The following is a 72,089-nucleotide window of genomic DNA, read 5'->3' on the forward strand; positions in this document are numbered from 1 at the left end:
CTGTTACTAGTAAAATTCATATTTTACAAGTACAAGGCAAACTGATTTAGCTTTATTTTGTAGATATACCATAATCCGTACATATTCGGCCTCTAAATCCTGCAACGTTTGAAATATCCTTCATACATTAAAAATTCCATTTTTTTTACACCTATTAAAAGAAACCAGATCACAATCGACCGATTATGACGAAAGTTTGGGCGCGTTTTTCGTTTTGAATATCGGGCTTTATGAATATGAGCACAAAAATGTTAGAACTGAAACATGAAATCTTAGAGAACAAAAATGAAATTTTAAATACAATCATCAAAATTTAGAACACACAATTTCATTTTTGAATTTTTGCAACACTTTGCTTGCCAAAGTGGACCATTTGATATAAGGCGTTGGAACATTGACTCTGCAGCATTATTTTTATCCCTGCCTCACTTGCTGAATCTTTTCCAACTGTTTGAATTCTGGCATCTATTTTGTCGCTTCCCCTCATAGTGGGATTTTTTCTCGCGCGTATACGCGCATTGAAATGCCAATATTGGCTGTGACCATGAGAGAACTAACTATATAAGGTGAGAAATTTAGTACACAGCAGTGCCAAGTTCAAACGGAAGTAACAGCATCTGCTTCAGAAGGCTGGAAAGTTGGAAAGAAAATAGAAACATCCTTTACTTCAGCAAAATTATCGATGGTGATAAAAAATAAGTCATCAAAGTCTTAGTCTGTAGGAAAACCACTCCATTCCGCTCCCACTGTTACGTTTGTTCCTGGTAGTTGGCTAAAAGTATATGGCACACCGACAAGGATTTGAAAACTGCCAATGCGTATACTGAAATGACACAATCAATCCAGTTAGTTTGGGGTGGTTAGCATGGCGTGTTCACTATACAAAATTTTGATTTTTACATATTAAAATGGTGTTATTTGGTGACTATTTTTAGTGTTTTCAGCTGAGTTTTCATGAAGACTCAAAATATATTACAAACAAAATGATTCCCATTATATTACAACCCATTATTACACTGCCAACAGAGACAACTTAATGTAGTATGCGCTTCGAAAGTGAAAGACTTAAACTTTTGCTCAAACTTTTAAGGAATATTTCAACCACTCTCTTTCAAAATCAAGAATAAAAATCGGGGCTCACCGTGTAAATTTGGTACTAGAGAAACACATAACCCAAGATTTACCGATATTGAAATTCAAAATGGCATCCATCCCCTGTTATCTCTGGGGAGAAAAACAACATTTTTCAAATTTCTAAAAACTAAGCCGGTGAAAAGTTGTCTTATACAAAGAACTTTAAAATGAACCCCCATAAGTGATATATCAGAAAAGAATTGTAAAAGTTTGAGAGTCCGAATATATTTCCCAAGGCACATTCTATCTCAATATCCAAATAAGAAGAACAGTCTATCGCTTTCACTGCTTAATGCAAAGAAATGCAAAGAAATCAAAATCCAGCTCCTGCATATGTATATGTTACAGAAGTGCTTGGGATTTCTGATATGATGTTTCAAAAGTTTATCTGAGACACTAGTTAGGATTCATGTTATAGCTATTCATTTTGGAATGCAGCTTCTACTTGGATATTAACAGGTATATTCTATATAATATGCTTTGAAAGACAAAATAATCATAAATTAAGAATATTATGGAGATATTTATATGCACCCTTGTCGAACCCTCGTCACATTGCATTTCAAATATCGTTAGAAATTAAAAAAATAGAAGATCTAGAAAAAGTTCGGTATTAGGATGAATGTTGGAACCAATTTATGCAAACCACATTTGTTTACAAGTTATGATTAGCCTGGCAAATCATTGTGAAAAACAAGAATAGACACACGATATTCAGTGCAGGCTATGTGAACAAGCTCTCAAGAGCAAGGATGAGAAATATAGCATAAGCACAAACAAATGAATAATACTGCTGAATGTTTCAAATTAAATTAGATGTTTAGTGGGCGCCCGAAGGGCACGCCGAAAGATTTAAGTAAAAACTTAAAGTAACCGTTCGTGCATAATTTTTTACTTCGTATCTTATGGCAAACGATTTTATCTTTTCTGCCAGCCTTGGCGGGACTTTTTTTAACTCAACCTCTCGGAAGCCCCCAAAGTCATCCAACCCCCAGATATCAACTGGTCCACCCCTCATATTGTTGGGCGTCCCCCATGGCTCAGTAGCTGGACGTGGTTGTACTGGTACTCATATACAAGTACTTGCACTTTTTGAGTGCATTGAACTAATGGCTATTCTCCTTTGTCCAGTCGAAATTTGACAGCCCACTTTCTTGTCTCAAACCACTTGCAGGGGCTCATCGGTTGAGTTAGTCTTCTTGTGTGATCGATCGTCTGCTCGATCAATCGGTCTGATACTCGGTACTCTGCACTCTAACAGAAACTAGAGAGCAGGGCAGAGCACCAAGAACGGTCGATCAATTGTTCGAGCAGACTTGGATAAGAGGTCGAGCAGAAGCCAGAGAGTTGAGTCGTTTAGAATCCCTCCGTGTACGCACCCGAAGTAAGATTTGGGGAACCCGAAAACCACGGAGAAATTTAAAACGAAGCATTTCTGGTAAGAGGGGATGATGAATAAACTCAGGAGGTGATGTTATCAAGCAATTTTCTTTAACTCTATACGTGCCTGTACAAACCAGTTCAAGCCCTACAATAATTTCATGATCTACAGAAGGCATCGTGCTGCAAGTAAAAAGCAAGTAAAAGCGCCAAATATTGCGACCTTGCTGCAAAATAGTATATGACCATATATTTTATTTCCTTGAGTCATTTTACATTTCTCAAAAATAATTTTAATATGCTATCATATCCCTCAGCCTTCAAACTACAAAACTAAAATAATGCAGACTACAAAAAACTACAATACTGCAGTGGAGCTACAGTAACATGTATCACCCAATTTCGGTAGTTCAAGTATGTTTTTGTAGCCTCAATGACGGTGATGACGTAATCACAAATAATTATGACCGTGAGTTTTGCACGTTTACTTTATGAACGATGTTATCAAGGCCACTGAGATTCCAAAGGTCTTCTACGATTAACCTGTTTAACAACAGTTGCTTGGATTTCTTTACCTGCAAGTTGACATGCGTTGAGTGTCACTGAGGTATTGGTCGTCAGAGATTTGCCTATCTTACATTAAGGTTCATTGATACTGACACATTGATTGTCCATTGACAGCAGGAGCTGTCGTCGGCTACATCTTGGCGGTTGAAATGCGATATTATAAAATACAACTGAATATAGACTAGACAAACACCCAGATAAAGCCTCATCTACGAATACACTAATTGTGTTTTACAAGCCTATCTTGAGATTTAATATACATTAAAATACTATATGTAAATCGCATGATATCATTGAGCTGTTTATATTTATGATTGGATGAACGCTCTTATCCTTCATTCACATCTGTTGTATGATTGAAGCCATGCTTTCAAAGTAGTTTTAAAAAAAACATGCGTCGACAATACCGCTCTATTTCACTCTCTTCGCGCGCTCAACGCGGAAGCCGTAGCTAGATGGATATTGTAAACTCGTCTCAGTCTACGAAATAAAGTTTTGCAGTTGCAGTGGACTTTGAACTGTGAGTCTTTTGATAACCTGTGCTGAGAAAACATATATCGTAACGGTACTTCAACGCAAAGCCGAGCTTAGTATCCCGAGACGGGACGAAACGCGGTTTGGTGAACAGAGACAATTTCAGACAAAATCCTAACAATAGCTTCATATTATACTAATGATCAAAATAGAATCGTGATTGTCACTTTTGTTCGCAATTATTTTTACAAAACTTGTGTTTTTCTGTCATGACTAAAAACACACAGTAACAGCAAATTTTTATAGCATGAGAAATAACTGTGGCAAGCATGTCAAAGTTTCAAAGATATATAAAAGAAACAGAACACAAAGTAACTGTCTATCTTCATATTGATACAAATGTGATTAATCGAATACCAAGTGTGAATAATCGAAGAAATCGAAGAAATGTTACATTAATACAATAATTATGAAATGTGAATAGTAGTAATAAATCACTGGGATGTGCTTCCTTCCTACCGTACCGCTAATACTAGAAATTCACTAAACTAAAGTGGATCATGTCTTGAACCCGTCTACGGTACGTCTAATGTAAACTGTTGAGTACATTTACAAATTATTTATATTCACATTCAAGATTCTACCTATTTTCATATTTCATAATTATGATATTAATATATATTTCCTAGGTTTTTCACGCCGACTTGAAAAATTATCCTTTGCTCAAAAAGCCGCAGAAGAATATACGCCAGGCTCAAGTTGAAGGTTCGTCCATCTTGCCAACACAGGTTTCGATGAGTTTCTCCATTTTAGTGGCCGCCTCGGCACCGATCCTTAGAACCTCCTGGTGGCTGGGTCCCTCGTCGGTGTCGTACACCGATACACACTTGTTGGTAATCAGTGACATTCCGAAGACCCGCATGCCGCAGTGTCTGGCCACGGTCACTTCAGGACAAGTACTCATGCCTGCATGAAAGTTTTTAAGAATCAAATTGAACTTGAAACAAACTTTTTTTCACCTCTATAATTAACTCTACAATGCGACATTCTGCAAGCACACAGATAATAAATTATTCACAAAAGTTGTAAACAAAGTTTTGTAAGCGGAAAAGGTACCTGTTAAATTTCCTGATGAACTCCAAAATTTTCACGCGTTGGGACGCAGAACAGAAAATTCAACAACTTTACCCTATACTTATCAAATTGTCTTGCTGACAATGACAGCATATACGAGTTTCTAAATAAAAAGAACGTTTTGATCTTAGTTAGTGGTCGAAAATAAAAACAGATCCGCACAGCAATTGTTTTTAAAGTTACGTCGTTGCTGCGCTTGTAAAGAAATGTTCGTGTGACTATCAACCGAAAAATTTTGGAATTCCGGGGGTGGTAGCAAGCAATATGTATTAAAAAACATTTACAAATCTTGGAAACCGAAACACAGTACAAGCAGGTATTCTGATCCCTTATGGAAGTCCTAGGGTTCTAGACTAAATTTTTGCCTATAAAAATTAAAAAAGTCAGAGTTCAGATTACAACACTTACCGACAGCGTCCACGCCAATCTTTTCAAGGTATCTGACTTCAGCTGGTGTTTCGTAGGTTGGACCTGACACCATGCAATACACGCCCTCTCTAATCAACTCATCCAGTTTAAGTTCTTTCGCAGTTCCCTTCACCAACTCCCGCAGCCCTTTATCATAGACTTTTGACATCGGGACAAACCGTTCTCCAAAACTGTGTAGTGGAAATGGAGACACAGACATACTTGAGATGAGATGTACTTGTAAAATTACCATTACCGCCGTGGGGGTAAGTTTAATTATAATTGCCGTACGCTCGGTAGACTTAAAGCACGTACTACTGGTACGAATAATTTCAATATGTGTGCTCTAAGTAATGGTGTCGAGCGTGCTCTATTATCAGACGGCCACTTATAAATATCCCTCATTTGGATGTATCTTCCCTTTTATCAAAAATTCTTTGAGAACAAAAAACGAAAGTTAGCCAACTTTATCCTAGCCCAAACATTCAATTTCAGAAAGAGGGCGCTTCAATGAATGAAGTTTCCGTCACTAAAGATCTAATGGTAATGATGGCTGTAGTGGTGGGAAACCAGATGATGTGGTTGTAGTGATGATGACGATGGTGATAATGATTACAACGATATGATGCTGTGGTAGTGGTGATGACTCTCTCTCTCTCTCTCTCTCTCTCTCTCTCTCTCTCTCTCTCTCTCTCTCTCTCATTCCATTTTAAAAAGGTATGAAACAAGTACAGGCTGGCAGAGTACAATACCCTCAAAGATTTGAACTCATTGAACTCATTTAACCTTATACAGGTTGTTAAAATTTTGTTGATTCCGGGGGAGGGGGAAGGGGCAAAACGTCATTCGTATGCTGATCGATGTTTGAACATTTAAAAATGGCCCAATCCTACATTTGGTCGCATGACCCATTCATATTGCTTTGTCACAGTGTGCCACGTATGTCATGTCACATGCTACATGTTTGTATACAGAGCACAAGCTGTACACATGTAATTCATCATACCTGAACAGAAATGATTACAAACTACATTTATTGTTGGTTTTAGAAATGACCGCAAGTAGTGCCCTGCAATTGTTCAAAGGAATGATACAATTATTCGCGCTTCATTAAATCACGGAGTTACTATTGGAGACGAATACATTAATTGGAGAAATTTGCTAAGTAGATGAAAATTTTGGACTAAAAAATCCTGAAGTGGAAATATCGAGTTCGCTCCAACGTACACATTCATACGCCCCTGCCCACAACCATCGCCTTCCCCCCACGACAAAAGAATTCCTGACACCAAATCCAGACCACCGAAATTTAATTACTAGTAATGTGGTCTTCAAGCTAAATTCCTCAATTCTTTCGGCCAAAAGTCATTACGCTTGTCTTCGTTGAGCTTTGATTGGACTATTATATCGATTACATTGGTTACATTGGACTATTTATATCATGCAGCAGCTATACCGTACGTCCAGTTCTACGATTAAGTGCAACAGCCATAAAGCTTTGCTATAGTATTGTGTGTATTTCGTCTCCCGAGAAACGCATAAGCCCATGTTGGCAGGTTATGGAAACTAGGACAATTATTTCACCTTTTATCAGTGTTTTGGTACGGTCAATGATCTGAACATCGGAACCACTGACATATATCTTTATCCGTCGCTCATCTTAACCATTTGACACCATCACCTTTCTTTTGAGAGGCAATAACTGGAACATTTGATAACGTTGTCATTATTTTTTACCATGCATCGAACCGTTTTCTTCTTATTGCTCTCCCTAAAGTATATATATATATATATTATAGTGGACAGGACACAGAATTATAGCAGAAGTTTTAGGTTGCCACGTATTGTAATTTCGGCGGGGCACTTGAAATCATGTACTGATATGAGAAATACTATAGATAGTACATATTTTTCATAGAAAAATTCGATAGAATTATTCTTACGACGTGATTTATTCGTGCATATGTGCATGTACCAGAAATTTTACTCTATCATTTCCTGTGTTAAAGGCACTTTTGTTATAGTACGTAAGAGGATTATCGAGGTGTGATAGCCTTTTGTTTTCCATGTCGAATTGTGATCTCGAAGGAGTTGAAATCTAGGTTTTTAAACGACATAGTCATGGTGTACTTTTCGTCTCTAGAATGGCAGCATAGACTCTAAAGTTCAAAATGCAATGAACGGGTGAGTTTCTACTGACGACTATCATCTAAATTCTCACACTGAGGTTTTTTTTGCTTGACTTATCACTGGCATTTCGCAATGTTATCTGTATTTCATTCATAATGTTATCCGTATATTAATCTTCCCCTGTCGATAAAGCTGAGGTTATAGTTTTCTATCGAGTACTTAAAATCGTAGGTTATTTGTTGATATAGGCATAGACGTTTTTAAAGTCTATTTGTTGATATAGGCCTCATTTCCACTGACTGAAGACGAATGTTGCCACTATGTGCGTCCAAAATGCAAATTGTGCTTCATGGACTATACTCATTGACGGCATTGGTCGCCATTGTACGTTGTTACTGAAGCAAATATAGGGTAGGCGCGTGACATAGGCTGCTCCCGTGATAGTTTCGGACATATCTTATCTACTCAGCTCCCGTTGCGCCCGCAGCTCGAGGTGGGACACTCGTCCTTGATGTGCGCTTTTTCTGGTTTTAGTCTCGTGTCCGTCATTTCGTGAACACTTCGTAATTCCTATACAAAGAAGATGTAAGATAACCCAGATACATATATATTTACATTCGCATACTTCATAGAACCGTAGCGCCACTAGGAGGTAGCGCCATCAAATTTATCTCCTTTTAATTAATTCAGATATAATTTTTGAACTTTGACCCCTCGCGAAAAGTTAAAGTACGAAATTAGACTCAAAGTGCGAATTTTTACCACATATTCTGTAACAAGACTGAAAATGGGGTGTTCTCGGCATGAAGACTACTTAGAAATAAATTGTCAGGTTTGCTGAAGCGTTAGACGTAGGAGGTGATCAAATTGTGGAAAATCTTCAAAGCGGATGAATACAGATTTGCTCCTTTTGACTTAGAAATTCAGAAAAAAGGCGTACCCTTTTGGTTTTGGAAAACATACCAGTCTTGGAACACGGAAAATAAATGCATGCCTCTGATCTGACCATCTCCTCAAAGATTTAATGATCCATACCCGATGGCGAAGAAGGACATCGTCCTTTCTTTGAAAGGTGGTCTCACTTGAGCGTGACAGACATTGTTTATCATAATAGTCTTTCCTGTCATGTAGTGCCACTCTGTGGAGTGTCGTGTAAACTAGGGCAACAGATGTCAAAGTTAGAAATTGAATCCAATTTTAACGCTGGCACGTGTCACTATAATTGCGTTTACTTAAGGAACACCCACAGCGCCATCATTTTAATACGAACTCCATGGGATATCACACCTCGGGACCAGGTCACTTTGTAAGACAGTTCTTTGAACTTTTATAACAAAAGCTTCTTGAAGATACAGAGTCCCGTTTTAACATTTGACGGAGATGGAATTTATGCTAACACAACATGAATCGTGATGAAAAAAGCTCGACAACGACGCGGCGTAACACCCTGGGCCATGCTCGGTCTCTCACTTCATAATCCTTCAATCGTGAGTCCGGTACCCTGGTCATAATACTCAGATCTCGAACTCACCGTAACTGGATGGTGAGCTTGTTACCATGGATACCAAGGTTTCGAAACTCTCTCTCCTTAGATAAGGAGTACCTTTGCCACGGTATCTCTTTAAAGACTATATGTATTTCGTGTTATTGAAAACCCACTAAGATATTATTAACAACAAACAAATTTTGAGACTTCATTGTTGTGAAGATGAGAGCTACGTTTGTCAGATATTTTAATGGAGAACGACTTTTCTTTCTCTGAAGTTTATCTTGTCGAGTGAGGTAACTTTTCGTTTCATGCTCAAGATATTTGACCGATCTCTTGTGAAATTGCCGTCATTCCTTGTCTGTCTGTCGCTGCATGTTTCTGTTTGCCATCTCCGTGCATCTGCATGTGTGTCTCTCTGTGTCAGACTGTCAGTCAGTCTGTCTGTGTCTGTTTCCCTCCTCTGTCTCTCTGCCTCTCTCTGTCTCTGTCTCTCTGTCTCTGTCTCTCTGTCTCTGTCTGCCCCCCTCTCTCTCTCTCTCTCTCTCTCTCTCTCTCTCTCTCTCTCTCTCTCTCTCTCTCTCTCTCTCTCTCTCTCTCTCTCTCTCTCTCTCTCTCTCTCTCTCTCTCTCTCTCTCTCTCTCCCGTGTTCGGAAGGGCTCATCACTTGCAGATCATGGCAAGACATCACGCATGATGGCAATGCATACATGGATATTATCAGAGGTTATGTCCCGTCCAACTCTCATACTCACCTGTCATCATTGGGTCCGACAAGAGGGTGATTACCACCCAAGCCAACCATATTAATATGATCTTTGATGACCATGAAGTCCCCCACATTGTATTGCTGATTGACTCCTCCAGCAGCACTGGTTACAATCACCGTTTTGACGCCCATCAAGTGCATCACGCGAATGGGGATTGTTAGCTGTTGAACGAGCATGAAAACATGAAAACCAATCTGTCCGCAAAGCTGATAACTCTTCTGTTTCTGTTTCGCATGGTAATTGTTTTTTAAACGAAGGGATATCTAACGTTCAAGCATTTTTGTTCTAAATTTCCTAAACAAAGTTTAATATCACTTTTCTGATATAGATTCAGGATATTAGCCCAGTATTCTCTTGAGAAATGTAACTGAAGACTCAGAATTATGATGACGGTTGTTATGATGGAATCAGAATCTAAAGCTCCCCAGTCTCCGTACACACATTTCACGTTTTTGTAATTACCTAAACAAATTCGAGCCGACTTTGTTCATATGTCCCGTACCCCAAAAAATTCCAGTCCCACACTGTTCGTACGTCCTTTACCCTTAACTGATGATAAAATTCTCTGCTGTCAAATTAATACGATTCTGTCATTTGCAGAGAAAGTCAAATGGAATTAAATGATTGCCTACCTTCCATGCTGGATACCCCTCATAGAAATGGAATCTTCCCTTCATACACACAACTTCCTTGCCACCGAGCAGTCCAAACACCAGCTGACCAGCATGTCCAGGTACTGAAAGTATCAAGCATTTATACTACCTGGTTTAATGGTCTAGAGAATGAATATCCGAGTGGCAGCATAAATGGTACAATACTATACACAGTTTAGAGAAATGACAAAACTCAATCGGAGAGGAACGCTGAGCAAACTCGCTGAAAACCTTGGTAATTTCCGCAATCCATTTTATATTCCGAGTACTGGTGGATAGGTTTCAACACTACACCAATTTTTCACATATTCGCAGTTATACCTAGAAAAAGTTTGCTTTTACTGGGCCGCCAGCAAAGAGTAAATACCAACAGTTCAAGGTAATAGTCAGGTAATTCTTTCAGAAATTAATCCGTTATTTGATGCAAATATTGTTCAATAAAACGACATAACATACATTGCGCCAGCTGTATCTCTACATTCCATGGTTTGTGCTGTACATACTATTTTTAAGGTCCTAATCTGTCGCAAAAATCAAAATCAAAATCAAAATCGCCACCATGTGGACACCTACGTCCACAAACGCGAAAAGCACACAATTTCTTGCAAATTAATTACTGTAAAGCCCATGCATGATGTCAATAATAACGGCAATGCTCACCTGTACTCACTGGAAACTTTGGGATTTTTTCGTATGGAAACGTTTCTGCATCCGTTAATCTGTCTGCTAATCCGCCTAGACCTGATCCACAGATTATCCCGATCTTTGGCCTGTATTTTGTCTTACTCTCCAGATCAGTCTGTATTTCCTCATAGTCTTTACGAGTTAACCTTAAACGAACCGTAAACCAAAAAATTGAGACTTTTGATATTGACAATGTATGTATATTCTAAGAAGTACATACATTTTAATAAAACTATATATGACTTATGTGAATTGTGTCATCGAGAGAAGTCTCAGACAAAGGCAGTAATACATCGTAATTAGAGGCATGCATGGTATAAAGTATTGTAAAAAGAAAATACAAATATATATATATATATATATATATATATATATATATATATATATATATATATATATATATATATATATATATATATATATATATATATATATATATATATATATATATATTGCCACCACTTTCAGATTCTGTGACCCTAACAGCATCGAACAAAATCATCGAACAAATATACTGTTATTGTATCGATCCAATTCACGTTTAACATTCTGATATGACCTGTGAAACAATGTAAATATAACATATCGACCCCAGACCGCCGCCACTCATCAATTGTGTGGCTCATCAATTGACTGATTAAAGTTTTGGCGGTGTCTCAATGATTCTAGGATATCAGAGAGGACGTTTTGCAAAACGCGCAACTGTTCATCGATTTGCTAGCTGCCATGAAATGTGCTGTGTTGGAAACGGGAAATGTTCAATTTGATTTTCCTTTTGGTCGATGAATTCAGCCCTTTGTCAGTCGATTGTAAATTTATCAAATGGCGCTTTTTATCAACCTGTCAGGAGTGTTTGCAACTAACCTGTACGTGTACATGTAGGTCATGTGTTTACAGTTCCTTGTGTTGCGAGGTTTTTCTATACAGCTGTGTCCCTAACAACATAGGTATATCTATTGGTGTTGGCTTTGGCTTGTGCAATACTCTGACTTACACGGAAGTATCATTGTTGCACTCAACTATCATAGCAACACTGTTATGAATTGCCAGCTGTATGTGTGGCTCTTTAATATTAAGGTAGAAATCGACTCGGGTACAGATAGTCGGACATTCAAATTTCTACAGTTCTTTTCTGATCTACCACTTGTTGGGACTCATTTTAAGCTCTTGGAGAAAGAAAATCTTTTACCAGCTTAGTTTTTCAAAAATCCAAAATTAAAGTTTCCCCGTAGAGTTAACATAGGAATGGCGGCCATTTTGAATTTCAAACATCACAAAATGTTGGGTAATTTGTTTCGCCAGTTCCAAACTTTGCACGGTGACGCCCGATTTTTATTGTCTTGGTAAGAACACTTTGGAAAGTTTCATTTAGGAAAGTTTAAGTAAAAGTTCAAGTCCTTCAATTTCGAGGCGCGTAGTACTTTAATGCTTGCAAATTAGCCTGTTTCTGATAACATGAAAATTATTTCTAATTCGGACGAGGAAAAATAATCTTAGAGGTAAAGGCAAACAAGGCTTGAAGAGGAGATGTTAAAATGTCACCATGTAAGATTTCAGACAACAATGATCTCAGTTTTTTGGGTGTTGGTACGACCACTGTGTCTCTCAGATTCTACTTTTAGAAAATGACGATGTAGACTACACCGTTATCAACATACTCCAGTCTACAATTAGGTATCTCCTTCCAAACGAAGTCAAACGAAAATACAGTTTATCAACGTTGATGTCAGGTCACTCGTTCGCTATTGCGCCATCTTGTGCCCTGCTATCTCACAGACCGACTTCGATAAAGTTGGACTATACATGCCAAGTTTTGTCGCTTTCGATAGCAGTGCATACCGTTACCGCATAAAAAGGGGAAGTTTTTAAAAACCGCGAGAGAGACCGTTATTTCCCATTTTCTATAGTTTATTGATTGACATGCACACTCTTATGCGATAAAAGCTTGGCTATTACAGGTACGTGACGGTGTCTCGGATAGGGAGCATTTCATTTTCGCATTCTATCCGTTTGCATTCGCAGGAAGGGCCGGCGAAGAAGATGCCATTTTTTATGCAAATTCTCCATTCATTGTGCTCCACGTCGGTATACGTCGTATCGCGCATGTCTTCTCTGGCTATAGATAATTCTAGTCAATGATGAAATTAATGTTAAGTGTACATATTTGAAGGGTAGTCAACAACCGATTTAATTTGATTATGCAATCGTGTAAGTTCTAAGACCATAGGAGAACATCGGTGTTACAGTTGAAAAAATAACTAACACGTATGCGCATGCCTGTAACCGGAATGGCGCACAATAATTATGCGTTTAATACGTTCCGTTAATGTTACACAGAATGGAAAAGAAATTAAGCCACGAACACAAAGAAGTATAGATCAGATGATATATGTTATTCAAACTTTTTGTGTAAGAAAGACGCTGCTTTGTTGGCTGGTTACATTTGGCGGCAGTTCGACAACATATTCGTCCCTTGTGCATTGAACATTCACAACTGGTAGTCTGTGCGAACTTTCGTTTCGTTTTGCCTAGACCTACCACTGAACTATCTGTTCTTCTAAAATATTTTAAAATACAGCTTGAAGTCACCGACTCCCCTTCCCCCAGTCTTTGAAATGGCATACATCATCTCCACGACTTACCTGCTTTCCTCTGCCATGACGTGAACTCGTAACAAAAGCGTCTCCTACACAGCGCTCATATATCTGATGGAATTCGCAAGTCGAATATTCCAAATGCGACGTGTTAAAAGTACAAATCACGTGACTGACACACCTCGTTTTAGTGAACATTGGATTGAGCACCCAGGATGGCAGAGTCAAAAGGGTAAAATCAGGATTTGAAAAAAACGTACTCAATAAATGGATGGGTAGTGAATCTGGCACTTTCAATTTCGTTTGACAATGATTCCACTTATTGTTCCCCTCCCCCCCCCCCCCCTCCAAATCATAAATCAAAAGCGATTACTCTTGGTTCGGTGCCAATTATATTGCGTTCGAACAATTCACCGTAACGCATCCACAAACACTGTAGACGTCAACAAAATGAACGTGCGGTCGAAGGGTGATTGGGTCGTCTCAGTATGGTAACACTGGTATGAACCATATGAAGCGATTCAAATACAACTTATGTCAATATTAATATGTAGCCTTGATGTAAGTCCGATCCCGAACTCATAGGTGTAGAAGCAACGCTGTTTTGGTGAGACTCTAGACTTGGTTCAAGTCGGTGAATTTTTAAAAATTAAATCGTTTATTTTGTGTCTTTCAAATTTCATACAAACCTATTTGAAATTTAGAAGCCCAGGTCTGCCTTTCAAAGCGATCGAACGCGGTAGGTTTGAGTCTGCGCAGTGGTGAGTTAGTTTCTGCCGGATTCCAGGTAAAACTCCCCCTGAACAGCGTTCACCCTCGCATCGCGTTGAAACCACTCACGCGTTTCATATGAAAACAGAACACAAATCATCGTGTTCACCCCACTGACAAATCAAAGACTTGAACCAAGACTAGAGAGACTGCTTCAGCTTATGCATTAAACGTCAGCAGTTAAGTGGCTCAGTCATGAAAAGTTTACATTTAGGAAAATGAAAAACAAAGAAGTATCGTTGAAGACTAACCCATCTGCCCCTCCTTGTATCCAGCATTTGCAAAAACAAAAAATTCCACCAAAATTTAAAGCAAAAAAAACCCAGCAACCTTTCATACGTATTATATATGCTGCAGTGATCTGGCCTCTCTGGATTAAATAGTACTACTATAGTACTTTTCAATGTTAGCAAATAGCTAGTTATATCATATATATCTAGCAACTGTCTTTTCCGCTCTATTAACGGTAGCGATGTCTCTGCCTTTGCCAAACTGACAAGTTTGTTGATTAACGCTATTCTTCCAGCTTTTCAGTTTGACGTATTGTGTGTCAGGTTTTTGTTTTTCGTATTCTGATTCCTGAGGACGAGATCTCGCAAAAGGATGAGTTTTGTTCGCCAATCAACAACTGTAATAATGGCAATATCACCTAAAGTAAGTCGATACCCCGGTGGCGGCACTCATGGGAAAGGCTGAGTTCCCATCATGCTTGTTCCACAAAATTTCAAAACACCCCTTATCTGGGATTTTGCAACAAAAAGGAGAAACACTTATTATGAAAAATATAGGATAAAAATAAACCAGAAAGCACCCCAAATTTATAGAATCTTGGAGCGGGAATATAATAAAGTGCATGCAGTAACTGCCATGTCGATGTTGTATAGGTCAATGAGATTGTCTTGATACATCAATGGTTAACAATGTTGTTGTCTGTACCAGCTTACCTCCATTACAGTCTGGAGCAACATGATAACTTTTTTTAGGGGGGGGGGGAGTACATAATGACGCCCTTATGAAAAAATGTCACTTTCAATTTAGCGCTGACGTGGCTGTACAGCCAAGAATAAAATATGTACCGGATTTCAATTGGTGTTTTTATCTTCTTACGAATCAGCTTTTGCGACAAAGCAACCCCTTTTTGTGTTTTCACGGACCTGGATGATGAACAAAAAACTCCCCCTTTTCCGTGATTTTAGGAACATGCGTGGTACACATTTCCCCTGAGAGTGCCACCACCGGGGTCGACCATACGAAGTTGACAGACAACAACAACAACAACAACAACAACAACAACAACAATAACAATAACAATAACAACAACAACAACAACAACTATTATAACAACCAAACGAGATATTGAATGAGTTCCGTACAATTTTTTTGCATCGCTAAATAATTGTTCAACACATTGAGACAATATATGTACAGATTTATCTGTTTCACTGAGACTTTATTCGCCAAGGTAAAATCACCACATGAGGGCTTCAGCAAAGTTTTCTTTACAGTGTCAACTAGGCACAATGGGATGCGAGCTTCGAAGCAGCAACTTTTGAGCTGCTGCTCAAAGTTACCAAGGGAAACCTTTCACAATCTTCTTTCGCGATCAAGAATAAAAATCTAGATAGGTTCATATTCAAAGTTCTGGATTTTAGAAACAAATTTCAAAGTGGCCATTATACCATGTGTGTAAGTATATGAGGAATTTTTTTTTCTTTTCTAATAGATGTATTATGGCGAGGCGCGTAACATAGCTTGAACGTAACACTTCCGCATACCCCAATCTGTTAACTTCGTCTTCCATTTATTAACACTACGTTATCCCGAGTAGTCTAAATCCTGGAAATCTTACTCTGAGCAATCAAATTCCACACTGTTCATACAAATAATATTGGTTTAGTAAAGTGAATGAGGTATATGTATTTATTATTACTGCCAGTGGCTGCCAGTGCATAATTATTTAAACTAAAGTCTCAATCATACTACCTGCTCATTAGACCTTTTTAAGTTGCCCACTGAGCATAAGAATGAAATTTCCCTGCCCTTTATTGAAGTCTCCCCGTCCCCTGATACCGGAAAAGCCCATCCGCTAAGAAATCGTCACGGTGGTGAGAACGGCTTTCCACTGGGACAGGTTCGTTGCCTGCCCCTGACGCAGACTTTCCTAAAATCTCACCCTTGTGGTTTAGTCCTCTGAGCTAGGATTTTCAGCTACCTGTGATAAATGGTATAAGATCGAGCACTACAGATAACCTGACCCATTTTCTAAAATAGAATATTTTTAGTCTTGTGTCAACCAATATGAAATTGCTGACCTGTTAAAATGATAACCTAGAAACTTTGTACCCTAAAATAGTCCTACTCGCGTTTAGGATACCAGGACAATTACCCCCAGATATTTACGGTCTGACAGATTGCTCTAACCTTATCCCAAATCCCAGTCTTCACTTGTGGGTTGGAAATGCCAAGGAAGATGTCCAAGAGAGACCAATCCTCCTCTCCCTTTCATAGCTGCATTGGCGACTCTCCTATCCCATCTCTTCCCTAATCTGTGGAAAAGTCTTATTGATGGATGCGACACTAAGCCTATTCTACAGGCAGCTTAACTTTATAGTCATGGCAACATTTCCGCACAACTGTGATACGACCATCTCAAACCTTGTCAAGGTGCTTTTTGCTTGATCAGAAACAACAAATGATTGACGTTTTTAACATGAGCTATTAGTCAGTACATTGAGACACAGTCCCTCACAGGGACTGTGATTGAGACAAACTTGAATAGTGTCAGACACAGTGGCATATTTATTTATTTGTTTATTTACTTATGTAGTTCCCGAGTTACTACACTGCACCATTGTATGGTCCCCTGCCCTATTTCTACCGCTAGTTGCACTGACTAGCTGGCTGGCTAAGGGACCGTTCAGTTTTTACGGCTGGGGGGGGCCGGCAAAATCTTGTCGCCGGTGTTCAAAAAATGATGACCCCCCCTGAATTTTTCGAGAAAAAATGATGACCCCCCTTTGTCAGACGAAAAAATTTGATGACCCCCCGCTGAAAAATAACCAAAACCCATATGTCAAATTTACCCGCACGGTTTGGATTTGAACTCCGGTACGCGGCGCACTTTATTCGTGTAGCAGAGATGAAAGTGCACAAACTTCTCAGCCACATCCATGCAAACGTCTGTTAATCAGGACAACTGTAAGGCAATTTTGAACTTCATTTCCATGGACAACTTATGTCCATGGACATTGTACAAAGTAAACTTTATTTTAGTGGTTCACTAAAGGCAGCCCTCCGGTTAAGAGGGTCATGGGCCACTATGTAAAGTCAACTTTATTCTAGTGGGCAACCAAAGGTGGCCCGCTGGTAAAAAGAGGGTCGATCATGGCCATTGCACGAAGTAAACTTTACTGACCATGGCCGCTGAAGGCGTCCGGCGTTAAGATGCCGGTAACGAGGGTCGATCATGGCCATTGCATGAAGTAAACCTACTTGGAGTGGGCCACCAAAGGCGTCTGCCCGTTAAGAGGGTCATGGGTAATACATAAAGTATATATTTATTGTAGTGGGCCGCCGAAGGCGGCCCGCCGGTAAAGAGGTCGATCATGGCCATGGCATAAAGTGAACTTTATTTTAGGTATTATGTTTTTGAAAATGTGGTGACCCCCCTTTCCTACCAGTGAAAAAGTGATGACCCCCCTTCGTGGATTCCAAAATTATGATGACCCCCCCCCCTGGATTTTGCCGCCCCCCCCAGCCGTACAAACTGAACGGTCCCTAATTTCGTGAGCAACGCAGCCAGCCGGAGAAATTGGGTAGGGGACTAGACTATACATCACCAGTGTCCGTAGACTGATAGATTCGTCGCTCAAGGGCGCTCTCTGCACCCCCCCCCCCTTACTGTGCCCAGTTGTAAGGGGGGGGGGCGTAGAGAGCGCCCAAGCTCGAGCCACGGGTCTTTCACTCAGTCTACAGTGTCCCCCTGCGTGTTCATGTAATGGTACTTACCGACTGCATCGGAACCAATTAACCTCAAGAATCTATGCTCCGCAGGTGTTCCAAAATTTGGACCTGATGTCGTGCAGTATATGCCTTCTCTCATTATGTTCTCTAAATGTAGCTCTTTCGCAGCTTGAAACAAGTCGTGCCGCAGGTCCCAGTCATATGCGTTGCATAATGACGGGAATCTCGGACCAAAGCTGCAGATGCGTTTTGTAAAAGAGGAAAACTTTTCCAGACAAGTCGTATTCTATTGAAGAACACTCCTCGAAATTTCAGACTTAAACTTTTTCTCAAATCCTCCCAAAGGAATCCTACAACAATATGCTTTCCCAATCATGAATAAAAATCAAGGCCACACACATTTACCGATGTATAAAATTCAAAATGGCCGACATCCCCCTGTTAACTCTATGGCGAAAAAATAAAATTTTCTATTTTCACAAAACTAAAACGGTGAAAATTTTACTTACTCGAAGAGAACTTCAAAATGAGCCGCCACAAGTAGAAGACCCAAGAGAGTATTGTACAAATTGAGAGTCTGAACATCTGTCCCCGTGGAGCACGCTAGCATTCTATCTTAATTCACATTTTAAAGCAACATTCAACTTTTCATCAAAAGGTATGTATGTGTGTGTGTGTGTGTGTGTGTGTGTGTGTGTGTGAAATATATATATATATATATATATATATATATATATATATATATATATATATATATATATATATATAAGTATACAATGTCCTCGTGGGAAATTGCAGTGCTCAATGCTAATCAGAGCGTTATAAAATGTCGCCACCAAAACAAATATTATTTATCGCATTTTAACACCACCTACAAATAGAATGGTTCGTCCCAATGATATATGTAAGAGTGTCAAGCTAGTAATCCTTTCACTTCTACCTGAGGATTGCAGGATGCATGAAACTTAAGTAATAGATTTCATTACCCTGTGCTTCAAGTAATCTTTATATATATATATATATATATATATATATATATATATATATATATATATATATATATATATATATATATATATATATATATATATCTTAACTCACGAAAAATACCCGATTTTGGACACAAAATATGGATAGAAGATGCAACAACTTTTTGAAAAACTTACCTGTCGATATTGGGTCCACATAATGGGTTGAAGTTTACCAAACCAGGCATGTTTATATGATCCTTGATTACCATGACGTCACCAACATTGTATTCTGGGTGAAGACTTCCGGCAGCGTTGGTTACGATGAGCGTGTGAACACCCAACAGTTTCATTACCCGGATCGGAATTGTGAGCTATGGAAATTAAATCAATATAAACTGTCAAAAGAGTTAAACAAGATTCTCATGTGCAATTATTCATGCATACAGCAAGGGTTCCTGGATATTTGAAACGCGCTCAGGGCTAAGGGAGCCTTCAGTAATTACAGGGGGGTGGAACAAAACTTACAATTGGCTCGTCAAGCGTTTTATCTTAAACCCCCAAGTATGAAAGCGCGAAAATCCGATGGTGAAATAGTGATTTAAAATTCTCGCAGACATAATAAACTGCTAAAACAGATTGGAAGAGTAATCTGTAGACAGTTCTTTGAACAACTTTATGAAATCTGCATGACGATAGAGTATAGTGGATACGCATGGTTTCCATAGCATAACCGTGCCACTGGCATACGTTCAGGGCAAATTTGCGCGCTATAATCGAAATAGCAGTAAATCGTAATCACCCAAGACTTAATGAGTTTCCTTTACCATGTAAGTGTTTAAATTATACAAGGCTCCTTACACAATACTTGCAGACGACCGATCGACATCTTATTTTGTCATATTATATGTTAGATTTGAGTAAGACAACGCAACAAGCGCAAAAAGTACACAATTCATCATAATTTGAACAGACCTGAACGAGGTCACTCTCAAAACTATCAAACTTTCTAAGTACTTCGAAGAAATCTGAAAAGAGTCCTTCATAGGGACCTTCAGACCAGTCTAGAAAGCTATTGTTCAGTCCGTTTTGGAGATATGTAGATGAAAACAGGAGAGAATGAACGTCAAAATTTTATAATATGAAAATTCCGAATGCAGTCATTTATGCACAAAATAATGAAGGCTAAATCGAGTGATTTCAGTAAAATGTTTGTCACCAAAAGAGGTACAGTCCTAAAAATAAAAATATGTGGAATCCATGAGAATTAATCGAATCTAAATAAGATATTCCCGATAAGCAACGTAATCTGATGAGCACAAAGAAAGATAGAAGTTCAAAATAGCACATTTATTTGACAGCCATCCGTTTAAAAAGGTATAAATTGTTGACAGTAAGGGACAGTTTTGCTTAGCAAAGCGAACATTAAATTTTGAGAGAACGTGTTTGTATACCTGCCAAGGTTGATAACCCTCATATAGATGAAATCTCCCCTGCATGCACATGACTGGTTTACCACTAAGCATTCCAAACACAAACTGACCAGCATGTCCGGGTGCTGCAATAGTACATTGAAGGTAGACGTTAAGGTATAAAATGGATTTCTTTTTCATCCCCGCGCATACGAATCCTTCACAAAATCAACGTCAGCGTTTTGGACATCCTCTGAAAGCTATTAACGAACCAGCTGACTGAATGGCTGACCAACTACAATCAACGGAGTGCGACTACGAATCCCAATTTGGGAGTTCGAAAATTGAAAATGCGATATACGAATCCAAAATGGGAGTTCGAATTTTGGCCTTGATTATGTGCCATAGTCTGACCTCCTGCAAAACAATGTTTCAAATTTGACAGAGTTGATTTCTCTGTGATTAACTGGTATTACCGCTTAGCTGATAATCACTTGACAGTGTGGCAACACCTCAATTTATTTCTCGTAATGGGTCAAAGCAAACTGTACCATTACCAACAAGAAATATTGAGGGTTCCAAATTTCTTTCAACACTTCCCTAAAAGTGCCAGGATGACTCCAAAGCTGTTTCTGATGTTCACAGATACGTGTAAAGATAATACAAACCTGTGTTGACGGGAAAGCCGGGTATATCTTGATATGAAACTTTTCTAGCATCATTTATTCTATCCGCTAATCCACCAAGGCCTGATCCACAGATAATCCCAATTCGTGGTCTCCATTTGATCCTATCCATTAGGTGTCCCTGTATCCGCTGGTAGTCATCGAGGGTGTACCTGAAATGAATTTCGTATTATCCTTGTAAGCAGTATAGACAGCTACAGGACAAAGACTCTTTTCATGAATTTCTTGATCTGTGCCCAAACTTTTCCCAAATTAAAAATTTCGATCTTTACCAACAACTTGCAATGATATGTGTCTTTTCCCGCCATTCACCAAATCGGAATGTAAATACTACTTCTTAACAAATCAAATCAAATGGGTATAAATAACAATTCTTCGGCAAAAAATTTGTCTATTTAATGCAACATTCAGTAATGGCCATATACCCGAGATGATTATATTTCCCCATACTGCAATTGATGTGCGTGTGTGTAATTTTAGATATATGACTTTGATTTTGTTAACTGCACGATTTTACTTACGGGTTATTTTCACTGAGAGACCATTTAGTGTCAACATAACTTGACGAATTCCGTATGATACGCGCTGTCGCTGATTGCTGCATTGTCTGTGGAGCAAAGAATCACGCAATTAGAAATATAAAACAGAAAGGGTAGTCCCCGCGAGGGATTCACCATTTAATATCGGGCAGAAAGCCATGGAAATAGCAAACTGTTTGCAGCCTTCATTGTTCTTTTTATCATTTCTCCGGTAAAATTTGGCGCTTAAAAGCCATTGCAAATGTGTAATAACGATACAAGAGACTGCCAAGCATCATTTGCAAATGTTTCTCCATAAACATCTGATAAACAGATCGTCAGCACTGTCATCGACAAATTTAACCTGGGAAATGCTAGCAGCAGATTTTACCACTTAGCGATTGATGCGTATTTTATCGTAGGTAAAAATAATGTAGGCCAACTTTAATTTTTGAAAAAAATGATGGATTGTACTATTAACTCACTGTTGACTTGGCTACTTATAACAAACTCTAGTTTGAGGCACTTTTAATTTTGTTATTGTGTGTAAGTAGCATAGTATATTTCTATTTCTATTTTGATATTTTTAATTCCATTAATTAATCTGCAAAGTACGCCCCTTTGTGAGGATTTAGACGGCACCTGAATGCGCAGAGTTTGTCCGTCATAGGTCGTTGTAATTTACACTTTTGAAACACAGGCGTTTGTAGGCTGGGTAGTCTGCTCGATCAATCTGTCCTAGCACAGTTGCGTTAGAGGACAGAGACCTGAGCGGACAATCGCTTGATCGAACAGACTGCCAGGCCCACACAGTTCTGAGTGATCCGAACGTGAATCTGATGCTAAGAATATCCACAGTCTTTGCCGTATGATTCTTAATTCTCAATGACGCTCTCCAATGAGCACCCGGGGTGCAGCGACTTGCGCGTGTGCTTTTGCATGCACAGAGAAAATAATAATCTGAAATTCATGGTGCATTGTTGTTGTTGTTGTTGTTGCTGTTGTTGTTGTTGTTGTTGTTGTTGTTGTTGTTGGTATTGGTACTAAAATTGAAGAACACAAGTATGTTCTTTTTGTTGATTCGTTTCTACACTGTTTACCTTCTAAATAGCTACTAGTATAAAGGAAAAAGCATCCACCATGCCAAGAAGATAGAGTACAGCGCCGATGTTTATTATTTCCTATATACACACAAGGGATGAAAGCTTCTAATGCATAATGCCTACATATCAAATTTTCAATGCACTGAAAGAACACTCAACTCGACATCGATCGATTTAAAAATGGTAAGAAAGACCTGATATCAGCGTAACTATCTAATTTTGGTTTCATTTTACCCACCCTCGAGCAAATGAATAGAAATACGTGCATTATAATAATAAATTCTATCCAATTTGAATCTCCAAGTCATGACTTCCACTGTGGGCTCTACGTCACTCTACGATTTAAATGATGGACCAATCGCATGGCCTGTAAAGGCAGCATTTGCCAGTTATGACGTAATGACTGTCTTTACAGGCCATGTAATGCAGTCGTTCAGAAGGGTAACAGAAAAAACGGATCAATAAAAAGAAAACACTGGTGCTCGCCAACTTCGTTACCCAATAACAACATAAACAACAACAACAACGGTAACAGTGGAACATGGACAGTGTAACGCACAATGTTATGAGAAGTGACAATAGCTGAAGAAACATCATTCAACTCAGAACATTATTTTCACTAATTTCACTTGAAGTTGTCGGCCTTTTGCCCTTAAGAAGTACATGAATAAAAGAAGTGCTATATGAGTTTAATGTGGCATGACTTTTTGCATTTTTCCGTTTAATATCAACTACAACTCAAAATTCCTTCTTGATAGAGCCTCAGTGAGAGTAAATCATTGTTCAGTTGCCTCCAAATTGTAAATGTCAACAACTAGCTATGCATACATACCATAAAACTGTGCTGACAGACTGTTATACAAAGAATATTTAGCTTTTAAAGGATACAAAACTAAAATATCACAACAGTATTTCTACTTCTACGATATATATATATATAAATATATATATATATATATATATATATATCTACTATATATATATATATAAATAAACAGATTACTTCAAGTACAAAGTAATGAAATCTATTACTTAAGTTTCATGCATCTTGCAATCCTCAGATAGAGTGAAAGGATTACTAGCTTGACACTCTTACATATATGATTGGGACGAACCATTCTATTTGTAGGTAGTATTAAAATTCGATAAATAATATTTGTTTTGGTGGCGACATTTTGAAACCAATTCAGAGCGTTTGTTTAACAGACTGAGTGTAGATTTGTCAGCATTGATAATGTGCAGCTTTTCTGATATACAAAGATTACATCGCTTGTTCATGTTAGAGTAGCTCAATGCTTTGTCAATGAAATAAGGGACAAGACTTTGACATTTCATGGTCAATCATTGATAAAGCACTTCAAGTCTTCTTTTTTCCGCCCTTCCCATTGGACAGATCCCTTTTACACAAATTACAGTAGTTTTAACTTTTTCATTCGCCTTGTCTAAAGTGCCAGTGTGGTACATAGTCCCGGGTACATAGTGTACATAATCATTATTATACTCACTTGAACTAATCTGCGGGATATTTGTATGTATCTGCTTGTCACAATCATGGCATGAAAGACTGTGTAATCACCAATAGATCTCCCTCTATGCAAGAAAGTCACAGACAGATGCTCCTTGTACTTGGCTGCTCACTGATCGACAACTTCGAGAGGAACTGACGATTCAAGGTAGAACCTAATGAATTCTCTTTCAAACAGTATTGTGTCAACTCTACTCCTAACCTTGTGCAAAACAATAGCAGGGCAAGCCCTCTGAGTCAAAGGAGGGTCATAGGGCAATTGCCAGGGATGACCGAGTTGATGCTGGGCGTATCACTGGTATTTCAGCATGGTTTGTGATTGCTGCAGTTTCGTAGCCCCGCAGGGCCTTGAAATTTTTTTTGTGCCCACCTCCCCCACACAACAAATCTTCTAAGGGAGTTGCGAGGATACGAAACTGCAACAAGGTTTGTGAGTACTATACTTTAACTGTTTAAAGAAGAACAAGCTACAATCTGCGCCGCAATCTTCCTTACCAACAAAACAGAGCAAACCAAACCATGACCGAAACAACAGAAAATTTTGAAAAGTGGAGTGAGAATGTGTACTTTCTGAAAAGTGGATATTAGGGAGCATTCGTTTTTTGGGGGGGGGGAGGGGGTCGGTGGAACGATACTACAAATGAAATGCAAAATGCGACACCCTTTCAAAATTATTTGTTTTGGACGGAAATGCCTACTGTACCGCAATACTCTATATAAAACCTATTTAACTTTCCGACTTCGTTTTCTCGATCAAAAATCACATACAATAAAGCTCATTCTGTCTTCACTTGCATTTTTGTGATATAACAACATAAAAGAAAATTTCTACAGTATATTGTTTCAAAGTATTTTATGGAAAGCCTTCTTTTTACATTTTGTATTACATCCCCCAACTTTACGCTTTGAGACAAAAATAGTGGCATCTACATGGTCCCAGTGTCTCATCTGATACTGATAATCCGTCATTGGTACACCATTGATATGTCCTCGGACTGATTAATGAATAAGAGATTTTGGGGATGTTCATTTTCAAGTATGAAAACCCCTGTAAGATCTAAAAAGGAGCACAGAAGGAAAGCCAGATTGAGAAAGATGCAATTACTCAGGCGTAACATAGAAACTCTTTATACAGAAAAATTATAATAGCAGAATGTAATTCCTTTGATAGCGGTATATACAATCCCCAGCCACAGCCACCATGGTTTTAGAGGGCGATGTCTAAAATATTTGTTTCTATGTGTAACTTAAAGTGTATAGACCGAAATATTCATTGAAATTAATTTTCGACAGCTTACCCAGTGGTATAAAAGATGCAGTTGATCTCAGCGAACTTAACTGTCAAATGACTCATCAGAACCAAGTACGGGTTCAAAAGATGACCTTGATTTAATAGTAAAATAGGTGACCTTACTATAAAACGTGAAAGTCAAAGTGACTCATCAGAACCGAGTAGTACGCAAGATGCAGTTTACTCAGCGCACTTGACAGTCAAAGTGACTCGTCAGAACAACTGATTAAAAAAGCACTTCCCATTTGGTATTCTTATTTATATTTGTTAATCCTGTTTGTTCAAATATAATTACAAAGTCAAAAAATCTTTGCAAACATTCCATATAGCACCATATGAATATTTTCAGAAATTGGAGCTACTTTTCCCTGTTTTCAAAGTGTTATAGAAGTTATATCATGAACATTGCCATGACACTTATTTGTATCGGTCAACTTTTCTTTTGTGAACAAGTGTCGCGTTATTACTCTTAATCACCAGTTCAGACAGAATAAAGACATGTTCGTATTGTGTTTTATATATTTTTCGGTCAATTCTGGTTTGTTTGGGTTTTTTTTTGGCTACGATTCCCTGCAAATCTTTTGTAAAAGTCTACCCCACCCTGATTTCGACCGACCCCGTAAACGAATGCTCCCTTCGAGCATTATTAGGCCTAATGGTAGAGGGGCGGCAGAAGAGAAACTGGGAGGGGCGGCACGAAAAAAATCAGGGTTTTTAGGGGGTGTTGAAAATTCCAGAGTCCAGAGTTCCAAGGGGGCCTCCAATTTTTCACTCAATAGAAAACCTAACGCTAAGTCACTCTGACTGCGGCAGAAAATAATTCCTTTTATAAAAAAAGTTTTCTTAGGTTATCCGATCAATGAAAAGGTTGTGTTTCAATGACTGATGATCATTTACTGTTTATGCTTGTGATCACTGTAATGCTGACTGTCAAAACGTGGCATTGGGAAATACGCTTAATAGAGTTGACTATCATAGGGATATGGGCTGGGTAAAGACGTCCAGGCAAATAAATCAATTCTAATAGATAGGCCTATAGCTTAAGTCTAGGTTTTAAGGGGTGGACCATTTGATATCCTGGGGGGGGGCTTGGAAGATTTTGGGGGAAAAAAAGATGCCAGGTGGAGTTGCTCGAAAAAAAATCTGGCTTTAAGTGGCTGATGGAAAAACAATTATGGACCATTGCGACTCGGGAAAAAAATCTTGGCAATTGTTCGATGCACACTGCAGCATCAATAAAAATCAAGCAGTAGCTCTGGAGTTTTATAAAGCATAAACCATTTCAAGCTTGAGGAACAATAACTTAGAATTTATTAAACGAGGAACTGAAATAAATACACAAACAAAAACACTGAAAAATTGTCAAAAGTTACAGCTACTATCACTGTAGCTTTCAGCAACTGAAAACAAGAACTCGTCTGAAGTGGTCTCATTGAGGAAGATTTTCACACTATTTCAGACGGCTTTTCTCTCAGCCATCCCCTTATATTCTAAATCACTGAATATGAACAATTGTACAGTATACATGACCTTCTGATTAGAGGAAGTATGCTGAAATTGAAATTGCTCACCAGTGTTTTCCAGAAATGTGTAAATCTGAATGTATGGATTTTGTCAAAATACCACAAGAAGAGAGACAGCCTGCCATGAACTGGGTCAAGTGGCAGGTGGACTCAGTCAGTCAAGTGGACTGTTCAACTTGCTAATATCACTCAAACCAGGACACTTGTCAGACAATGACATATTTTTTCAAGCACAAGTAAATGCCATAAATGTACATGATTTTACAAATATATGTAGGATACCATATCTCTTCTGATGACACCAGTGATGTTCTCAGAAATGTTTTCACTGTAAGTTTGTTAATGCTTAATGTAGAACTCAGTAATCAGGTTGTTTGATTGTATTTTCAGTGTGTTACCCATGGTATAAATAAGATCTATAAACTGATATTTTTGTAAAGTGAATCAAAAATGTACATGTATTTACATATCTTTATTTAGTTTCTTGAATATCGTCTGTGTGCGATAGAACAGCATCTTGTTACTAGGTGTGAAAAACCAAGCAAACAAAAAATATATATCTCGAAGAAGGAAAGTGAAAAAAAAAAGTTGCCAGCATATGCCCTGTAGAAAAAAAATAATTCATGGTGAAAAAAAATAATGGCTCTCCACCAATCTTCCAAGCCCCCCCCCCCCAGGATATCAAATGGTCCACCCCTAAGTTGATTTTTTCATCGTTTGCCTCATAGACCACAGTCGTTTGGAGAGCTATTCAGCGCTGGGACTATTCGCCCCATAGACGAGTGTGCAGAAGCGAGAAATACCTGGTATTTCTCGCTTCTGCACACTCGTCTATGGGGCGAATAGACCCAGCGCTGAATAGCTCTCCAAACGACTGTGCATAGACTCATAAGTTATGTACTTCAACAAAAGTACTGAAATGCAAGATATCAAAGTTGTAGTTTAATATTGTTGGCGTTAAATGTTTGGCCATATATCATGGGGATTTTGGATTTTATTTTATTTTTTGATCATATAATGGGAGGGGATTCTAAAAAGAATTAAGCTTAAGATTTCAGCTCCCCCTCCTCAGTATTTTTGTGAATGCAGCGCCTGAAAGTCGAAATCCATTCACGTTCATTGTCTAGGATCTAGACTACTTCTTTGTCCTTCCCTCGGAGTATGGACAAAATCCAAAAGCCGAAGTCGAGATCGCGGACAAAGAACATGCCATGGTCACCTTAGGGTCAAAGTTCAAGCGGTCACCTGACAATATAACTATCTGGCTGAATATATTTTTAAATTTGAGCAGAGCAGAACAGAAATCATGGTCGAGTTGAATACATTGTTAAAGTAAATCGTCCTGTCTCCCTTTAGCATGAAGCAATGAATTTTCTGGAAGTCAGATAAAAGAAGCTAAACATAGCGCTTATTTTTAACAGCCTAGGGGGCTCATTACCAATGCTGACCCTGTATGTTGACCGATCGAACGCGGAAGTGACTGCAACGCTGAACGGTACATGCTCCTTGATCGAAACTGACCCATATTTGCAGGTGCGTTATTTTCATTTAATGTTTTTCCATCGTTCGACCCTATATTTGATAAAACCTGTATATTTATTTTGCCAATCTTCCTTCAGTACACACGTTTGTGGAATATGCCACGGATGTTTTATTCAAATTTCAAAGCAAGAACAACACATGTCTGCTGCTGCCACTGACTGTATGTACTCTCTTAATTATCTGAATGTCAAATGTCTTTTGTCCATTTTCTGTACAGAAATTGCAGTTTTGGCCGACGCATAATTAGTTCCCAGCTTTGAAGTACTTTGCACTGGCCGCCTACCAACATCCCCTGCGAGATAGACCATGAAAATAACGTTCGGGAAAGTCGTCAATTATGGGTTAATTGCACTATTTTTAGCATACATACTTCATTCTGTCGTCACCTTGTACGATTTATTCTATCCACCCCAGTGCACAAATAGCAATAAAAGAAAATGTATTGGACCGTATCTGGCCAAAAATCCGAAACTAGAGGTAAGTCTGTCCATCTGTCTGTCAGTCTGTTGTCTGTCTGTCTGTCTGTCTCTCTCTCTCTCTCTCTCTCTCTCTCTCTCTCTCTCTCTCTCTCTCTCTCTCTCTCTCTCTCTCTCTCTCTCTGTCTCTCTCTCACGTACACATAGTAGTTTTGACAATATAATTATAGTGCGTTTGTATGTGTAGACATGTTATTTTATTATACCCATATGGCATAAGCTATACACGTCTGATGAAATGGAAAATGGCAAAAAAAACCCTCAAAATTCGAATCTATAAATGGTAGACACTGAATTATCTTAGCCCATCCCATTAACTTCTTTGAACATATTTTAATTTCCATGACAAACTTGCGCTCATAGCTTACATGCTAGGTTAACATATCCAATCCATTTCAAAATCTGCATTTGCATGATGTGTTCATATCCACCATGTGCATTTCAACCTGAAACATATCACACTTTAATGTCTCAAAAAGTCACCATAAAGTCATCATGATATTCTAGATTGAGACTATTTTATTGTTGTTTTCGACTGTCTTATATGATGATGTGTCTTACCATTGTATTATTGTCCACAGTTGAATATATACACATCAGTAAAGAAAAATGATGCCAGCAGTAAGCATAAAAAATTACTATGGTCCATTGATAATTTTACCATTGGAGAAACCTTTGAAAGGTAAGTTGAGCCTGTTATGCTGTACCACTGATCAATTACTCCCTCAAAGACCCCACTTGTATCCATGACCGTAGCTTTCCCTCGGAGACCCCTCTTGTATCTATTCCCCCTAGTTTTCCCTCAGAGACCCCTCTTGTATCCGTTACCAACTTTCCCTCACAGATTCCTCTTGTATCTTTGACCCAGCTCCCCAATTTGCCCACAGTGAAGTCAACCATCATTGAACGTAACATTTTGTTCAACTGGTGTAATGTGATATGCATAGTACACTCAAGACATTTGGATCTTTAATTAAATATAAACAGCATTTTTAATATACATACATACATACATACATACATACATACATACATACATACATATACATATATATATATATATATATATATATATATATATATATATATATATATATATATATATATATATATATATATATATATATATATATATACGAAAATGGATTGCTTGTCAATGCAGGCAAAGTATAGTGCTCAATGCATTTCTGCAGGGCGGTAATACTGAGAATCTAGGAACTTGTAGTTGTCACTCTACAGGCTGTTTCACGCGCTAAGCAATCAGAAACAGCCTGTAGAGTGACAACTACAAGTTCCTAGATTCTCAGTAATATATATATATATATATATATATATATATATATATATATATATATATATATATATATATATATATGTGTGTGTGTGTGTGTGTGTGTGTGTGTGTTTAAATCAGTAGATATTATATAGATAGCTGAGTACATTATAAGAAATGTACCAGTAGCTAGATTTGATAAATACAAAGATAGATCATGAGATCAGTAGATTATTGATATGCAGATAGATATATATTTACCTTAATCTATTGTTAATCCTCTTTCTACCAGGCTCCATAGATAAACCACAGAAATAACTACAACTTGGGGGAAAGAGGATTAATTTGCATCATTTCATGGCATAAATATAATATGCTGTGACTTCTTCATGTTATTGTTTGTTTTCAGGGACATTAATGTTTCATTACCTACCAAAACTGTCAACAACGGTACTCTGTATGCCTACGTCTATGTCAGTCCCAGAGGGCAGGTGCCATTCCAAAATCAGTTATCCTCTGTCCAGATGACATCGCTGACTGTGTACACTGTGCCACAAACACAGTACATCAATCTTATTGGTGGAGCAGACGAGGAGAAGGTATTGCTAAACCTTGAATTGTATAAAACATTGTATGTTTTGTTGATAAAGGACTATGTGGGACAATCAGGTATTTGGTCAGCAAGTTTTAATAAAAATCAGACTTTATCGCAATGAATCAAAGACGGCATCTTATAATGTTAAACTTGGTGGCTAGAAGAGGATTTGATTAGACTATATGACGGTACAATCTACTCAAAAATTTGAGAAGGCTACATACTTTCAGTACCATGGTTTAGCCCAAACCTATACTTTTATCATTAGTGAGTTTGGCCCTAAAGGAAGTAAGGATTGAAGGATTGTTTAAAACTCCTGGCTGAACATTTTTAAAAATAATTTAGTTTGAAACAAACTGCATTTTGTTTGATGCAGTTTGTGTTTGTGGGAAGTATACACTGTATGTTAGATTACTGATAGCCTTGCTTGAGTCAGTTGAACAGAATAACTAGAGTATTTGGCTCACCCTTCAAATAAAATCATAGCTGTAGTTGCAAACTGTATAAGTTAAGGAGAAACAGGATGAAGGTAGTATGTGCCTTGAAAGAAAATAACTTAAATTTTGCTCAAACTTTGCTCACTGAAACTTTCAACCCTTCCCCTATCAAATCAAGAATAAAAATTAGGGCTCACCATGCAAAGTTTGGTACCATAGAAACAAAATGTCATTTGCTGATATTTTGAATCCAAAGTGGCTGCCATCCCTGTGTTAACTCTGTGTTGATAAACACAATTTTTGATTTTCTGAAAACTCAGACGATACGATTTTCCTTACTCCCAATGCTTTAAAATGAGCCCCCATAGGCAGTAGATCAGAAAAACATTGTTAAAATTTGAGAATCAGAATATCTGTCCTGAGGCAGCATTCTACCTGAACCAATTCGGTCGTAAAGTTTTTCCTTCTTCAGGTCATAAGTTTTTTTGTACCTAGGTATAGCGCCCTCTTTGTTCATCATAACACCACAAATCTCATCTTCCTCCCAAGGTAAACAAGAGTCGCATCATTGAGAAACCAGTGACACACTGGAAACCTGCACTCAAGATAGGAGTGGTCAGTGACCTACAAACATTTGACAGATACAGTGTACCAAAGGACGTGTACGGATATCTCAGGTACGTGAAATCAGATCCCTGTTTTCCCAATGCATTTATTTTCATGACCTCTGACCTATTTGGGGGAAGGAGTTCAAAGATTTTCATTTTATTGTCTGATGTGGAAGAGTCAAAAAAATCTTTACTTTGCCTGAAGGGAATCATATCCTCCACTATATACATGTAAATCTTCACATATTTGTGAAGGTCAATGGAATATTACGAAATTGTGACACATCCCTCACAATGTCATTTCGATACACCTGTTCTGCAGGTGTATGCACCACGCCCTTATCCTTGTCATAATAACGAACACAATACATTTCTTGGATATCCTGGTGGCTATTTTTTTATTCACATCATTCACAGGTCTGTCAGGCCAGTCTTAGCAAAAGTTTATGAACTTGGTCATACATACTGACCTTTGAGCTTGTGTCCCGTGGCTTTGCTCATGACTGTATCGATGAATGACCCATGACCTGCATCTCTGTATAATTTGTTGACATCCAACTATCTTGCAATCTTTTCAGATATTCTTTGAATTCTTTATCCATGAAATGGAAAACTTTTACCCCAATACAATAACATTCATTTATACCAGAATGAGCAAGAAAATTTATTGGTTTTCATTCCATTTTAAATTCCCCTTTCCGGTTTCCAAAAACTGATCAAATTATAAAGAAAACAGAGTACAAACATCTTGATATTCAGTGCAATGTCCTCTGATGGATAAAAACATGTCGTTCCTGTGACAATTCCAGCATGTGTTGTGCCCAAACCAAGTCCACTGTTTTTCACATATTTGCATGGAGAGGACCATGTTTGAATAGAAGGGCATCTTCTTGTTTCTTATCCTATTGAAACTTGCATACACAGCTCCAATGCACTCTGGTGTTGTGCCCCTGAGCAAGGCACTTTACTCCTCATTGGTCCATTGGATTGTGAGTTATGGGTACCTCATCCTGTAATTGGGTGTTCGCCTGTTGGATGATGGATTGAATAAATAAAATAAAAAAAATAAATGCTCTTGTCGTATTGCAGGACAACCCCTGAAGGCGATTATCTGCCTTTACTTTATGTCGATGAAATCAGTTCAAGACTTAAAGATTTGAAGGTAGGTGCCATATCACAAAGTTGTGAATATTTTTTGCTAAAATGATATTCTAAAGGAAACAGGTGAACCATTTTTGTTTCAACAGATAGAAAGGGAGAGTTTAAACAATTTACTGATCAACGATAGTATGGTTTTGTCACGTTGTTTGTTACTGTAGTTTTTGTTGACAATCCATTCATGTAAAAGCAGTTGGAGCAACCCGTACCCATGAAGCATTCGCAACTGTTCAAAAAACTTAAGGACTAGTGCAATGATTCACACTCTATTGTCTTGATCCCTTTCCCAATTCCACCACTGGCTGTGCTCTGCTAATTAATGTATGGTCATATCACAGAAGCAGGTGTATAGTAGTTGTCTTTGAAACATACTTCATCCAAAGACATTGTTATAATTTGTCAATTTATGGTCATGTGGTATGAGTCCTCAGTTCTTGAAATGTTGAGCAACAGGCTTACATTTCAGACAAACTGTTTCCCACATAAGTTTGAAAGAGCCATGTACACACACATGCATTGTAGAAAATGTAAAAGATGGTGGGGCGCTCTCTACAACCGAGGTGAGCAACAGTGGAAAAATTTCTCAATTACAATGATAAAGTGTATATCCTTTATTGAATTGATTGTTTTGTGACAAGTCTACATAAACATGTTCAAAAGATTACTTCTCTTTCAACATTTATTCAAAGGAAGTCAAAAGCAATATGACTGAGATGGCACTGCACATTGAGTACAAACCCATGTCCATCGGCAAATTACGTCTTTATACTACAATGCAAGAGTCTTTGAAAACTTTACAAAGCCTTGGTGAGTATAGTAAACATTGCATATTTGTAAATATCAGATGAGAATTAACATCCTTGCATGTTTTTTTCTTTTCAGCTTTTACTTGTATATTTTGTGAAGATGACAAAATATTTCAAGAAATGTAGGTGTTCTCAACTCTAACATAACTGTGAATTGAGTATACGGTAGTGTATTTGTTGATCAGAATGAAGACTGCATGTGTGCCAATATATATTAATAGTGGTATTGTTTTATATTGCAGTTTATTTCAATGTAAGTGCGTGCACAGTTCAGCATTTACAATGTCTGTAGGTAGAATAGCATGACCTTTGTATCAGCAAAATGTGGTTTGAAGACTCATTGCAATGGACTAATTCACAAACATATTTATTTTTAAGGTTTTACTGAAAAGGACACAGATGATGTCAAAGGAATATTTGTAGATACCAGTTTCTATCTTTTGGCATTGACATTCTTTGTTTCTGCTTGTCATGTGAGTATTAAAGTCACACTGTCCAGTGTGGATTAACCCTTTGGGTGCTGTGATTTTTCCCACCAAAATTATAGTGATACATTTTGCCAATTTTTCTGAATTTTTCGGTAAAGTTTTGGACCAAATGGAGAGCACTGCATATAGACTCCAGTTTTTGGTCCAAATTTTGGGAAAAATCAGAGCAGAATGTGTGGACCTGACAAAGTTGTCTGGGTTATATTTTATGAAGTGAGAAAAATTGACTTTGGCACTCAAAGGGTTAAAGCCACATTGTTTTGTAATCATTGAAGCCTTATCATATTTAATAGCTTTAAGGCAGCACGGTCATGTAGGTATTAAAGCCACATCATCATGGAAGTAGTGAAGCCATATTGCCATACTCGTATTAAGAAAGGGCAACTGAGATTTCAAGCTGTTTTTATATTCATATATTGAGTCAACATCTTTTTTATTAGATTTATAGAGTAATGAGAAACCTATGACAGGAGATTCACCATCACTGTTGATCTAAAAAGACCCCTCCCTTTACTGTTTTGAGATCAAAATGTTAGCCATGTTATTCTTTTATTGATCTGTAAATTGGACGATGACTAGGACCAGTAACATGCTATCAGCGCATGAAAGCCATGGTTTACCACTTCAGAAAAATATAAATTATTACTACATAGTAGACCATTTGCCTTCCATACATTAGACAAATAGTCACCTGCCCTTGGACACATATAGTCCCTTGTTTTGGTAAATATACATATACTTCACCAAATCTTTCAATGAAATGAAACCATGTGTCAGTGGCTAGGATTTTCTAAATCATGTGGTTAATTTATTTGATATGCATTTTTCCTTTCAGCTTTTGTTTGATTTCTTGGCATTTAAAAATGACATCTCCTTCTGGAGAGGAAGGGATTCCATGATTGGTCTGTCAACAAGAACAGGTGAGATCTTTTTATGACGAGGAAGTCCAGTGATTGGATATCAGGTTTTATTAATACCAGATGATGATGCATCTTAAGATTTTCTCTTCGTTGCACAACTGTTCAAATTGAGCATTTTAAGACAATTGTGTGCCCATAAAAATTGAAAATTGTACACTGCAAGTGTTACCATGTTTACCTGTAGCTACCATGCCAATGATATATTGCAATTGAAAGCTATCAGTGTAGGTCTGGCTGATGTGCATAGATATATGTGTATGTATGTATACATAGTATGTACACATGTATGTACATCTGTATTTATGTCCGTATGTCTGTCTGTCCATCAAGACAATTTGAAAATCAGTACGCCTATCATCTTATACAAATTTGAGATGTATCAGCATGGGAACAACATGTACAGTGTCATTCATGCTCTTTTTCAAATTGTTGATCACCGCATGTTTGTTAAAATGGTATTGAGGTACACTTGGCAGTTGTTTATTCTGACAATATCCTTTCATCACAGAAAACATCTAACTGTGAAATATCTGTCATTAGTATTTCCCTTATTGATGGAGAAAGACTAAGAGGTGTAATGAGATCAGTGAATATCTTTTATGTATTTCAATGTAAAAAATCTATAGGCATCATGCATTTTTATGATACCGGTACAAGTTTACTAAAATGCAACAGAATAATATCTGAAGGGAAAGTTTACGTCAAACTTAGATCAATAATATTGCCGTACTGTGTCAAAAGCAAAAAAGTATCTTGTTGCTCCAAAAACTTTATATTTACCCTTAAAAACACACATGGATTTGTGTGTGATAAACACACAATCCTGTCATCAGATAACCTTCTCCTCAGTGAAATCTTCAAGATTACAGGAACAAAGAAATATCACTGTTTAATGCTCTCCATAAATTTACAAAACAACAGTTCCGCAAGTGAAATGTCAAAACATTTTTGATAAACTACAGTACTCATGATGTTCTCTTTCTTCACTGACTACGTGTGTGTCTCTGTTTCTAACATATCAGTTGTCTGGAGAGCCGTCAGTCAAATCATCATATTCTTCTATCTGATGGACGAACAGACAAGTATGTTGGTTCTTGTACCTGCCGGTATTGGAACCATCATAGAGGTACGTGCCACTCTAAATTGTTTTTGCATATGAAAAAGTCTTTTCTTCTAGTTTTTAACTTGTATGTGACGTCCAGTCATTGTTGACAGAATCAAAATTTTGCCACTAGCTCTTCACTACAAAATTTCTTTGTTATTGTGTCACTTCCAAATGTTTTGATCTATGTACTGGTGATAAGACGAGGTCAAGATAGGTCAGAGTAGAAAAGGTCAGAGGTCGGCTTCAAAATATTTATCTGAAAACAAACTGAACGGTTGATGTCAAAATTTTTATGGGACACACAGATCTTCTTATGGCAAAATCAAGAAGTACATACTTGTTTGCCCCATTGAATGTTCATGTTTACCATGTTTGATTTCACCCTATTGGGTGTTTTTGTTTTCTTTGTAATTTTTAGTCATGGAAAGTGACCAAAGCCTTCAAAGTGCACATCAAATGGTCTGGTGTGATTCCTAGGATAGAGTTTGGAGCAGTTCAAGACTCAGAGAAAGAAACGCAAGAATATGATTCCACTGCTATGCAGTACCTTTCCTATATTCTCTATCCACTGTGCCTTGGGGGCGCTGTCTACTCACTTATGTATGTCTCTCACAGAAGGTGAGAAATTTGTTGTGACTTTATATCGAGGAACTTGCAATCTGTTGGAGGAGACTGGGATTCAAGTTATGGCAGACATGATATTCTCTGGTTGTATGACAAAAGTAACATTGCATATGTGGGGTAAATTACAACTACTTGTAGAATCAGAGAAATTGGATTGCGTTCAATTGAACAATTGATTTTCATGTTGGTGGGGGGCATGTAAAAAGTGAGTTGCTATTAGGTGGGTCTCAATGAGAGGTAGCACAACAAGATACTGTACCTTTGATCTGTCACTGAGTATTCTCTACTGAACATTACTGAGTAACATATTTAGCAAATTGCTAGCTCTTCCGCATCGGCATCTGCAATTTGCTAGACCCATGTGTGTCAAAGTTCATGGCAGAAGAGTTGCTTCAATTTGAGGCTCAGTCTGTTCAAAGAAATTCAAGAAAATTCTTTTAAAACTCATTTATTAATACTTTTACCCCATTTCCCTGTGCACTGGTCTGCACCCACCATTTAACCCTTTCACCACAATGGTTTGGCCCAAACCCATTGGTATCGATGGTGAAAGTGGATCTTATTACAGGGTGTTCGGCTGAATGGAGGGGGGAACTGTATCAAATAGTTGAACAGTTCTGAACCATGTGACTGTGGCATCGGAGTTACCGTGGGTATTATTAAATCTTACATGGTGTTTTTTCTGTGTCATTACAGTTGGTATTCCTGGGTTATCAGCAGCCTTGTGAATGGTAAGTTTATCACTTTCACCCAAATTGCCCTAAATTACTCTACTGTGACTTCAAAATGAGTCCACACAATCATTGAAAAGCATTGTAAATATTGGAGTGTCCCTTAAACTGTCTGCACTCTATGAGAGAGTGAACTGAGTTTACTCTGAAGTGTTCAACTCTGTCAATATGTCACATAAGCCATCATAACGTCCAGCCAAATAACATTTTTCATTTGACATCTGACCAGCTAAAATGATTTCCAAATTTGCTTGAGGATCAAAAAACACTTTAAGTCGGTGTCTTTGCTTAGGTTCACTAGTACATGGTATCATAACATTTCATTGTTGGTGTCATTCTGTGCCTAGGTGTCTATGCATTTGGTTTTCTCTTTATGCTGCCACAGCTGTTTGTCAACTACAAGGTAAGGAAATCTTGTACTGTATGTTCATTTTTCTTTGAAAGCCAGATATTCCTTTGTACTAATAGTGTTTTAGAGGACTTAAATATATGATTTAATATTTTTAGAATATTGACATAGCCTCGGATATCTGTTTTGGCTACCAGCATAAAAATACTGTAGAGTAATTATGTAGATTTTGACTTAAGGTAGATCATGCCTCAAAGCAAAGACTCAAACTTCTTTGCTCAAACTTCCTTCAGGAAAACTTTTGATCATTGTCTTTCAAAATCAAGAATGCAAATCAGGGGTCACTATGCAAATTTTGGTACTAGAGAAAACAAATTTCCTAAAATTTAATGGATGTGCTCAATGGCCACAATCCCTGCATTATGAACTCTTCGGGTAAAAATGAAAATTTTCAAAAATTTTCACATGAACTAGCCAGTGAAAACTTCCCTTACTTCCCAAACTTCAAAATCAGTCCACACCAGCAGTAGACAAGAAATGTACATGTATTGTAAAAATTTTTGAGTTTGAACATCTGTCCTTGAGACGCAATCTATCCTAGAACGTGATAAAGAGCCAGTGACTGATCCAGCCCACTGTGTTCAATTTTATGATTACCATAGCTGCTAATGTTTAGCTCTGAGCAAAATAGATCTCATAGATTTCAAAAAAATAGGCATGAGAGTACTCTAAATAATGTTATCGTATTGTGTATTTCCTTTGCAGTTGAAATCTGTCGCACATCTTCCGTGGAGAGCTTTCATGTACAAGGTGAGAATTATACCATGCCGCATATCTCAGAAGTTGCTGGGAAATTACAGTCGTGCAATAGTAGTCGCTTTTGTCTTTTGATGCGGCGAGATCTGTCAGAGAATCCAGTACTGGCACTGAGCTTGAAAGATGCTGTTGCCAGACACAGGAAGTGGGTGGAGTGTAGGGTTGACCTTGCACTGTCAGAGCACTTTGAACACACACCTCCGTCCTGAACTGATAATCACTATATGATTGTACACAGTAGACTGACCAGACTGACACACCAACGCATTCTTTCTGTTTTCTCATACAGGCCTTTAACACGTTTATAGATGATGTGTTTGCATTCATCATCACCATGCCAACAGCTCACCGGATAGCCTGTTTCCGTGACGATTTTGTCTTTGTCATATATCTCTACCAAAGGTGGTAAGTAGCCTTGAATGGACTTAATTTTCTATGCAAATCAAAAATGGAGAAACTGGCATACACATTTCAAACTCCTTTGATAAAAACAGATTCTTGTCAACTTTGAAAGAGTTACTACTTGAACTCATTGAATTATTACTTGATTATGGCTGTTATTTTGCCAGCTTTGCATTTTTATGTACAGGGCAACTATGTGAAAAAGTTTTTTTGCCCTGTCATAATTTATTTTACAAAACGGTATGATGACACTCTTTTCACAAAATGAAAGGTTTATGTACTTTTATTTTTGTCGTTTATTTTTCATTGTTCTCAATCTACATGAAAGTTTTGATATTTACAGACAAATATAAGAAGGAAAACTTGTTTTTTCAGACGCTGTAGCTGGTCTCATTAATTGTCCAGCTGCTGATTCATTGCTGATACTTCGTTGTCTTCCCCTGGCTCATCATCAACATGCCATGCTCACTAAAAATATGCAACTCCAGTGATTACAAATTGTTCAACCTTTTCAATCTTGCAACATTCCCCACAAAAATTAATGTTCTACTAAACCCGTACTGCAATTGTCATGATTTTACCAAAAATTTGGACCTTTACAGAACGCAATTAGGAACTTATTTGGGAGAATTGGATCTTCATATTTTTCAAATTTCTCAAAAATGTTAGGTGCCCTACAGCTGAATGTTGCAATAGTACAAATTACTCATAAAAATAAGTGTTTAATTTAAAAGAAAAGCAGATGAGCTTACATTTGCAGATTACACAGACATTACTTCACCATCCAATTATCCCAGATTAGTTCCAAGTATGTTAAAGCGAAGTTGAATGCTAGGCAGTAGGCTATGCTATGAGACTTATAATTGCCATTGTCTCATTGCAGGTTGTATCCAGTGGACAAGAAGAGGGTCAATGAATTCGGAATGTCATATGAAGATGATAAGGACAAGACGCCGAGCAAAGAACACCAGGATTGAGACAAAAAGTGCTTTTTGATCAAATTTCAGTATTCCAAAAACTTTTCATCCAGTTTACTTTTTGATAAGTCCAAAGAAAAAAAATGATCTGACCAAAGTTCAGTCCTGAAATGGCATGACTGTATAGTGACTGAAGCTATCAAAAAATTCCAAATTTGGTCAGAATAATGCAGAATGATTTTCACAGAAGACTATGGCATATATGACCCTTCAGTTTGGTTTTAGAATGACTCAGGGCATGACTGTGAAAAACAAACTGTAATTCAAACTTCTCGAATTTCATTTGTAATTCCGAAAAAAGAACATCATGACAAAATGTTAAATTTAGACATTCAACTTGATGTGTTAAGGTTAGGGTGTACTAGTCATTGCTCTAAGAGACACACACATAAATTCCAATTTACTTTTTATCCAGCATTTTGTCTTTTATGAGCTCATTTCAGCTTTTAATAGTATTTTCAAGGGTTTTTGCATAACTTTGGGACTGCAAGCACACAGGAGGGACCGTGCTGCAAGCTGTCTTTCATGACTTTTTTTAGTCTTTTAGAAGGCTGGCATTGTAGCCTATTCATTGATATGCATTCAGAAGTATAGGCCTCTGCCCCAGGCATATGCTCAGTGTATAGTCAACTGGCCACCAACTTCAATAAACTTTGCATCCCTTTGAAACATGTATCTGAATGATGAACAAATCTGACTCAGGTCGTTTCAGTGGATCTACAAACTAAGTATCACAGCAATTCAACTTGCAATTTCTGATCTTGTTTTGACTTGAGAAACCTCTGAATATCTTGAAGTTTACTGTTTCTGATACGTAAAAAAGATTTAGTGCAAGATGTTAAAGAGTACTATTAATTAAGTGACATCAAGTTGTTGACTTGACAGGAGGTAACTGGATGTTACATATAAAGACCCACCCGATTCAATCATTTCTGTGTGTTTTCAATAAACCCTCATATCTTTCTTCTGGCCAATCAGAAAGTGACAGCTCCTTACAACCATTTTTGCAGCCAATCATCATTAATCATTTTTGCATACCAGTCCATGCCATACAAAAGATAGTTGAGTGTGCCTCAAGCATCTTTTTAGCATTTTAAACACATCAAGCACTTTTCACTGCAATCAGTCCAGATAGCATTTACTGATGTGAATTTCCATAAAAGTAATAAGAAATGAGTAAAAAATATGAGAATTATACGAAAATGTATTGTATGTCATAAAAGGTACAAAATTGAATGAGTGGCTTATGAAATAATCACAAATTGTTACAAGTGTATGAAGCTTAGCCTTTAACTTTATGAGTTACTCAACACACTTTACAGGGATTGCAATTGATATTATGAGTGTTTTTTAGCTCACATGTGTGACACGTGGGTTTGTGATTTAGTGATGTCTATCTGTGTGTGTATATCTGTCTGTCTCTATACACGATATCTCAAGAACGGCTGGACAGATTTCAACCAAAGTTTGTACATAGTTTCAGATATAGAATAGCAAGAACTGATTAGATTTAGTGGGCGTGGTGTGCACATTAATTAAGTCATCAAAGTTTTAATTTTTCTGTTACATGGTTGATATGGGACGCATGATGACCATAGTGTTATATACCAAGATTACTGTACTAAATAAATGAAACTTGCCATATAAATTGTAACATGCAAGAAATGATAATATTTGGAGCATCATTCCAATTAAATGCCAATTTGAATATTGCAATTAGTGATACAAATTTGAAATTGGTTCTCCAAGGTTGACAAAACATGCAGATATTGAAGTGACAGCCATTTGAAGGTGCTGTGAGATATTCAACAGAGCCATGTTACTTAACAGCTCGCAGTGTTGATGGTGTAATCTTAACCAGTGAAGGAAAGGACTGCTGAGTATTGAATGCTAGATTTTTCATGCCTTTGTCACCTCAGTCCTGTAGTGAAGGAGGCCAGTGATAGCGCCACGGCTGTGTGGAGTGTGAATATGTTAGTAAAACGACAGTTCGGCCATATTGGCCGTTTGAGGGCGCTGTAAGTATCATGTTTATGTATGAAGTGTGACTGGACAGAGACTATATAACTATAAGAAGTCCTTATTCCAGCTTATAAATTCTGACAAAAATTATCAGCAATGTGGTAAATGACTTAAACTGGAAGATATATCATAGAGGTTTAGTCACAGAAAGTTTGGCAAAAATTTTCACAGTTAGTGATGGGAAATGCCATTGCAGATATGCAAACGAACTATGGGATAAATGCAAATTGTTCTTAACAAAAGGGACTTATCAAGTTTGTTGTGCATCACTCAAGACTATACCTACAATACTAAACTGTATTTCCAATCCCATCCTCAAATGGCTATATCTGAAATTTTACGTATTTGACAACCTAGCCTTTGGGGATATCTTAACCCAATTTTCTTCCCTCCTCACGGAAGTAATATTTATTGTTCAAGCCTCTTGATCAAGCATGAACTTTGCCTATCAGGGTTTCACTTCAGTGATGGGAAAATACTTCGCTTTAAAGCTAAAATCATCAATTCAAAACAATTCAAAGTGAACAGTGTCCACAAAAAGTAAAATCACATCAAGGCTTCATATTTTTTAAAAGAAACCTATTTATTCCATATATTTTACAATTAAAACTCTACATAAAAATGCTGATGTAATAGAAAATAAGACATTTCAGGATATGCCAAATTCTATCAAAACGTGAAAGCGTCCTCAATGCCAAAAATTGAGAAAAACTGACCATAACTTCTGCACCTAACATGAGGGCGCACTTTCTATTCCACTCACTTCCCCTACCACTTTTAGGTATCGCTCTAACACAAACAAATCCATACATGTACTGTGCCCCTCTTCTACAAAAATATTTCCAGGAAACTTTATATGATGAATAGTAGGGCAACACATTTCTAAACCCAATAGCATCTACACTGTATCAAACCAAGGAGCAATTTCTCCAAACATTCTGTAATCAACTTTTATCATCAATGATGTTTTTCAGATCAGACTATTTTCATTCTAAAAACATATTAGCACATTAATTCTTACAGACATCTTTCCGCACTATGCAATGACATTTAAGAACGAAACGCATCAGCCACTAATTACCATGTCCTGTAATTAATCACAAAAATAATGAAACTTGCTACTTATGCTTATGTCACATACCACTGTATGATAAAGACTAGTTGAACTAAATGACAGCCCTGACTCGTTACTACACACATGTGAACATGTTCAGTTCATTAATTCTTTGTCCTGTCGAGTGAGTCTAGAATAATATTGACGTAAATATCATGATAGCAATTATGTGTTCCGTAGACATGTATGTGGGCCCGTACTTCCGACAAGGAATTACAGGTACAAACTGTTCGATATTGCGACGGTAACAATATAAATTCAGGTGCTTCAGTTGACCTGTAACTCAATGGGACAGTCTCCAACCATGAGTGTCTAAGCACAGGGAAGCCAGGATAAACAAACAAACAAACAAGCAAACAACCAAACGACAAATAAAAAACAACCAAACAATGAATCAACAAAATACGAACAAACAAGTAATAAATGAATAACAAAGGAATAAACCAAGAAATACCCAAACAAACAAACAAATAATAAATACGTAAATAATATATATAGAAGGCAATAATTGACAGACTAACAACACATGCAACTTATTCAAAATGTGACGTCCGTACCACTACCCACTATAGCAGATAATGATACTGATGCCGTATTTTGAATATGTTGCATGTGTTGTTCAGTCTTTATTTCCATTCTTATTCACTTTATTGTTTTCTGCTATATTTATATATTTATTTATTTATTTGTTTTGGATTTTTGTTTGTTATTCCTTTATTACTTGTTCGTTTTTGATTAGTCGTTTGTTTGTTTTGTTTGATTTGTTTATTTATTTATTCGTTTGTTTGATTTTGTTTGTTTATCCTGGCTTCCCTGTGGTTTAAGTATTCAGGCAGAATCCCGTGCACGTGGCCAGTAGTTTCTTCTATCCTGCACAAATATGTGCGTGTGTAACATCCCAATGTCTTCAAAGTTGTTCCCCTAAACGACAAACCATATTTTGCAGATATCCAGTGTTCAGTTTGACACCGCAGTAAGTGTGATCATGAGTTGCGAAGTTATTGCTGTTTGCAAGTTACGGTCTAGATACACTTGATTAAGTGGGAGGGCCAGCGCTTTCGACAATTGGATGCTCCAGAGTATCCTCCCTTGAATATGCCTATGCAAATTTGCTGACAACCCCCATCCACTATGTTGGTGAGAATGGCTGGAACGTTCATGAATTCACACTTGAAGAACCCTTCAGTGAACACCAAAACGTATGTTTGCCCTCCTTTAGTAATGATGTTCGCGTCCTTACTGTAAGGTATATACATTTTTTTTTCATTTCATCAACGTGCGATACTGTATCACTCATGAAACAACCCCCCCCCCCCCCCCCCCGAAAATAAAAGAAAAAAGTACGGGTCAATTTTATTGCATAAAAGTCATGTTGTGCATACGATTAATCTTTTGTGCAAACAACTATCTTTAGATATATCCCATACGGGCGTTCATAGGCACCTGCATAAATTAGGTCAGGTCTGAACCGTATACCGTGTACGCCATACACCGGGGCCATACATCATGGTTGGCAAGGTAAATTGTCACCATAGTCATGCACACTACAGTGACATTGGAGCGGAAATAAAGATCTCGATGACACGATGGAGCATTGACGATTTTAATCGAGATGCATCAGTACAGCAAAGTAAAAGCAAGGGACACCGTCGATTCTTATTGGTACATCAATGATTCCGAGAACGTCTAGAACCAGACTTGGTATTGTATGGGACGGACCATTAGATCTTAGGAGGTGGGGAAGGTCACTATCAGATTGTGATTTTTTAACAAATTGTAAAATTTTTGAATTTTTTTCCAAGTGACTCCTGATGTGCTAATTTTGTTTTCTGAGTAAACTATCAGATTTATCATTTTTTCCCGTTCTGCTTTTCTTCATTTTGCAAATTTGTCTGAAGATTTTTTCCTAATTTTTTTGCTTTGAAATGTTTTTCTTCTGTTTTCGACCACCCCTTCCCAAGATCTATGGTCCATCCTTAACTTCCATCCAGGTCCGTATTCATACCCGCAGGGCTTACTTTGAGTCCATACTCATTACATAGGTACTAAAATGGAAGCGAACCTTCGAATTCCAGTTCATCAGAGGCCTTGCAGGTAATCTAGTTTATCCCTTTTGTATGTCTTTCATGTTGGATGTATGAGAGACACAATACACTCCTCCCACGCCCTCACTCACTTATTGCTCTTTGTTATTTAATAAATACAGCTGAATGCCTCAAAAGATGCATGCTGATTGTTCCTGAGCTTTCATCCACGTTTTCTCAACATTGAACATTTCCAGTACGCTATATTTACGTTCAGTTCTGCGCTTCACTTGTAGCTGGCTCTGTCCACGGAGATCGCATCATGTCTCAGTTAACCGGCAAATGGAAGCACGACCGCAGCGAGAATTTGGAGGAGCTCTTGGCGGCCATGGATGTTGGCATGGTGATGAGGAAACTCGCCGGATCCACGTCGCCGACCGTTGACATTGCGGTAGCTGACGACGGTACCTGGACCATTAAAGCCGCCACCGCTGTAAAGACCATGACGAGCACGTTTAAGCTTGGCGAACCGTTCGAAGAGAGCGGTCCCGATGGCAAAAAGAGGAAAGTCGCGTCCTTGGAAAACGACGTGCTGACGGTGAAGGTTGTCGATGATCCTGCTGGTGCTGTCGTCATTCGTGAAGTGGTGGACGGACAGATGATCATGACCATGACGAAAGGAAGTGTCACTGCGAAGCGAATTTTCAACCGGGCATAAAAGTATTCACTATATTTGCGGTGTAACCTTAGCGAGCATAGAGACTGTGTGAATTCTGTATGCACCTCTTGTGTTTGATGGTATTCATATAGCCACAACAGTCACTTCACTGACTTCAGGCCATATTCCATTCAACGAACACTCGTTCAGACCGACAGAATGTACCTTTCTTTGACAATCAAATCATTCGATGTATACCTGGGAAACTTCGCAGCCTGTGCCAGAAAATTCCTGTATGTATGTTCAGAGGAAAACTACGAGAACAAGATCCTCGACTGGTATCGAACGATAGAGAAGAGTGTTATAAGAACAAAAGCAAAGACAATGTACTCATCCCAGGGGCGCATGAGGCCTATAACAGATGAAACTAACATCGCTTTACATATACACGCATTGGAGGTAATTTCTACCTACCTCCACGATAGATTTTAATCATTTTAAATATTCTTCCCCGCGATGAGAAATACCATGCTGCATTTTGTGTAGGACATCAATGCAGTGTATTTTGTTTCAAAACAAATTTGGATTTCTATGTTACCATACCTACATGTGCATTAAGGCTGTATGCGCCTCGAAAGTGAAAGTGTTAAACTTTTGCTCAAACTTTCCCCAATGAAACTTTCAACCATTCTCTTACCAAATCAACAATAAAAATCAGGGGGGGGGGGGGGGGTCACCGTGTAAAGTTTGGTACCAGAGAGACAAATTACCTAAGATATACCGATATTTGAAATTCAAAATGGCCGCCATCCCAGCGTTAACTCTATTGGAAAAAATGAAATATTCGATTTTCAAAAAAAACCAAAACAAAACAAAAAAAACTAAGACTGTGAAAAGTTTTCTTACACCAATAGCTTTAAAATGAACTCCCACAAGTTGTAGATCAGAAAAGGTCTGTAAAAATTTGAGAGTCCAAATATCTGTCCGCAAGGCGCATTCTACCTTAGTTTCTCTGGAAAATTATTCAATGTGTCCGGAAAACATCCAGTCAGTAGTGTGCAGCACTGCTCTGTAAATAGGTCTAGATCTTCACGCAGTCGCAGGTCACTGGTCACTCAATTCACTTATCTTTCTTGGAAATAAACTGACTGCATGTAAAATATGTGTCGTGGAACTTCATGTAACTATATATATGGACACAAACCACGGAAATATAATCAGATGCAAAACTTAAATGTTTGCAGGGGGACCGTGATGTGTGAATGTGCTGTGAGCGCCTCAGTTGGAACACCAGACTTTTGCATGTTATTGTAGGCCTAATCTTTACCACTGAACTATGTTGTGTTTTGTCGGGTCGGTTTGATAATAACACGTCAGGATCAAATTTATGCTGTTTTGATGTTGACTAATACCAATAATTTGAATTTGCACTGTATACTCTCATGAAATTAAATCATGTATTGTCTTGCAAGTATACTTTATCTGATGAATAAATGGTGTTAGTGTGGCACTTTTGAAAAAGACCTTTCGGTCGTATTTGTTGTTTTTTGTAAAACGATTTCTGGTTTTCCTTGAAGAATCATGTCGAAATTCACAGTCCGAATGTGTGTAATGTCCCATGGTATTCTTTCTAACTAATTCAGTCCTGCCTGAAATTCATTTGATATAGCGTGCTGTGCACGATCAATGGCGTTGCCCAGGCTTATATTATATTTTCAATATGTGAAAACGAGCCCATTCTCTGTGAAGAAATCGACGTGAAAATATTATCAAAAGTTACAGCTATTTCCCTTTCATAGACGTCGCACAAACTACAATTTTCAAACATAAAAAACTTGAGGACAGTGTCATCGTGCAAGTTTTGGAAGAGAACGTACATGCATCATCTTGCAACAGTCAAATTTTACGTCCGACATACTGACCATAATTCCCAATCTCTTGGAAAGAAAACAAATTAGTTGCTGATTTTTCGCAACATAGAGAAAATTGTCTCTTTAATAGTATTTTTAAATAAAAGTAAAACTATGCTGCTCAGAGGCAGAGTTGAGGGTTTTTTACAGCATTGATAGTTTCCTACAGCGCAGGTCTGGTATCAGAGGTAGTCATCCATGGCCATCGCCCGGGGTTCGGTACTACTGAGCCCTGAATGCATGCACAGACAGCGGAGAGTTCCGCTCCACTAGTACTGTCCATATGGTACTGTTCTACCTTGGGTATGTACTCTGGGCAGTTCAATCTAAAAAGTACAGAGTCAACAATTCTTCTGAAAAACGGAGGGGTAACAATCTAAATTTTGGCCAAACACTCAAAACTCTAAGTTCTCTGTGGGATAAAAGTTGTGCTATATTAGAAAAGCCAAGTTGGTACGCTCAGCCTCACTTTACAAGAGGTAGAAGAAGGGTGTGAACAAAACGCCGCTCTAGCTAGGATAGGCAGTATCAGTGCACTTGTGTTTCGGCTCTCAATTTTGCAACAATAAAGTAGAAAGTGTCAAGGTCTCAGGTCAATTTTCTCTAAAGACATTGAATTATCTCATCACCAAATCGTTCTAAGGACTTTGTGAGCGTATGATAATTTATATGTCATCCGCCGATGTTAAATATCACAGAATAATTCATACAAATTTTGTAACAATTGCAATACTTTTCTCTAAGATTATTTTTTTAGCCTCATAATATTTTGATATAAATATAAACTGTTTACTTTTAATTGTAAACCAACTTGGAAATTAAAAGTGAAAGAACTGTCTGTACCTGTTGATAATGTTTTGGATAAGAACGTATCATCTTGTAATTAAAAAAAAAGAGAAGCAAATACAGCGCTTGAGGGCGCTAGTATATCATCAAGCGACAGGACTCGTTGGCAGCGCGAAACTATCATTTCCCAGGTCTACATATTGATAACGATGATGCAAGTGATGATATAACTTTCTCTCAGGGTGAATGAAAAATTGATATCCACAGTAATCTGAAGAAATTACCAAATACTAAAACAGCCTTCCAGCATGTGCCAAAGATCAAACACGATGCGAATGTTGACCTGGCACATTACAACATTCAGCTCCACAAAATGTCGAAATTCGTACAGTCCTGCGCACAAAAGTGATCGGCTGTAATTTGTACAGGGCTTTAAATCCTGTATCTTCATTACTTCATATTTAGACCCAAATGAAAATAAAACACGCCGTAAGAAAAGGTTATTTCAAACATTGTGCTGTGCATTAGCTCTAGGTATATTCAAATGTTCACGAACAGATGTGAACGGTATAGGAAACCCTATCAATAAGTTGATGAAGGCAGCTCCATGTACATCTAGAAATATCTGGCAGACACCTTATGGTTATAATACCACTAAAAGGCCAAGTACGACTCATTCTAAATCGCACTGTAATACTTCCGTGATTACATCCATGTTCCATATATTCCTTTATCGAGGGCATGTCTCAGCAACTCGGCTCCCATCGAGTTTAAAATGTATTGAATAGACGACTTCTATTTCCTATTTAATTCTCGTCTTTCGATCAGTTGACATTTAATGCCAATGGGGAGTTTTGGATCTCTGGGCAACGGTAGTTTAAAATATTTATTATTGCGTTTCAAAGCCAAATACTTGCATATCAAATTATTCTAATTTTTGACTTCTTTCGACCGAATTAAACAATTATACTAATGGACGACCATTGTACACATAGCACTGAGGTCGGCTAAACTGTAGTGCATCCGAAATAATGCTTAATTCGTGTAGTATCTGTGATGTTGTACTCCATAGTTATCCAATACGGGAGGGGGATGAAAACTCTCAGGGGTAGAAGAGAGCGGTTTCGATGACTCTTAGGTTCACCTGATGACGAGAGAGAGAGAGAGAGAGAGAGAGAGAGAGAGAGAGAGAGAGAGAGAGAGATTGTCTGTGTGTTAGTTTTGAAGATTCTATATGTATGCAATTTGTTACCACATACAGAATGTCTTGATCATCAAATACATGCATCCGCCAACTATCAAATTATTGACTTGTAAACTTCTGTTTTTTCCTATATAATTGAGTTCTATATAAGTGTGTTTTGCAGAATTAGTGAGGAGACCATGCCAAGATTAAGCTCTCCGGATCCAGTTTTTACAGTTATTTTGTGTAACAGAAAGAGTTGGTATTTTAGAATTATCTGTCAAACCCTTCCACGATGATCTTTGATTATTTGTCCGAAAATGAAAAATAAGGAAGGTCGGGAAAAAAATGATCAAATAAACAAATTCTGATTCCCCGGTATCCTGTGTCTAATGTGTCTCTTCGGTGGAGCTCAGATAATTCGTAGCAGATTTAGGTGGGTTCAGAGATTCTTGAATCTCCAGGTGAGTACATGATGTTGTAGGTAAGGGACAAAGTTTGAAATAGGGTCATTTATAGATCTACAGCTTGCTGATTTTCACCTGGGTTATCTTATTTCAAACTCTAGTCCGTAACCACAACATGGTATTCACAGCTACACGAAATGATTCTAAAATGTCACCTTGACTTTCATTTATTCATTCATTCTGCATCAGTTTTGTGAAAAGCGTACGAAGCAATAAATGATATTTATTCAATAATTTATTTCTAGGCATCCCTAAAAATTCAAGTAGATGCCAAACTTATTTCACACTTTATTAGTACACTTGGTATTTCTGGATACACTGGTATATTTCTGGTATCAATGATATACATTTATAGCATTGAACAATTTCATCTACTGATTTATACCTGCATATTCTTGAATTTAATATTTGAAGTAAAAAACACTATTTGCTACACTGTTTGCCGGATATTGTAGGTGTCATAATTTCTTTCGAGAGAGTGGAGGTACCATTGCTATAGAAAAGTGACTTGTGTTGAAGAATGAATTATGCAGAGGTTGAAGTGTGAGTCATTGCTAAAGGAACGAGTCAAGTGTTGACATTATGACCTGAAATGATACAGACGTGTTGGAAATTATATCTACGAATGACTGTACAAAGGTCAATGCTTGATAGCTTCATGGAAATGTGTCTGAACTTTCACTCATTCAATCTTTGCTTCATCATCATGTTGTTTTTTGTGAGTTGTAATTTACACATAAACAGTTGAAAAATGATCAATTATAAAAACCTAGTTAATGACAGTAGCTTTCTGTAATATATATTTGTTGATGTATCCTGTCATAAAAACTGATTGTAATCCGACCTACCCATTTTGCAAACCCCTTATCCTAAAACTTTCACTCGTTTTACAGGTGTTGCCCTAATTCTACATAAAACTCACCATATTTTGTGAGATGCTTTAAAGTGAAACTATATTTTATTTTTCTGAGATATTCTGATATGCATAAAGTCAGCTGTAAATAGAGGCAATAAACTGATGAATGGATTTTATCGAACTTAATAGCCTACCACTCACAAGTAAGTGTTCTTGTTGTTAAAAATAGATTCTTGTTTCTACAATTGAGATTAAAGTGTCAGTAAAGTGTTGTATTATGGGAACATTTTTGAACAGAAAACATGCAATTAGCATCATCCACGTCATCATTCTAAAGCGGTTGGGCAGCTAAGGATGCAAATTATCGACCTGGGCCTCACATTCCCAGCCTTCGATCGACTTTTCAGCCAGGCAACACGGCGCTGCGAGCACCTCTGACAAATATTGGTGGTCTATGCGGACTTCCTTCACCTCTAGTGGGGACAAACATGGCCATGGTAAAATGTGCAATGTTGTACGATAAGCACAGTGTGTGAACTAAATCAGGAATCAAGTTTGATGGATCGTATCAAAGCTATAAACGACGATCTCGGCCCACCATTCTCAGGACTGCTTTCACTGACGATGAAAGATGTCCATCAAACGTCATCGGGACCACACACAGGTGCGCGTGGGTGCAGCGTTGCTTGGATAGTCGATCGAAGGCCCGGGATCGAAGAGTGAGGCCTAAGGGACTGGTCAGTTTCTTCAGCCTGGGGGGGGCGGTGGATTCATGGGGGGGGGGGTCACCCTGTTTTTGACTTTGGTGATAGGGGGGGTCACCATGTTTTTGAAATGCCCAATAGGGGGGGTCAGTGTGTTTTTGAATTTTGACACCGGCTCATCATTGCCTAAAATGCTAGTGTCAGCCACAAATTTCATCATTCAGTTGTATTTTTCAGCGCGCCCTTCGGGCGCGTAACTTTATTAATCAGTCATATTTTTCAGCACGCCTAACTTTAACATATCAAGCATACATACATCAGAGATATCTGTATGTTCAATATTTTTCAGCGTGCTCTTCAAGCTCATTACTTTAATATATCAGACATTTTTCAGCATGCCCTTCAGGTGCATGACTTTAATATACAAGGCATAAAAATATATCAGAGATATCAGGATGTTTCATATTTTTCGGCGCGCCCTTCGGGCGCCATACTTTAATAAATCAGAGATATCTTTATGTTTGCTAAGTGAAAGTGTACCATTATGAAATCTGCATTTCATATGAAAAGGATGACAAATTCCTGATACTTTTCTGTTCTCTCTGTGAGAATTCAGTATGAGAAAGCAACATGCACAAATATTTCACAATATATATTTGATACAGTGACTTATTTTAGAGATAGAAAAATGACAAGATATCTTTCCTTCTCATTGATGCAATTATTTTCCTTTGTTTCACAGGTTTTCTGTAGAAAGATGCTTTTTATGAACAAAATAACAGTTAAAAAAAGCAGTTTTTGTCATTATTAGCTGTGCTTTTATGGTTTCAATGTTACAAGAAAAGGTCCTCTCAGACACTGTACACATCAGATTTGGCTAAAAAAGCTCTCTATGGCTCCTCAGGAGATTTAATTGGATGGTTGGCAAGTCTTAACACCCATCAAAGTTTTTGATTCACTGCTTTTTCCTCTTTGATATTAATGATTGACATCCATTTCTGTACAACAGTTCAGGACATCTGGTTAAGCATAGAAAGTGTGATATATTCACAGCTCATTCAAATACAGCTCATTCAAAATGTACTGTATTCAGACTTTAAGATTGACACTTTGAAATTCCTAGCTTACAACTGACATGTCAACAATGTCATTAAAACATAGAATGACTATTTAAAATATAAATATATGTAAAATGTAAAATATAATATATATATATATATATATATATATATATGTATATATATGTATATATATATATATATATATATATATATATATATATATATATATATTATATATATATATATACATATTTATGTCCACCTTTTGTTTTACCTATGTCGCGCGTCGGGGGGGGGGGGTCACCCTGTTTTCGAAATTTGGAATAGGGGGGTCACCCTGTTTTCAAAATTTGGAATGGGGGGGGTCAGCCACTTTTTGACGTCAGCAAAAAATAATCCACCGGCCCCCCCCCCCCCAGGCCGAAGAAACTGACCAGGGTCCCTAAGGCCAAACGTCGGGACTGACTGATGTGTAAACACCATTACCGAGGTTAGGTCTTCGGCCTCACACTTTAACATACATACATATATATACAATGTATATATATATATATAAATATATATATATATATATATATATATATTATATATATATATATATATATATATATATATATATGGCCTATATTTAAATATATATACATACATACATATATATGACTACATATATATGACCTACATATATATATATATATATATATATATATATATAGTACTCGACTTTATTATTAATATTTGTTGTTGTTTTAGACCAAACTTAATTGTTGATTATCGTGTTTGTCATGGTTCCGGCAATTCGGCTGTATATTTTATGCACAACAGTTTATGTTTTGAACACTTACTGCGCATGACGTACAAACTTTATTGCTCAACAGAGATTTTCTAGAGTTTAGACTGTGAGAATATGTGCAAGCGACGGCTGATCTTTGACCGAAATGCACATTTTCAGTACACTCATCACTGTGCATGTACTGTGATTTATTAACATGAACATGTTTGTTTGGTACATTTTAAACATTCAATCATTCTGTGTTTTGTTATCCGTGTTATAATTAAAAATGAAATTTGAAATAGTAGAGAATTGTTAACAGCAGAGCGAAATTTCAAACAGTAGAGAAATTTCTGACATTAGAGAGAAATTTCAAACAGTAGAGCGGAGAACAGGCCTAGTAGAGGAATTGTAAACAGTAGAAAGAAATATCAAACTATAGAGAGAAATTTTAAACATTAGAGAGAAATTTCAAACAGAAATTTTAAACAGTAGAGAAGTTTTAAACAGTAGAGAGAAATTTCAAATAGCAGAGCAAAATTTTAAACAGTAGAGAGAAATTTTAAACAGTTGAGAGAAATTTTAAACGGTAAACTTAGAAAGTAATTTTAAGCTTAAACAGTAGAGAGAAATTTTAAAATAGTAGAGCGAAATTTTACAGTGAGGCGAATTGTCGTTTTCGTCCACGGTACCACCGCGGCCCTTCGCTTGCCACGGCCCTGCTGAACACCTGACCTCTCACATATGCAATTAGTTTTGAATTGACTGGGCGCCATTTCTTGTTATAACTGGCAACAATTTCAAAAAAAAGTTATTTGGAGACGAATATGTGCTTGAAGACTTTGGTATTGAATGAGTATCACTAGGAATTGTGTGTCATAATTGGCCACATGTAAAGTTAAAGATCCAATTAGCTGTAATTTTGATCATTTTTAAAATTTTGTTTGTTCCGTGTATCATCTGCAGTTTCTGGTTTGAATCCCTGAACCATGGAGAAATTCCTAATATTTAGCTCATAAATATACCCTATAGGAGTATAATCTGCGTTGTTATTGTTTAAATTTTGTATTCAGGTCCGGACTAGAATACATTTATCAACAATAACAATGGTCATCTCACATACACAGGCTGTGTTGGCAAGCAGGACACCGGGCATTGGTCATGATGATCGGATTATAGTAAAATTCTGTAGTTGATACATTGAAATAGAGTAGTGAAAAATTAGTTAAAAGTTACAGTAAAAACAAATTACAAATTCAGTCTTCCAAGCGGCCCGGCTGGCGATGGCAAAGTCGAACGCTGAACCTGTTACATTTGGGTTAATTCTGTCTGGTTTTGCCACAGGGTACCCAGACATCTGGTTGTTGTTGTTTGTATTGATGTTTATGCTTATTAGACATGTTTTTATGACCCATAAAAATTCAACGAACATAACTAGTACTGTTGTGTTTTTGTTGGTTAAATCGTAATGTGGATGTCATAAGGAACGCTACAAGGACACTATCATTACTTGAACCGATGCAACTCTCTCCCAACGTTGTTGCTACTTAGCTCTCCAAAATCTCCAACAGACGGCTTACCACAGTTACCTGTGGTCTATTCCGCTCTGCGTCTATGCGCTACGTAGACGTGTGTACATATGTCTTCTTCTCAGGCATATGTAAACACGTCTAGCGCATAGACGCAGAGCGGAATAGACCACAGGTGACTGTGCGCTTACCAAGAGAAATTAATTAATGTCTTGCACCAGAGTAGAGTATCCCAAAATAAATCTATGCATAATGCACATATTCTAATGTCCAAAATTACTACATGTCTGCCGATGTCCCTGCAGCTAACTTACTGCATGTTTTTGGAATGTCCCCAACTTTCTTCCTGTGTTTGAAACTCTCCAGAAATATTGCGATTCTTTAATGTATGTTACAGGTCTAGTGTTCTGAATTAACGATTTTAAGCTAAAGTTGAGATCCCGAGGAAAATTAACCTAGTAGACAGAGACATATCGAACAATCTTCAAAAATAGGCTCAATCAAATGGAAGCAATCCGGAGCATGCCATGTGCTGTACTGTACGTTCGCAATATTTCGTCGAGGTCCTTTCGGGACTCCCTTTAACCACGTGACTAAAGTCTGTTGTGGCTGTTCCACAATTTGTCAGTGCCGTATATCAAAGCTCCGTGTTTCACCTGAAAACCCTTTTTGCTGGGCATCAAAAATGCAAGTCCCATCACTCGTAGTATTATTATGGATTATAATTATATTATATTTGCACGCAATCATTACAAATATAGACGCGAAAGGAAAAATGCGACGAGACAAATTATGTTTCCTTGAGGGGGTATGTATAATTGATTGAAAAGCTGGTAATATTAACGGGCCACTGACCGTTGTGAACGCGTCCATTCTTCAGTGAACTAGTGTCACTGACAATACTCCACTGAAATATAATATTCCTCGTTTCCTGAAAGAGGTATTGGCTTTTTTGCTCCAGCAAGGGACTTCTCGTCCTCAGCTTTGCACGAGGTCAGCCACATGCTAAAATGGCCGACCGATCTTTCTCGGGAAGTGCCAGCTCGCGAAGAACTGGAGCCAGCGGGCCACCCTCCACGTCGAGTCTTGCGCGGTCAGCTGGCAGCTCAAGAATGGAGGCTCGCAGTGGCAGTCAAATGCAGGGACTGCTTAGCGAGTTCAAGGGGCTTTACACAGACAGACTTCAGCGATTACAAGAAGGGGATGGAAGTGAGGAAACACATAAGGTAAGAATTGTCACAAGGATATTACAATGCAGGCAGGATATGGTATGAAAAACGAACATCCCAAATATTGTAGGGATGATGCGATGTGCCCAGACGTGTTCCCCCTTCACTGTAGCAACAGGTCGTGAAGGGACGCTATCTCAACGGCATTGTGACAATGATCTTTTCAAATTCACTGAAAATTACCAAATCGTCAAATAGAAAATTACACGTTAGGAGAGGCGTTCTTGCGTCACTTTCAATAGCACATAGCACGTAAAACCATTTATTACAGATGTAGACCGCCATTTTATGGGGGGAATTTCAGAAGGGCAAAAAATTCATTCAGCCCGCGCGTGTACTATCAGCGAGATAACAATGACATCACAATGCGGGGGTACACAAATACGTTGGCAGATAATCCAACAACATAGCGTCAGCACACAGTTGCTGCAACGAATTTACTATAACCATTAAAAAGGCACACTGAACCGTCATCTGCTACGATGACCTGACAGCTCCCGAAATGAAATATGGAGCAGAAATTTGAAATGACGAGCATGTAGGTTGTTTAATTTTGTGGAAATGGATGCATGTTAAATTATTATTAAAGGTGTTGTCTCTGATGAGACAATGATCTACATTGCAGTATTTTGTGTAGCGCTGTACCAAAATTGCACATTCCTTATAATTAAATGACTGTTCTGGACAAATACTGATTTCATTCAAATTTAGTCCCATGCCTGTCACTCAATTGATCTTGTAGACTCAGAGGAGAAATAAAATGACAATTCACAGGAATATTGTCCTAGCTATCAGATTTAAATAAAGTAAATCCCTTCATATTTTTGTTCTGCCACGTTTAATGGGTGCATATATTCCAACCATTTGCAAGCTTTGTTTGCACTATTTGGGATGGGATATGATGGGGGGGGGGGGGGGGGGGGTAAATTTTGACGTTTGTTATTTGCTTTGAAAGATCCTTATCAGGAAGTTTTTGAGAAAAATGTGTTTTCGATAACATGAAATGACAAGTTGTTTTCAAGCTGTACTTCTGTGGTCAAGAGGAATAGTGAGTCTGGAAATGTCAGTCCATTTAAATGTGAAATGGTCTAGCCAAGGTACTTCTGGGGGTGTACAGGCTTGTTGTATATACAAGCAGGAAGGTGTGTCAACATTGAGCCCCCATGGACGTGAAGCCCATTCTTGATTGGTCGTTGTTGGACATCTCACAAAACTTGTTTGGTGTGACTTTTGTCTGCTTGACTATTGTTCCACATTCAACAGTGCATGGCATTCTGATGGGATGGTGGGATGTATGTATTGATTGTAGGCTAAAAATCTTGGTGCTGGTCCAATTTTGTTTCAACTTGTACTAGCTTCCCCACATTCCTCTGTCACTACACTCAAGTCCTGCTTACGTAGCCTGAGTTCTGATTTGTGGGCATTAATCTTGGATATACCCGATGCAAACACACTGTGGAAAATCATGCTGATTTAAAAAAAAATGTAGTGCAGTGTCCAACATTGTTCAATTTTCTGTGGTCAACCACTGCTATGTCTGTCTTAGCAGATTCACGTTCACTCTAGTAGTAGTAAGTAGTAGTAGTAGTAGAAATTACGAGATGGAATCCCCCCTCCCCCCCAAAAAAAAAGGCAAAAAAGAAAAAGAAAAAATTGTTTTCTGCTTAAAGCTAAGGTTTGAAAACAGTAGCTTACCTGATAAATGAATTCAATGAAATTGACCAATAATGTAATCAAGAGTTCCTCATCAAAATTGTTCAAAATTTTAATAGTTAGTGTGTTCACTCTGTTGGGCTTTTGATTTTTGTCTAGTCCCCTGTGCTTATGTGTAGCGTAGGAGGCGTTCTGAGATCAGTTGACATCCGCCTTTTTCATGTTTCAATAACTGACCAATATTTTCAGAGAGCATTCATAATGTAATTAATTTTTTGCAGACTAATTAGCGACATCAATTGGAAAAGTTCTATACAATTGTTATACCTAAAGCTGTAAAGATAAAAGATAGCTTGAACTTCAATTTCAGAAACCGGGAAATTTTTAACATCACACTCACTGAAATACATCCCTATATAACTTTGCCTGTGCTCTATTGATGTAGATTACAGAGTTTTTCGAGCATGTGAATGCATCTTTCATTCATTTTTGACCATTTTTAAAATTATGATATTGGAAATCATGGGTGACCCACTCATGAGTGAAAAAATAAAACAAAAAACAAACAAGCCAACAAACGAAAAAAACAAACAAACTAGGTTTGTTTGTTTAAACCTCAGTATACAATAACTTTGGTATTTGGTCAGTGATCTCTCAGTGTCCGCCCAGTGCTGTCTATTAGCAATTGACAGGCCCTTGCATTAGCAGCCAAGCTCAGTGAGATGGCATAGCTTGATGTCGTTCAAGGCCTTGGGAGCTGGCTAAGCCAGACCATTTGAGAGCACAGCAGTGTAGTGGTACAGAGATCAGAAGCTGAGTAGCCAAGTAGGCAGTGTGAGAGTGCTTATATGCTTGGCCCATCTCATTCTATGCCACCTCCCTGTGAATCTCTGGTACTGTGAAATCGATTCAATGATATAACAATCATCTTTTCAGTGTGGGAACATGGAAAATGATCAACGTTTTTTCTCCTTCCTGTATGTCCGTAAACCAAGAAGTAGCATTTTTCAAACACAAATTTTCAAAATTAATTGCCCATTCACTACAGTGTATACATATTATTGACTGTATTGAACAACGGCTGATGAACTCTCCCACAAAAGAGAATTTTTTCAATCATTTTACCTTTTCACCACCATGGTTTAGTCCCAATCTATTGCTTCCATTGGTGAATGTGGACTTCATTAGGCAGGGATGGGGGTGGAAGAGGTTAAATTGCCCCTTTTGCTTCATATTTCACGACGTAACATTTGAATTCAGAGTTCTCATTCAATCTCTATTCAAGCTCATCCTACATGTATAGAGATACACTGTGTACACCCACGCAGTGGATGGATGATCTTCAGCTACAAATATTTCTAATCATCTTATAGAGTTTTTTAAATCCTGAAATATTCTTATCTAAGGAACATTAGATATGCAGGTGACATGACAGGGAACAGGATTACATTACATCAGAAATAATGAAAGACATTTTGTACCAGCATCACTGTGAGCTGTTGCCTTGACAACTACATGTAGGCGTACAGGAAAATTAGAGCTGGCCTATGGATGAGCACAAAAAATTGAAAAAAAAAAAAATGCCTTTAGTTTCAGTTAGTTTTGTCAAAGACAGAGCTGATGTAAAATAATCTGAGAATGTACAGGTTGTCAGTTTTGAAGATGGAAGTGACAATTTTTAATGCAATTAGATGTACAGTACTGTATGTCTGCACTAGGTTGTACGCTTGATGCAAGTTCATGGCTGTGAGTTGGCATAGAAAAAGCACAGCACTGCAATATGATTGATGGATCATGATAATCACCAAATCATGGCCTCCAGAGGTGAAATATGATCCTCTCCATCAATTATAAAATCCTTGATATATCCTGTCTACTTGTTTTTGAAATATCACTTCATAGCTTCTTCATTCCAATAAAGTCATTATTTTGAGTATTCTCCAGCTGTATTCTGCTGGTGATGACGCCATGGCTTTTCCTCCCACCGGTTACCATGACAACGGCCTTTGCTTGGGTTTTTGTATATAATAGACGGTTATTTCAAAAAAAATTGAGATTTATCATGTCCGAGTACATTGACAGCGCAGGTACATGTACAGGTATATCATATGTATTGTCGCAAGATGTGTAGCATCAATGACCGCAGTTACAAAGATGGAATTATTTCAGAGGTTGGAAATCTATAACCTTTGCAGCAATTCTTTGTTTCATTGTGAACTGTTTCGTTTTCCTATGAAAATGCACACAGTCAGCTAATGAGCTATCGCTAAGGGCGCATACATGTGTAATACATGTACTTGTGGAAGTTGTCCTAGGATAATTAGAGCTCATGATGTTCCTCCCCTGCCCCCCAAATGTTACAAAGTACATGTACACGTGGTCTTTGAAACAATTCAACAGATCATGTTATGTCAGTCCAGAGTATTATTATTTGCATTGTGTCTGTGCGCACATCTGTTTGCCCCAGTTTTTTTTTGAAAAAAAATAATACACAAACTTTTCCTCCAAATTGATATTTTGTCACAAACCAAAGCCCTGACTTTTATATTGCAACAGATTACTTCCTTATAGCAGTCACACTTACAGTCATTGAAAGTGATGAAGGTACATGTAGTACGTGTACGTGCCTTAAAATTGAAAGACTTAACCCTTGCTTTGACTTTCCATGAGGAAACGTGAAACCACTCCCTTTTGAAATCAAGAATAAAAATTAGGACTCCGCAAAATTTGGTACCAGAGAAACAAATTACCCAATATTTTAGTGACTGACTCCACTGTTGAAATTCAAAATGGTTGCCATTCCTGTGGTAACTCTATGGGGGAAAAATGAAATTTTAGATTTCCTTAAGACTAAGCTGCTGATAACTCTACATACTCCATGATTTTCAAAATGAGCCCCCACAAGTGGTAGACCAAAACAGTATTGTAAAAGTTTTACATTCTACATGTACCTGAAGTAAAATTATATCTTCTAGAAGCTTATACATATAGTCACAGGAATGAACAAGTTGTGTATGATAACTTTTTATTAATGGCATATTGATTTTATGCTAATTTTTGGTGTATGTTTTTTAAACTGCGTACCTTGCCTACCTTCCGGAATTTTGAGTGGACGCAAAACAAAGAATTTCAGTTACTCTGGCCTTAGGGGTAGAACTGAAAAGTTGGTTGAGAGTGTCATATGAAAAAGGGGTATGAAAGAATTCACCAAATTGTTTTTTTAGGCTTATTTCAAAAAAGTAAGTGTTGGTCGATTATCTGACTGTCAGTTGAAATCAGGAAGTGTGCATCAGGAAGCGGCGTGATTTGTAGTCCATTCATCATGGGACGAAGGCCCCCAACCCACCCTCATCCCCACCCCACCCTTGTGGAACACTTTAATACCCTTGGAGGACAAGTTGCATATTATCGATGTCAATTTTTCTGCCTACTTGACCTACTTATAGTTGATGAGAAGTCTTTACATTTCGCCATTTCCTATCATTTGATGAGTTGTACGTATCCATGGCAATGATGGCGGTTGAGGAGTTCTTGATGTCATTACAACATCATTTTAAAAATCTGCCAGCTGACACAAATCATAAATAGAACAAGTATGGTCACCTGTTACAGGAACTGTGTTTGATTTCATTTGCATTTACAGAACGCTAAATTTTGATCAATAAAATCAGTCCTGAAAAGCAAATTTGCCATCAAAATAAAGAAATCCTGAGCCATCAATGCTGAAGAAATTTTACCAGAATTTTGAAAATGTGTGTCGTCAAGTTCATTGATATGAAACAAATCTTTGCAAGCAGAATAGATTTAAATGTTATTTATCTCTTTTTACATTACACTAGCGGTAAATGGGATGTTTGTGTTGGCAACTTGCCAGACATGTACATGTACTGTGTAGTGGACACGTTGTTGTAACTCACTCAGCATCATGGTACATGTACATGTATATCATAAAATGGGGAAAAAGTAAAGTAAGTTGTGTGACACTGAAATGGTTTGTGAAATTTTCATTTCGCACACACATAATTTAAGACAAGTCATTGGGCTAAGAGGAGGTCAATAACGTCGGTCAGTGTGTTCATATACTATAGATGTCACTTCACCAACAGCACTCCAATCAACTCAGCTGCACATATGTAATAAAATGTTGGAGCACATCTATATCAATGTACTGGCAATGTTTCTGTGGTGTTTCCACACTCACGTCATGTGCTTTTTCTGTGAATTTATTTTGCTTGTGTGGTTTATGTGGTCTGCATATGTGTTCAAAAGTTTGGTACATCAGTGTTATTGGACCAAAAAAATCAAAACACAGTGAGCCCTGATGGTGTGTAATTTGATGTATCTCAATTGTTAGAGTTTAACCTGCTCATCCCCAATCCGTATAAACAGGTCCACATTCACCATTGATAACAATAGGTATATACCAAAATATGGGCCAAACCGTGGTGGTGAAACAATAGGAAAGGAATTTCAGAATCTACAGTTTGGTATTTTCAAGGAGGGTATCAAGGTTCTACCTTGTTGGTATATAATTAGATCCCTGTTTGGATAACTAACAGGCTGGTAAAAAGGAAGTGTCAATTGAAAATATTGAAAGTTTATTGCTCTTAATTAACCCTTTGAGTGCTGTAATTTTTCCCACCAAATATTGTGCAACATTTTACCAATTTTCATGGATTTTTTATAATTTTTCAAAAATTTTGGACTAAATTGACATCACATGATTTCATTGGCTTACAGTTATTTATCCAAATATTGGCAAAAATCTGAAAAAAAATGACTAGGGTGTATTTCATAAAGGCAATGAAAAATTGCTTTTGCGCTCAAACTCAGTATTAAAAGCAAGCTTTCCAACCATGCTGACACTCATCCACAGCATACAATTTACACTTTATATCTGGTATAGTGGAATGGTAGCTTTGTAATTTAGAAATTTAGTCCCGGAAAACAATAATAATTTCATATTCTTCTCCTTGAAGCATTTTGACGCACAAAATATCAGCTTTGCCAAAGACAACAACACCCTGTGTAAAGTATGCAATACATGTATGTCACTGTTGATAGAATGAATTCTAGTCAAGACAAAAATTCACTTATCAACAACACTACTGGACAAAACACACATACATGTACTGCAGGCTGGGTAGACAATTTGAAGAACCAGTCATTTTTGGTATGATTTTCAAAATAGAACCAGAAAGTGAATTTCACATACACAAAAAAAATAATAGAAAACAGAGAATTCCCCCGTTTGATATTACTATACCATTTGCTTGAGGCACATGTAGCTTGTGCGGCATATAAGACTTAAAATTTTGCCCAAATTTTCATGAAGGAAACTATAAACCATTTTCCTTTAGAAATCAGGAATAAAAAGTGGGAGTCACCATTCAAAATTTGTGGCAAAAGAAACATTTCCCGCTGTATATTTACCAACAATTGAAATTCAGAATGGCCGCCATTCTTGTGTTAACTCTATGGCCAAAATATGATTTTTGATCTTCACAAAATGAATTGGTGAAAACTTTGCTTACCTCATGAGCTCCAAAATAAGGCCCCCACAAGTGGAAGACCAAAATGTATCAATTGTAAAGCTGACAGAGTCTGAATAGCTGTCCTGGAAGAATATTCTACCTATAAAGTTAAACATATACAATGTATGTATGAGACTAATAGTCCAATGCAAATAGCCGTATGATTGCTGTTAGTGAAGCTGTCTGCCTCTTGTGACACGGAATGTCAGTATTACCGGTAAATTAAAAGCTGATGAAAGATATAGTGATGGAATTGATGTTTAATAATTTGAGGGAAAAAAATGTAATATTTGCAGAGTTTACATTATTTAATGTGTAGTAAATGGTGATTTTTTCAACACATTCTTGATGAAATACATTGCAAAGTCAGTGTTTTTGTTAAGGCTGGAAAATGTTACTGGGGTTCCCCAGTCATTTTACCGGGATTCCCCTTGGTATATCAATGCAATCAGATTAGGGAACAGCAGAAATGTTACCAGGGTTCCCAAAATCATTTACCGATATATTCCCAAACCTTAGCAAAAACACTGAAAGTTATAGAAATTCACATACTTTATACAGATATTAGTCTAGTACTGGTATCTAGCACTCCCTCATTTCAAAACTCAAAACTGTGTAGTTTTAATTCAGTGTAGGGTTGGTTACATTCCAGATTTGAAATGTTCTATTTGACCCACAATTTGTGAATTTATTGTTAAATTATGGTTGCAATTACTTTGTACTTGCAGATGAAAATGAGGGTGTTGCAGTCGTATGTCAACGACCTCAGTGAACAGAATGAAGTGTTGGTGCAGACTGTGGAAGAACTTGAACGGGAAGCCAACGACAGAGTTGCACTCTTGGAATCAAAACTACACAAAACCAACAACACTGTAAAGGTAAGAAAAACAAACAAACAAATCAAAACATAAACATCTCCTGAATATTTTTCACAAAGCAATTTTTTGAGAACCACTTTTTGTAGAACATATTAGCTCGTGCAGTGAGCCGCCAAAGACAGCTGCAAGTGGCTCACTGATACGGCATCACTGCAGTACAATAAGATTTTTTCCTTGACCACATACTTTCCCCTATTGCTATCCTATGATATTTGTGATTGCATCATAGCACATCATATCCCAGCTTCATAGTTTTTACTTTGATCAAGATTTGCAGGAATAAACCTAAAACTATGATAACCTAAAAAATTAAAAATAAATGAAAATGCATCGATATATTGGAATGAATGAGGACACCAACACCTATGAAGAAGAGGAGTATCTTAAAACTGCCTTCATCAAAGATCCATCTACAATGAACAGTGAACTGTCACTGTGTTGAAATTAAATAGCTGCTTGAGCATATAGCAGGTGCAGCCAATGAACAATGCACTTTTAAAAAGGTCCTTACTATGATAAGATATATTGTGCATGACAAATAATGTGAACTGACTAATTTTAAGTCAAGAGGGTAATTAATTAGCTGTTCATAATTTGCCCTCCCACAGAAAATTTTTCGACTTACCCTCCCACACTCAAACTTCATTTTTACCCACTCCCCACTTATTTTTGCCTGTTTCCCCTCCCCACTGTGAATTTTTGAAGCTCCCTCGCCCTGTGGCGAAAAAAAAACTTGCCAATTTCCCCTGCCCTGGAAACAATTCCCCTCAAAAAGTTTTTCGCCAAGCCCTGTCCCCAGGACAATCAACCGATATCCGCCCTGCCCTACAAAAAAAAACTAAAATTTGCTCCCCTACCACCTAAAAACATGTCCCCTGCCCTAGCAAAATTAAAATTTCCCCTGCCCTAAAAAATTGCTCCTGGAATAGCTTTTTCGATGAATAACTCTGTTGGCTGCACCTGATATGGGCTCAGCCCTAGTGTGATATTATCTCCATGGTACTTGTGGATCAATAAAATATTTTGTCTTGATCAGCAATCAAATGTGGCATCCTTAGGGTCCAAGAGACCAGCAAGTACCTAAATGCACTTGTAATTTGCTCAAGGATGTACTCAGGACTAGCAGACTTAAATCTGTTACAGTATATGGCCCTCAGTTTGGTATGCAGCTTTGTAATCATTAGCCTATACTGATGTGCTCTCAGTGGTCTAGGTAACCCAGGTGCAAGACCAATGTAAAGCAAAATGAAGCGCTAGATTAAACAGCTCAAAGAACAGATTCAAGTTGTACTAGGTTGAAATAATCGTGGGCAAGAGAGGGGCACATTGCGTAAGGGGACTGTGAGTGCAACCGGATTTCCATTTATACTGGTGCAGGGATCCTTCAGATGGTTACGTTCACCCCGGTACTTCCTGTTGGCAGTTTTTGAAACGATAATCTTTGTCCAACAGCTGCAGGAAGTTGTGAAAGCCAGTTTTATGACGTAAATGTAGCAGCCATGTTGTGTCTGACGTGGTATCAGTTCTGTGTAAAATTAAAAACACTGGTAATCTCTTTAATCTCTAGTATTTTTCTAAACCATGGAAAGGCGATTAATTTAATCCAACCACTTTCAAGATGAGTGGTTTTGAATTTGCTGTCAATGATATGTTTAAAATTTGAAAAGTTCAAATTTTTGCACAGATACTAACGGTTTCAAACTCTTTCAAATCTTTTGAAAATATCTGACAATTGTGTTTGCCCAAGGTTTGCAATGACAGAAAACTTCAAAGTAATATTGTGCTTTTAAAACCTGTTTTTGGTTATAAGATCAGATTTAGCAAGTAAAGGCAGAAATAAATAAATAAATAAATAAATAAATAAATAAATAAATAAAGTGAATAATTCATTATTTTACTTTCATTCATTGATACATGTACAAATTCAGAGAAAGAAATATACTGGCATATGTCAGGATAAATCTCCCATTGGTCAGGTCTTAACATCAAATCTCCAAATACTTCTTTGCCATGGCAACTTTCATAGCCGCTGTGCAACAATTACGTAAACATTCACACAATATCTAGGAGTATTTGCAGAGCTCTCAAGTTGGTATCACAATTCTAGAGGTGATCCTCGTAGTTGGTCCATCGTCAGAAATAGAACATTATTTCGTCAGTTGGTAAAATGACTGAAAAAAAGAAACCGCCATTCTGTTGTAGAGTCTAGAAAAATCACACAAACTGTGATGTACCAGTCAAGAACAGTGCATGACAGAAATTCCTGATTTTCCAAGAGAGGGTTTGAAAATTGTCACCCAGCAATCGTATTTCTTAATGTTAGGTACTTGTGTGCCGTGACAATTACTGGCAAATTGAAATTTGAATTAATAAATAAGTGTCCTATAAAATTAGCTCACTCTATGATATTGAAAATGAGCATATTTACTCGGGGTAAATCGTGCCTGGTAATTATCTAGAGCAAGTTTGTCTTCCACTTCAAATAAATGTTACAAGACACGATCTGATCGTCTGTGTACATAATGAGATCGTTGCATGCACCGTACATGATCCAGTTTTTTAGTCCCCGCGGACGAAGTCCGGCGGGGACTTATAGATTGGGTCCCGTCTGTGCGTCCGTCCGTCCGTCCGTCCGTCTGTCCGTCGTCCGTCCGTCCGTTCCGTCCGTCCGTCCGTCCGTCCGTCCGTCATCAACAGTTTCTCAGACACTGCTGAACCAATTTCGTTCAAACTTGGCACAAAGCATAGCACTATGACCTACAGATGCACGTCGATTTATTTTTGATACGATCGAATTTGGCCGCGAGGCGGCCATTTTGTTGCGATTTTTCATGTCTTTGGACCATAATTCAGACATCCTTGAGCAGATTATGTTCAAACTTGGCACAATGGCATAACACTATGGCTTTCATATCCATATCAAATAATTTGCAATATAATCCAATACTGGGCGCGAGGTGGCCATTTTGTTGCAATTTTTCATGTCTTTGGACCATAACTCAGACATCCTTGAACAGATTCTGTTCAAACTTGGCACAAAGGCATAACACTATGGCCTACATGTGCATGTCAAATTAGTTTGCGATACGATCCAATATGGGCGTGAGGCGGCCATTTTGTTGCGATTTTTCATGTCTATGGACCATAACTCAGACATTCTTGAACCGATTCTGTTCAAATTTGGCACAAAAGCAAAACAGTATGCCCTTCATATGAACACCAATTTATTTTGTGAAATGATCCAATATGGCTGACAGGTGGCCATTTTTTTGCGATTTTTTCATGTCTTTGAACCGTAACTCAAACATCCTTGCACGTTACTATGGCATGCATATGCATGTATCAATTAACCTTGCGATAGGATCCAATATGGCTGCAGAACTGCCATTTTGTTGGAATTTTGCATGTCTTTGAAGCATAATTCAAAGGTCATTACACCCATTTTGTCCAAACTTGGCACAAAGATCGAGCACTATGGCATACATGTCAATTTACTTCGTGACATGTTCCAATATGGCTGCCAGATTGTAAATTTTTTCCAATTATCTCTTAATCATATGCAAATATTCCTTAACCAATGTTGTTGAGACTTGGTACAAAGATAAAGTACTATGGCATACATATGCATGTCTACTAATTTTGTGCTATGATCCATATGGTCAAGAGACAGCCATTTGATTTCAATTTTGGTGTGATTTTTTTATGTCTTTGAAACATAAACATAGGTCACTGTCCCTCGATGGACTGATTTTGTTCAAACGTGATACGAAGATAAATACTATGGCTGCATTCTTGTGCACATTAAATTGTTTCATTATATGATCCGAAATGGCTGATTACAACAACATACCCAATCCCATAGCATTTCGAAAATTCCACCAAACCATGTGTATAGTATGTGCCGTCATGACACTAGAGGCAGTGAGGGCATCGTTATGTGTGATGTAATCAAAAGTTCCTTCAGTGGTCATTACCGGCAGAGATGAGTCATTTATTACACGTTCCTCAGATTACTTTATTATGCAAGTCACAGGCCTGATGCACCCATTGCATCAATGTCATTCCACAGCGACCTAGACCACAGCTACCTAGACACCAATGATTATAACAAAATGGACAAGCGGGGACTGTGTCATCAACGATGACTTGTTTTTAAAGGGACCCGCGCTGTTGAACCCAAGCCAATGACATATCTGTGCTGACAGGCTGGTGTCCCCTGGCAGCCATTGAGTGGATTGGCTGTATCGTGTTGACGATCTATTGTCAACGGTCGCAGGCGGCAAATCTGAATTTCTGTTACCCGACAACAACAGTGCATTGTGTCTGCCTGTGTTGCCCCACGCTGCTGTTGTGTGTGTACACGCATTGATCGATGAATGAATGGGTCAGCGGACAAAGGGACAAAGGTCGTCTGATTCTCTTGCCTGAGTAAAGGGACTCGGTATGGTTTTTGTCTGGCGTTGATTCCATAAGCACAAACCACTTAACCTGTCTGTGATTTGTACATTTAATTGATTTTATTGCGCTCTAAACTCTAATGGCCCTTGCAATTTTTACGTTACCCACCAGCGACAGCGGTTTCCAAAAATGTATTTTTAAGGTGCAATTGTACAATGTATGTACATGTATATCACCTGTTCCCAAGGTTTCTGTCGAAGTATTATTTTTAAACTTTTTTACTGTGGTGTGTTTTAAAACGGTTTCCTGTAGTGTATTTTGATAGTTTCACTTCATTTGACAACTTGAAGAAAGACCAGGATTTGGTAGTATTAAATACATTTTTTACACTCAGGTAGTGTTTCTTTGCAGTACATGTACATGTACTTTGCCAAATTTTCCAATGGCTTCCAAGCACAAACCTAGCTTCAATGCTGCATGCTTGTTCCATGCAGCTAGAGATAACAACTCACACAGTCTACAAGTTTTTCAACTCTTGCATTGCAGACTTCTAATCTATGATACTGTCTCAGTTTGTCAAACAAGCTTTCAGGACAGTTATATCAGATCTCATAATCTGATTATGCTGATTAAACTCACATTTAAATATCTAAAGTAAAAATCTTTTGCTATGTAACAATAGATATTTAATTTTGACACACTTAAGATATCTGATTCTGAACAGTTAGAATACTTTATCTTCAAAATCACGTCATTGGTAAAATTTTGTATTGACTCTTTGTTGGCCACTATGAAAATTATTTCCGTGAAGCTCAGTCAGCACTGGTTCGTCAACATTTGTGAATGACTGGCCTTTATCCCATACCAGCTTCCACTTTGGCTGTCGTATTTTTTCTTCACACCCAAACTAGTACCACGCGCCCAAACTGGCACCACAAACTTATATCAAGCATGTTCACTACATTTGTAGAGCTAATAGTCAACATTTGGGAGTAAAATCTAAAACAGAGATGGGACTGGTGGGCTGCCAGGTCCCCCTCTCTCAAATCCTGTCTGGCCCTCTGCCAAAATATTTTGTCCAGAGGGCATGACCAGTCATGTTTGGCGTCAAACTCCATGGATTCAAATGAGTGTAGGATTGAATATATTCTAAGTCTGTAAATTGCTTGCTCTTTTCAGAAATTCCCATGGTGTTTGTTCGTTGTTAATTTAATTTCAGGTCAATACAATCACTCTCTTTTAATGTTTAAAAAGTACATATGATTCCTGAAACCATTAAGTATCTTCTCAGCTTGAAACTTTTGTTTTTTTGAATGGACATGAATGAAGTTAAGCAATTTGTCAACACTGTGGATAAATCAGACATCTGTCTGAGCGAAGTAGAAGTTAAAACTAAACCCCCCCCTCATTTTTCAGTGTCACGGCAGCAGAACCATTTCACTCTGTCAATGTGACAAATTTTGACGATTTATTGCGCAAATAGGTGGCTTTTTGAAAGCTTGAGAAAGTCACAAACTACTGTTGGCAATTGTGTTTAACTGTGGGAGAAGCTAAAAGTGCAGTTGTATTTGATGATGTGGTTAAATCCCAATTTGCATTTCAGATCAGGGCTGCTTATGCGTGTTTACTGTGCAGAAAGCGACGACGCATCAGAAGGGATGTCGGCAAAATTGGCACAGTTCCAACTTGAGAGCTAAACTGTGGGATTTATCAATAGTACTGACTCACAAATCGAGATTTTAGGTTTCAACATGTAACTTTGTTTTAGTGTACCTTAGTTTGGCATTGACAAATAACATTGATCATGATTGTTGTTGTCAAACCCATGCGTCCCAAGAAAAAAGCTGATAAATTGTAAGTGAGTGATTTAAAGCAGTGATCTTACAATGGATGTAAAAAAAGGAGTAAGATCATGGATGTAAAAATATTTTTACATCCCAGGTCTCACTAGTAATAAATAATTCGGACTGATTTTCAACAATGGGGCTGATTCCAAAAGCCGTCATAGTTTTATCATTACCGTAATATGCAAAAAGAAACATTTGTCCAAAATTTCTTGCAGCTGTTTTTGAAGTTCTAAGTGGTGTTAAACTGACATAACACCAGAGAAAACTCGTTGCTCGGGTGAAACGGTGTTTTACTTTAAGGAAAAAAATTTACGTTGATTGAGACACATTTTTTTCCCTAAAAATTATTGAGGAGGGTAACTTATAAATGTCAGACTTACAAATGCTGATGATTTATTCGATCCAAACATTATATTCACAAGAACACTGACATGTTGTTCTACATCCACCGCTACTGTCAATTGTACTTGTACATGTACCTTGTGTCAGAGATCAAGATAAGTGATTGTCATGATTTTCATACAAATATTTGTTGTAAAAAAGAGCCATTTTTGTCATTCTTGAACTTCCAATTTTCACATGCATGTACAAAGAAGGGCTGGGCCCATCCAGTGTGACATGCCTTTCAAAAATGCCAAGGTTCAAATTGATTCTGATGTACATGTAGGTGCATCTGCTCAAATTATTTAACCTTCAATGAAGCCACCAAAATGATACCCTTGATCTAGTTCTGTCGGTACCTGCTTCCACTAGTACCAGCATTATCTCCAATTGCATCTGATGCCATCAAGCTGTCACGCTCAATTTCTGACAAATAAAAAAATGTCAATTGCCAATATCCCCCTGCTTGGTCGTGATATCACAGATGATTTGATACTGATTGCTTCTGAAATGTGCAGACTAGTTGTCATGGAGATGAAGTCCATTTAGTAAATGAAATTGATCATTCACACGTAATCTTGTTCAGTGAGCAGTTGATGAGAAAA

General features: G+C 37.7%; 5 protein-coding genes across 6 annotated transcripts in view; 3 read left to right on the top strand and 2 right to left on the bottom strand.

Annotated features, from left to right (window-relative positions):
- Positions 1–3,247: 3,247 nt before the first annotated feature.
- Positions 3,248–13,653, bottom strand: LOC139148216 (purine nucleoside phosphorylase-like). Its single transcript, XM_070719531.1, has 6 exons — positions 13,463–13,653; positions 10,797–10,966; positions 10,116–10,219; positions 9,469–9,644; positions 5,098–5,288; positions 3,248–4,521 (listed from the first exon to the last, which is right to left on the bottom strand). Exons 1-6 carry the CDS (start codon positions 13,477–13,479, stop codon positions 4,310–4,312), a joined length of 870 nt encoding a protein of 289 aa, XP_070575632.1. The 5' UTR covers positions 13,480–13,653; the 3' UTR covers positions 3,248–4,309.
- Positions 13,654–16,628: 2,975 nt separating this feature from the next.
- LOC139148761 (purine nucleoside phosphorylase-like) lies at positions 16,629–24,506 on the bottom strand. Its single transcript, XM_070720220.1, has 7 exons — positions 24,341–24,506; positions 21,736–21,821; positions 21,197–21,366; positions 20,571–20,674; positions 19,315–19,490; positions 18,194–18,384; positions 16,629–16,731 (listed from the first exon to the last, which is right to left on the bottom strand). The coding sequence occupies exons 1-7, from the start codon at positions 24,386–24,388 to the stop codon at positions 16,727–16,729; spliced, it is 780 nt and encodes a 259-aa protein (XP_070576321.1). The 5' UTR covers positions 24,389–24,506; the 3' UTR covers positions 16,629–16,726.
- Positions 24,507–28,607: 4,101 nt separating this feature from the next.
- Positions 28,608–41,162, top strand: LOC139148217 (lipid scramblase CLPTM1L-like). Its single transcript, XM_070719532.1, has 16 exons — positions 28,608–28,707; positions 28,934–29,193; positions 29,774–29,874; positions 30,875–31,064; positions 32,047–32,174; positions 33,195–33,267; positions 33,953–34,070; positions 34,448–34,542; positions 35,393–35,477; positions 36,500–36,603; positions 37,001–37,200; positions 37,903–37,937; positions 38,285–38,340; positions 39,052–39,096; positions 39,392–39,507; positions 40,388–41,162. The coding sequence occupies exons 2-16, from the start codon at positions 29,023–29,025 to the stop codon at positions 40,479–40,481; spliced, it is 1,611 nt and encodes a 536-aa protein (XP_070575633.1). The 5' UTR covers positions 28,608–28,707; positions 28,934–29,022; the 3' UTR covers positions 40,482–41,162.
- Positions 41,163–45,963: 4,801 nt separating this feature from the next.
- On the top strand, positions 45,964–46,359 carry LOC139148576 (sodium/calcium exchanger regulatory protein 1-like). Its single transcript, XM_070720061.1, has one exon. The coding sequence runs from the start codon at positions 45,964–45,966 to the stop codon at positions 46,357–46,359; it is 396 nt and encodes a 131-aa protein (XP_070576162.1).
- Positions 46,360–56,410: 10,051 nt separating this feature from the next.
- The window catches only part of LOC139148219 (putative leucine-rich repeat-containing protein DDB_G0290503), a 75,835-nt gene continuing 60,156 nt past the window's right edge, over positions 56,411–72,089 (top strand). For both annotated transcript variants that reach the window (XM_070719533.1, XM_070719534.1), the window contains exons 1-2: positions 56,411–56,790; positions 64,709–64,858. In XM_070719533.1, the coding sequence (XP_070575634.1) occupies positions 56,575–56,790; positions 64,709–64,858 (366 nt within the window). In that variant the 5' untranslated portion in view covers positions 56,411–56,574. The remainder of the gene's footprint in view (positions 56,791–64,708; positions 64,859–72,089) is intronic.

The sequence above is a fragment of the Ptychodera flava genome, chromosome 13, assembly GCF_041260155.1.
Source record: "Ptychodera flava strain L36383 chromosome 13, AS_Pfla_20210202, whole genome shotgun sequence".
Taxonomy (NCBI): domain Eukaryota; kingdom Metazoa; phylum Hemichordata; class Enteropneusta; family Ptychoderidae; genus Ptychodera; species Ptychodera flava.

Coding starts and splice junctions, on each gene's coding strand:
- LOC139148216 (XM_070719531.1), bottom strand. Junction 9,645..10,115: donor AGGGGTATCCAGCATGGAAG/GTAGGCAATCAT, acceptor CTCGTTCAACAG/CTAACAATCCCCATTCGCGT. Junction 4,522..5,097: donor GATTGGCGTGGACGCTGTCG/GTAAGTGTTGTA, acceptor ACTTTCATGCAG/GCATGAGTACTTGTCCTGAA.
- LOC139148761 (XM_070720220.1), bottom strand. CDS start 24,388: ATGATTGTGACAAGCAGATACATACAAATATCCCGCAGATTAGTTCAA. Junction 21,367..21,735: donor TCTCTCAGTGAAAATAACCC/GTAAGTAAAATC, acceptor AATTCATTTCAG/GTACACCCTCGATGACTACC. Junction 20,675..21,196: donor CGGCTTTCCCGTCAACACAG/GTTTGTATTATC, acceptor GTACTATTGCAG/CACCCGGACATGCTGGTCAG.
- LOC139148217 (XM_070719532.1), top strand. CDS start 29,023: ATGAAAATAACGTTCGGGAAAGTCGTCAATTATGGGTTAATTGCACTA. Junction 29,194..29,773: donor CCAAAAATCCGAAACTAGAG/GTAAGTCTGTCC, acceptor TATTGTCCACAG/TTGAATATATACACATCAGT. Junction 31,065..32,046: donor GTGGAGCAGACGAGGAGAAG/GTATTGCTAAAC, acceptor CTTCCTCCCAAG/GTAAACAAGAGTCGCATCAT.
- LOC139148576 (XM_070720061.1), top strand. CDS start 45,964: ATGTCTCAGTTAACCGGCAAATGGAAGCACGACCGCAGCGAGAATTTG.